We start from the raw sequence: 72,089 nt of genomic DNA on the forward strand, positions 1-72,089 counted from the left end.
TCAGAGAGCATAATTTCAGGGGGAGTACTAGAAAATGTTGATGGAAACATCATGGATCATAGGGGAGTATCCAGTTCTAGAGATCACCTTCCATCTGCAAAAAAGTGGACTAAAGCACATACACCTGACTTGATTATTGGAAATCCTGAAGCAGGTGTTAGAACTAGAACAACAATATCAAATGAATGTCTCTATCATTCTTTTCTTTCTCAGACTGAGCCAAAGAAAGTGGAAGAAGCTCTTCAAGATGCTGATTGGGTGCAAGCAATGTAGGAAGAGTTAAGTGAATTTGAAAGAAATAAAATCTAGACCCTAGTGCCAAGACCAAAGAATAGATCTGTTGTTGGTACAAAGTGGGTGTTTAGAAATAAAACTGATAGTGATGGCATAATTACAAGAAATAAAGCAAGGCTGGTTGCAAAAGGATATTCTCAACAGGAGGGAATTGATTATGATGAAACATTTGCACCAGTTGCTAGATTGGAAGCTATAAGGATATTTATGGCTTATGCTGCTCACAAAAAGTTTAAAGTCTTTCAAATGGATGTAAAAAGTGCTTTTCTTAATGGAGAATTGGAAGAGAAGTATATGTTGAATAACCTCCAGGTTTTGTAGATTCAAAATTTCCTAATCATGTCTACAGACTTTATAAAGCACTTTATGGCCTTAAGCAAGTTCCAAGAGCATGGTATGAGACATTAGCTCAGTTTCTTCTGGAAAGTGGATTTAACAGAGGGACTATTGGTAAAACTTTATTCTATCTCAACCATGGAAAGGACTTACTTTTGGTGCAGATATATGTTGATGATATCATTTTTGGTTCTACAAATGACAGACTTTGTAAAAGGTTTGCCAAGCTAATGCAGTCAAGATATCAAATGAGTATGATGGGAGAACTTAGCTATTTTCTGGGCCTTCAAGTCAAGCAGAATGAAGAAGGAACTTTTATTTGTCAATCTAAGTACACCAGAAATTTGTTGAAGAAATTTGGAATGTAAGACTGTTCAAGTGCATCCACTCCTATGGCCACTGCAACAAAATTGGATAAGAATACTGGTACATCAGTAGATATTACTGATTACAGAGCTATGATTGGCTCACTACTCTTTCTAACTGGAAGTAGACCTGATATCATGTATGCTACCTGTCTTTGTGCAAGATTTCAAGCAGATCCAAGAGAATCTCACTTAACAGTTGTGAAAAGAATTTTCAAGTACCTTAAGGGTACAGCTGATTTAGGATTGTGGTATCCTAGGCAATCAGACTTTAAGCTAATAGGTTACTTAGATGCAGATTTTGCAGGGTGCAAAATTGACAGGAAAAGCACAACTGGAAGCTGCCAATTTCTTGGAGGCAGATTAGTTTCTTGGTTTAGCAAGAAACAAAAGTCAATTTCTACATCAACTGTAGAGGAAGAGTACATTGCTGCAGGAAGCTGTTGTGCACAAATTCTTTGGATGAAGAATCAGTTACTGGATTATGGGTTAACATATTCTAAAATACCCATTTACTGTGATAATCAAAGTGCTATTGCTATGACAGGTAATCCAGTTCAGCACTCAATGACAAAGCACATCGGCATTAGGTACCACTTCATAAGGGAACATGTGATGGAAGGTACAGTAGAATTGCATTTTGTTCCAACAGATCAACAACTAGCAGATATCTTCACAAAACCACTATGTGAAGCTACTTTTACAAGATTGGTAAATGAACTTGGAATGGTTTCAGGTTCTTTCTCTAAATCTGTTTAGTTTATGTTCTGTTACATCAGACCTTATAATCAGTATTTACAGATATTACTATCTTTATGTAATTTGTGCTTATATTGAAATTTACCTAAGTGCTGATTGTTGTCTGATGTGAATTTCTAAACTCTGATAGTGATATGAATGTTTTTGTGACTATTCAATCCAATGAGGATAACTGTGCTAGATGCTGACCTAGTAGTCTCTAATATACTAAAGATCCCATATTTGAAGTAATTATTTATGTGGAAATCTTTTAACACAAGCAAATTCTGATATTGAGCTTGGTTAGGTTTACTTTGTGTATCTTATTACTAAGTTAAAAACTAGAATAGTGCTTCTTATCTGTTAAGTTCTGATGTTGGTAAATCTTATGGATGTACTAAGTGCTGATAAGCCTCACTTATCAAAAGAAAAAGTAAAGAAAAGAAATAAATATCAGGTGCTCCTTTGAGATCTAGAGAAAAATATATGTGCAAGGGAAGACCCAAGTGTATTGCTGGTATTAAGTAATATGCATTAGAAAAGCAAAATAAAATTTTCTTGGTAACTTTTCACATTCTCTGATTACTGGAGAAATACTCTGATAATAGTATAAATTCTGTTAAGCAGTTGTGACTCACTTACACTGAGGAGCTTCTGTGAAAAAGAATATCAAAAGATGCATAAAATGAGCACAAAACAATTGAGGTGGACTCATGCATGAACTCATTCTATAGTAGACTTCAGACTAATAACAGATTTTGAGCAAAGTTCTTAGTTATGCCTTATTTCTAAGATGTACTGAAGTAAATCAGACTTTACTCTTTATCTGATATTTAGCTTAAAGCACACACTTACACTCCATATGAATGATGAAAATTACTATGGTGATCAATGTTGTTTTAGATGAATAGTTTAAGTGTCGGTTGCATAAATTTTGAGGACAATTTCTGATGAAAGTTCTGATGATTAAGTTCTGCGGAAACCATATCAGTATTTGTGTGAAGAATTACAGAAATAAACATTCACTTTTTGAGTAAAGAAGCCATATTCTGATGACTTTTAAATTCTGATAATAATCAAGTTATGATGCTTACATGGCAGTATTTATTTACTTGATTTATTTTTGGTCAATACTTGAACGGTTCTATTTTATCAGAATATTGGTTTAAGTGAGATAAAGACAGTCATAATCATTTGTTTAGTGGGAACAGTTTTTTTATTGAAAAACTGCATGTGCATAGTAATCATTACTTATTTCCCGTGCCCATTAACTATTGTCTTAACTACTGAATGGCTGACAGGTGTAAAGATTGTTCCAATACGTCTTAACTGATGTCAAGTGGCGTGTATAAGTAAAAGAGAGAAAAGATTTTAAATCTTTTATCTACTTTTGTATTCTTTACTCTCTCTCTTTTCTCTTATTCTCTCTATATTCTCTGACAGTTTTTACACAGGCATTTTACCAAACACCTTTCAGGCATTCTTAGTTCTCACTTCTTTTTCAATGGCATCCAGGGATCTAATCTTTAACGGAGCAAAGTTCGTCCCCAACAACTACACTGCCATTCTAACCAAGAGTGACGCTCCGTCGAAACTTCATTTTGTTCAGGATTTCTTGGCTCACAGTGAAATAGGGTTCGCTTTGACGCAGCCATCCACTTTATCTGGAACTCAAGTTCTGATGTTCTGGCGAACGGGACTTTATGATGATGGTGGTAAGGATGGGACTCCAAGCATCGTTTTTACAGCAAATGAGGTGGAGTACATTGTTACTCCGGAAACAGTCAGGAAAGCTCTACATCTACCTAAGAACTGCCAGTTCCGTTCTGCTGTTGAGGAGCCATTGCTAATGCAAATGATGGCTAATTTAGGGTATGAGGAGAGTTTGGCAAAGTTGGGCCAACTTAAACGGCCACATATTCGAAGAGAATAGAGCTTTTTCTTCGATTGCATCACCAAGGCGTTCGCAAACAAATGATCAAATTTTGACGCCATTCTGATTCTGACTCAACAAATTGGGTATGCTCTCCTAAACCAGTCTCAATTTGATTATGCCAAGGCTGTATTATGTTTTATAGGAGATAGAATGAAAGAGGACAGGAATATAGTTTACTTTGCTAGGTTCTGTCAGTTAATTTACAGTTACTGTACATCAGATGAACCACAACTAGCAAGTGAACACATAGAACCTTTTAGATTAGCAAAAAGGGCTCTTACTGACCTTTTAACTGCTGATAACAAAAAAAAGTTCTGAAGCCCCTTAAAATTCCTTTAGCAGTAAAGCAAGCCCTTGTAAATGTTGATGCTGATACTTACTCTGTATTATATCCTGATGTTCCACAACAACAACAACAACAACAACCACAACCACAACAGCCATCAGAACATACTACTGTCACTCAACAAATACACACATCAGAACATGCCAACCACCCATCAGCACATAATCAGGTGAAGCCTTCTTCTTTTAGAGCAAAAAGGACTAAGACAGTACCTCAGGCACAACAGAAAAGAAGGAAGATGATTTTAAGAGATGAGTCTGATGATGAGGTACATGTTCAACCATCAGAACCTGTTGCTGAAGAATCAACCTCTGAAGAAGGAATAGAAGCAGCAGCTGTGGAAGGGGGTCAGGAATCTGTGATCCCACTAGAACCAACTGTAGGTGAATCTCTTCCAAGTGCTGAGCCAGAACTTCATGAAGCTCACAAATCTCAAATTCAAGAGCCAGAGACTACTCCAATGCCTACACCTCTTGTGTCTCCAATAAACTCTCCAGTAAATTGATATCAACAACTTGGATGTGCCATCTACTTCACATCTTTCTCAGCACACTCCACCAACAACTCCATTGCTAGATACTGATGTCTATACAGATGAATCTTATATTGCTTCACATACAATCATTCTATCAAAAGATGTTGATACTGAAGATTCTGCAAGTTCTGTTGAAGAAAATACTGGTGAAGTTGCTATAAATATAAATGCTGATGCAGCTGGACCTTCTGGACATGCACCTCCACAAACAGTTGGTAAAGCTTAATACATTAAGAAGTTTATGAGAAAGGATGCACCAGTTCCTTGGAGTGAAACTAACAGAGGAAGAGAGTGGATCAAGGAGTGGAACAAAGTTGATTTTGTTCCTACTGCAGATGTTCTTGTTGAGCACCTGGCTAAAGCTGATGAGATGCTGATGAATGATGACTTCAAAGCACAACTCAGAGTTACTGCATTGAGTAGCAGAAATCTTCAAGGTCAACACTCAATAACTCAAGCCAAGGTGGACAAAATTCAAGATACAGTGGCTAAAAAAACCATGAATGTCATATTGGACAAGAAAAAGTTTTTTAAGCCAGTCTTTGACCATATTGAGTATATAGAAAAGACTCAAGAAAAACAACAAGCTCAACTATCTGATATTTTAAAGAATTAAGCTGCTCAACAAAACCAACTCAATGAAATCCAAAACTCTGTGGAATTGCTTGTCTCCCTGCTTCTACCAGATGATGCCAAAAAGGGGGAGAAAGTAATTAAGTCCAAATGCACAACTGATCAACCACTGAAGGGTAAGGATGATGATAATGAAGACCAGGGAAACTCTGAAAGGAGTGGAGGTCTAAGTCAAGGAAGGGGTTCTTTATCAAGGGAAGCCAGAATTATAAGTCAAAGAACAAGTTCTGATACTAAAAGGATAAGTTCTGATGAACAAACTCTAAAACTTGATGAAGAGATCTCCAAAAGGCTGTTCCTAAAGGACTATCCAGGCATGGATATTGAAAGTCTGAAGGAAGAAGAGATTAGACTGAAAGCTGAAAATGACAAATTTAAGTCAAAGTCTAAAACTCAATTCACAACAAAGAAACCACCTAAGCCTAAGGGCATTATGATCAAAGAGAGGACAAATACTGAGGCATCTAAGGCCAAGTCCAAATCACAGGTGGAAGTTGATCCTAGATTCAAGGGTAAGGCAAAAGCTGATGAATCTGTAAAGATATATCTGTCAACCATGGATCTGGAAGTAAATGCTGATAAAGGTACAAGTCTGATTTTGAAGGAGAAAAGGAATATTCAAGCAACCTCTGACAGAGCTCAAGTTGTCTTGACATCAGAAGAAAATGAAACCTCTAACATTGCTCATGTTAAACCTTCAACAGTTCTACTACCTGGGTTTACTAAAGCTCAACAATCTGCTCAACCTATGAACACTTCAACAAATGTTTTTCAGGGTAGATTGATCCAAGGGAAGGAAGCTATAGAAAAAAAAGGAATGGGTAATGCTGATGAGAAAAGAATAAACAACTCTACCTCAGATCCTACATCTCTTACTGAACCAGGAGTAGGGGCAACTCTAGAAAGACTAAATCAATTAGAGTCTGTACAGATGGTCTACAACTCCAAGCTGAAAGAAGACATAATGCTTTATTTTATGATAGATGGGAGAGTATTCCAGATAAGAAAGGATGCAATTCAGTTGAAGTATTATGAAGAACTGCAACATGTTTTATTTCTACTTCGATTGAAGAACAGGTCAACAGATGGTGCTGCCAGATACTTAATATCTGATATTCAGAGGCAGAAGACACTTTACTCTGTAAAGTTTGACAGACCATACTATCCAAAGTACAGAGCACACAATGGTGATATAGTTGAGATGAAGCCCAATATTTCCAAGATCACTACTTTTCTAGGTATTAAGGGTGTTGACTTTAATCTGGAGTCTGACAAAGCTTATCTGATCAGACTGGATCTAGAGATAAGGAAAACAAAGATTAATGATCTCAGGGCTGTTATCTTTCAGACAAGAGAAGATACAGCTGAACTTAAAGATGTAAAAAGGAGGATGATAAATGAACTTGAATATGCTGAGAGAACTCTTCTGAAGAACTATCTCAGAACAACTCTGGGCATTCAAGAGATTACACACTGAAGCCAGGTCGAGGACTACAACTGTTAAATTTTGAAGGATATACAGGCTAAAGATGATATCAGACTTTAAGGATGGTAAAAGCTACAAGGACTGTGAGTTGTAGTTATCTAGTCAAATTCTCATATGCATTTGTACTTAATGTTTTTGAGATCATCAAATATCTATTGAACTTGTATATTATGCTAATTTACAAGTTGGGGGAGATTGTTAGATATATTTGTGATGTCATGTCTAATAATGATTTGTGTTTAGTTTTCAGATCTTGACTAACATGATAAATCAGGACTTAACTGGAAATCAGTACTTGTTGTGCATATGTTGTATACTTGATGATTACATGAACAAAACACCTTAGTAGATTTTACTTAGTGAATTAATGTAGCACTCGACGGATAAGAATTATAGTCCCGACGGATAACTCATTACAGTCCCGACGGATGATGACTTATTATCCATCGAGTGAGTAGTTTATGTAATACTGAGTCTGTAGCACATTTCTACATACACCTTTGTATAGATTCTGTAGTAGCATATAAGTCATGTCGACATTAAGTAGATATGCAGTTAAATGTAATTCTGTAGTAGCGTATAGATTCTACATACACCTTTGTATAGGTTGATTAATAGTACATAGATGATGTCTTGTAATTCTGCATAAATGAATTGAAGTCAAGTGCCAAAATAGCTACCGACGGATGATTAACAAAGCCATCGACGGATGATCAAATGGCTATCAACGGATGTTCAATATAGCAGTCGACGGATGATCAATGAAGCCATCAACGGATGATCATAAAATCGACGGATGATCATGTACTCAACGGATAAAGAATTCAAATATCAGTTGACAGTGACAGCATAGTCCCATGCGTCGAAGTGTATGCAAATGAAATGAGGAAGCCTATTAACTGGGTAATAGAGAACAAAGTAGCAAAGCATTAGACCCGATAGCTTTTATAATGATTCTGTCTTTTGACTTTGTAATCTTGGTAATATATATAAACCAAGAAGTAGCAAATAAATATATGAATCTGAGATATAACAATAGAGAAATATTTGTAAGCAGAATTCTTAGCATTTCTCTGTATTCTCAATAGTTCAACATTTGTAAGCAGCTGTGAACATTACACAAAGTTCTCTCGATATATAATATATATCTCTGGTGGAATCATTCAAATCCACCAGAAAGTTTTTAAAAACTCTTGTTTTTAATTACTTGTGTTTTGATTCACTTAAATTTTATTCCGCATTGTGCTAATCAATACACTTATATTTATATTTGAGTTAGAACATTTTATTTCAAGAAAAAGTTTTAAGAATTCTATTCAACCCCCCTTCTATAATTCTTGTCATATTGTTAAGGGACTAACAATTGGTATCAGAGCAAGCTCTTAACTTACAAAGAGTTTAAAGATCAAAACAATTCTGCAAGATGAACAAGAAGGATGTTGGAGTCAAGATTCCTTTTCTGGATAAAGATAATTACCACCATTGGAAGGTAAAGATGCATCTTTATATGCTTTCTCAAGATGAGGCCTATGTGGACTGCATAGAAAGAGGCCCTCAAGTTCCAATGAGAGCTGCAACAGGAAACGAGCCATCAGTCCCTAAGCCAAGGCATGAATGGTCTGATCCTGACATTGAACAAGTCAGGAAGGATAAAAAGGCCATGAATATCCTATTTAATGGAGTTGATGGAGATATATTTGATAACATTATCAACTGCAAAACTGCAAAGGAAGTTTGGGATACAATACAGATCATCTGTGATGGCACTGAGCAAGTTAGAGAAAACAAGATGCAGCTCCTGATTCAGCAATATGAGCATTTTCATAATGAAGAAAGTGAGTCACTCACTGACATTTTCAGTAGGTTCCAAAAACTACTAAATGCTCTTAAGTTTCATGGAAGGGTCTATCAGACAAAAGACTCCAATATGAAATTTCTTAGATCTCTTCCAAAGGAATGGAAACCAATGACAGTCTCATTAAGAAACTCACAGGATTATAAGGAGTTTACCATGGAGAGACTGTATGGCATCCTGAAAACCTATGAGCTTGAAATAAAGCAGGATGAAAGAATGGAAAGAGGAAAGAAGAAAGGAGGATCCATTACACTAGTTGCTGAGTTGGAAAAGGAGAAGGAAGTGAAGATGGAAGCTGTTGAATCAACTTCAAGGGTCTGTGAGAACAAGGGCAAGGGGCTTGTAGTAAAAAGTGAAGATCCTTTGAGCCAGGATGACATGGAGGACATTGATGAGCACCTAGCATTTCTTTCCAGGAGATTTGCCAAACTCAAGTTCAAAAAGAACTTTGGAGCAGCCAAGCCAAATAGAAACATGGTGGATAAATCAAAATTCAAATGTTTCAAATGTGGCTTGGCAGGGCATTTTGCCAGTGAGTGTAGGAAGTCAAATTCCAGTAAGAAAAGGTTTGAGTCTGTGGATTATAAGCAAAAATACTTTGATCTACTCAAGCAAAAGGAAAGGGCTTTTATTACACAAGAAAATGACTGGGCAGCAGATGGTTTGGATGAAGATGAAGATGTCAGCTATGTAAATCTAGCCCTAATGGCCAAGTCTGATGAGACAGAGACAAGTTCCTCAAGCAATCAGGTAATTACTACAAACCTTGCACATTTATCTAAAGCTGAGTGTAATGATGCCATTAATGACATGTCCACAGAGTTATATCCTTTGCGTGTTACACTTAAGTCTCTTACCAAAGAAAATGCTAAAATCAAAGAAAACAATTTGTTTTTGAGTGAGAGGAATAATGTGTTTGAGTCTCAATTTATTGATTTTGAGAAATTAAGAATTGAGTGTAAGATTGCTAAGGAGGAATTAACTGAGTCCTTGATTAAGGAAGAAATTTTGAAGAAGCAGCTCGAGCATGAACAAGAGGTGATTAAGGCATGGAAAACATCCAGGGATGTCCATGCTCAAATCACCAAAGTTCAAGAAATCGAGTCCTTCTGTGATGAAGCCTGGAAAAAGAACAAAGAGAAACTAGAACCCAATTTGGTAGATGGTCTGCTAACAGATGTAGACTCGATGGATGATGAGGATCATCCGTAGGATAACAAAAAGTGTTATCCGTCGATTAATGAAAATCATCATCCGTCGGCTGTGAGCAAACCCATCAGTAAAGCCAAACTAGTTAAGTTGAATGAGAAGTATGGGTCTGTTTCCAAGAACTTTGTTTCAGGAGAGTCGAGTCAAGGTAAGAAAGGGAAAAAGGGCAATGTTGGTCACATGACTGTCAAACAGTTAAGTGACAGACTTGAAAAGATTGAGGTAAAAACAGAGACTAAAAGGAAAAACAATAGGAATGGTAAAGTAGGGATTAACAAACACAATAACTACACACCTGAAAAATATGCTCCTAGAAAAATCTGCGTCAAGTGTGGTGGTGTAAATCATCTGTCTGTTAATTGCAAATCTGTCATGCCTACTTCCATGTCTGTGCAATCTCAATTTCCTAACATGAATGCCATGCCTCCTATGCCTATTAATGCTATGTCTACACAGAACATGAATGCACAGTTTGCTAATATGCCATTTGTACCTAATCCTTATTATGCTGCATTAGTATGCCACAAATGCCATTTAACATGCCTTACTGGAATAACATGTTTACCCATAGCATGCCATTTCCTGTTAGTCATAATATGCATGATAATTCTGTTGCAATGAATGGTTTCAAAGGCCCAACTCAATTGACTAAGGATGAATCTGAAATTCCCAAGTCAAGTGAAATAAAGCCTAAGAAATAGAAAAGGAAAGCTAACAAGGCAGGACCCAAGGAAACTTGGGTACCAAAATCAACTTGATTTGATTTTGATGTGTGCAGGGAAACAGAAAGAATATTTGGTACTTGGATAGTGGCTGTTCAACACACATGACTGGTGATTCTACCCTGCTCACAGAGTTTAAGGAGAGAGTTGGCCCAAGTATTACTTTTGGAGATGACAACAAAGGTTATACTGTGGGATATGGCTTGATTTCAAAGGACAATGTCATCATTGAGGAGGTTGCTTTAGTGGAAGGTCTCAAACACAATCTGTTGAGTATCAGCCAGCTTTGTGATAAAGGCAATTCAGTAACCTTCAACTCAGAAGCCTGTGTTGTGACTTATAAAAGAAGCAGCAAAGTGGTTCTCATTGGTGTAAGAAAAGGAAATGTGTACCTAGCTGATTTTAACTCATCTAATGCAGAATCTGTAACTTGCCTTCTCAGTAACGCTAGTCAGGATGAAAATTGGCTATGGCACAAGAAGCTATCCCATTTAAACTTCAAGACCATGAATGAGCTAGTAAAGAAAGAACTGGTCAGCGGCATTCCTCTAGTGGAGTTTCCTAAGGATGGACTGTGTGATACCTGCCAAAAGGGGAAGCAGATCAAAGCATCATTCGGGAAGAAACTTGATTCAATAATTGAAGAGCATTTGCAACTGCTTCACATGGATTTGTTTGGACCAGTCAATGTATTGTCAATCTCAATGAAAAGATTTTGCCTAGTAATTGTAGATGATTTCTCAAAGTTCTCTTGGACATATTTCCTAAAGTCTAAAGATGAGGCTAGTGAAATCATCATCAATCACATAAGGCAAGTAAATAATCATCCTGATTCCAAGGTTAGAAGAATCAGGAGTGACAATGGAACTGAGTTCAAGAACTCTGTCATGAGAGCATTTTGTGAGGAAAATGGGATTCTGCATGAGTTTTCAGCAGCAAGGACTCCACAACAAAATGGAGTAGTGGAAAGGAATAACAGATCACTTATTGAAGCTGCAAGGACAATGCTTGAAGAATCTAAATTACCAACATATTTCTGGGCTGAAGCTGTAAATACTGCATGTTACACTCAGAATATTTCTTTAGTTAATCAAGCAAGATGCATGACTCCCTATCAATTGTTCAAGAACAAGAAGCCAACTCTAAACTTTCTTCATGTCTTTGGATGCAAATGCTATATTCTGAGAAATCAAACTGATCAAAATGGGAAGTTTGATGCTAAAGTAGATGAAGGAATTTTTGTTGGATATGTTGTTGGTAAAGCATATGGAGTCTACAATCTGAGAACCAACATTATTGAGGAATCAATACATGTTGTGTTTGATGATAAAAAGATTGAAGGACTGAAAGATGGAGATTACCATGAGAGCCTCAAATTCGACAATGTGGAGATGGTTAGTGATGATGAAAGTGATCAAGAGAATGTATCTAAAGATAATGCAGATAAATTTATGACCAATGAAGCACAAAACTCAACATCTATCGAGTTGCATAATGCTTCATCCGTCGGAAGGCAATCTGCGTTATCCATCGGGAGACAACCAGCTTCATCCGTCGGTGCTCAAAATTCACCATCCGTCGGGTTATCAAAAGAAGCAGGAAGTCAAGATAGATCACCTATAAAAAGTTCCCCTTTCTCAAATGAAAGATCCATAAACTCAGGAGGAGTTTCTAACAATCAAAACTCAATCACACATCAAGACAACAATGAGGTCTCTTCATCTAGAGCTAATCTACCTCAACAAAGAAAATGGATAAAAGATAACCCTTTGAGCTTATCATTGGTGATGTTTCTTCTAGAGTTCAAACAAGAAGAGTAACTCATGAAGAATGTCTTTACAACAGCTTTCTTTCCAAGGAAGAACCAAAGAAGGTAGAAGAAGCTTTGTTGGATCCAGATTGGATTTTAGCTATGCAGGAGGAGCTAAACTAATTTGAAAGGAATAATGTATGGAAGCTGGTGCCCAAGCCTAAAGGAAAGAATCCAATAGACACCAAGTGGGTATTCAGAAACAAGATGGATGAAAATGGCATAGTTGTCAGGAACAAAGCTAGATTGGTTGCTAAGGGCTATTGTCAGCAAAAAGGAATAGATTTTGATGAAACATTTGCTCCTGTTGCAAGACTTGAAGCCATCAGAATCTTCTTAGCCTATGCAGCCCATGCCAATTTCAAAGTCTATCAAATGGATGTCAAAAGTGCCTTTCTGAATGGAGATTTGGAGGAAGAAGTATATGTCAGTCAACCTCCTGGTTTTGAAGATCCAAATTTTCCAGAACATGTCTATTATCTTTTGAAAGCTCTTTATGGACTGAAGCAAGCACCTAGAGCCTGGTATGACACTTTATCAAAGTTCCTTTTGGAAAATCACTTCACAAGAGGTACTATATATAAAACTTTATTTTTCAGAAATGTCAATGGCTCTAGTATACTTGTTCAAATTTATGTAGATGATATTATTTTTGGCTCTACAGATGAGAAACTTTGCAAAAAGTTTACCAAATTGATGCAAAGTAAGTATAAAATGAGTATGATGGGAGAACTAGCTTACTTTCTTGGCTTACAAGTTAAGCAAGTTAGTGATGGAATATTCATTAGTCAAACTAAATATATTTTTGATCTTTTAAGGAAGTTTGATCTAATGGATTGCACATCTGCAAAAACTCCCATGACCACTGCAACTAAGCTTGAATTAAACACTATTGAAAAGTCTGTGGATATTTCAAGTTATAGAGGCATGGTTGGCTCACTTCTATACTTAACAGCTAGTAGGCCAAATATAATGTTTGCTACATTTTTATGTGCTAGATTTCAGGCTGATCCTAGAGAATCTCACTTAATAACTATTAAGATAATTTTCAGATATCTCAAGGAAACACCAAACCTTGGCATTTGGTACCCTGTAGATTCTGGTTTTAATCTAACTGGTTATTCAGATGCAGATTATACAGGTTGTAGAATTGATAGAAAGAGTACAACAGGAACCTGTCAATTTCTAGGAAACAAGCTTGTGTCCTGGTTCAGTAAAAAGCAAAATTCAGTTTCTACTTCTACAGCTGAAGCTGAATATATTGCTGCTGGCAGTTGTTGTGCACAGATTTTATGGATGAGAAATCAATTGCTAGACTATGGTTTGCAAGTTGAGAGGATTCCTATTTTCTGTGATAACACAAGTGCAATTGCCATCACTGAAAATCCAGTACAACATTCAAGGACAAAGCACATAGATATCAAGTACCGTTTCATAAGGGAACATGTAATGAATGGTACGGTGGAACTACATTTTGTTCCCAGTGAGAAGCAACTTGCAGATATCTTTACCAAGCCACTGGATGAAGCCACCTTTTCAAGGTTGGTAAGTGAGTTAGGTATGCTTAATTACTCTTAAATCCATCTGAGTTAATTTGCAAGTTGAAATACAGCCAGAAATTTAATTGATTTTTCAGTCTTGGATGAAATTTTGGCTAAGTCAAAATTTACATCTCAACGGATAACCCTTATCCATCGAGTTTGGTCATCCGTCGTAATACAATTTGCTAATAAAAATCAATTACTTTTCTGGAATATTTTATGTGTCAACGGATAACAGTTTATCCTCATCCGTCGAATTGTCTTAATCTCAGCCGTTAATTCCCTGTACATTATCCATCAAGTATACTTACAGTTTGTAAGCATAACACGACGGATAATGGGGGGAATTTTTACAGTTTTTTTTAAACGGCTATTTTAGGCAATTTATATTGGTTACCTTATTTTACTTTATTATTTTTATCAGTTATTTTTGAGATAGTATAAAACCTTATTTCATTGCAATTGCTTTTCTTTTATCATTCTCAATTCAACTGCTCTAATTTCATTCTCTCTCAAAGCACTTACTCTCCTTCTTCAAGCTCTTATTCTTTAACAATGGCACCGGTTGTAAAGATTATGTCTCAAACTGAGTTCATTTATGAGAAGAACAATTTCACTGCATTAGTGAACAAGGGTATTCAGCAATCGGATGACTATAATGATGGACTTTGTGAAGAACTGCAAGCTTAATTATGCCATGCTGGAATCACCCACAATCTTCTGTGAAGTTGTGGAAGAGATGTGGACCACTGCTACCTATAACTCTACAAATAAGACCATCACTCTAACCATCAAAGGTAAAGAATTCTGTATAAATAGTGATGTGATAAAAGCATATTTTAAAATTCCTGATAACAATGTGACTTCACCACACACTGACACTGATATAATCAATATGCTCAATTCCATGCACTATGCACTACCTACTTCTAAACTGAGTGATATTAGAAGAATGGGTCTTAGGAAAGAGTGGAGTTTCTTGTATGATGTAGTTATAAACGTTTTCTCAGGAAAAATCAGTAATTTTGATTCAGTGAATATTTTCATGCTTAACATGCTATACATGCTAGTTACAGATAAATTTTATAATTCCAGTGACCTTGTCTTATTTGAGTTAGATTTTAAATTAAGGGAGTTAAATAAAAGAGGTAAAAATGTGTATTATGCTAGATTTCTTATGTTTTTAGCTAACCACCTCTGTGAAGAGATTGTGCTTGAGAACCCTAACAACAAACTGGATTGTTGGGTTCAAGAGAGAAGGCTCATTGCAAATTTGAACAGGGCAAATCATCACAAGGATGTGCCAATGTTCTACTTTCCTGTAATGCAAGCACCTCAGGTAAGTGAGGTAAGTTCATCCATCCCTACAACTATTCCAACCTCCACCATTTCTTTGAGTTCAAGAGTAGTTATGGCAACTGTGCCAATGACCAAACAGTTGCCTACCAAAGCTGCCAAACCTACTATTATTTCAAAATCCAAATCAAAGAAAGCCCCCTCTGGTATATCCCAAAAGATGCCAGTTGAAAAATCCACTAAAGCCAAAGAGGGGAGTGTGAAGGAGGGTATGTTAGGTGAGGGAAGGGGTGAACATAAAAGAAACCCCAAGAATAAGGTTGGAGAGTTGAGTGAATCCCAGCCTAGCCACACTGCAGTTTCCCAATAAACTGCAGTACTTAAAAAGGACAAAAGCTCATTTCTAGCTGCATCCTCCCAAAAGGATGTAGCTATTGAACAAAGCTCTCAACCAAGAGCACAGGCCAAGAGGGTTAGGGACACAAGCTCACCCCAAACTTATGCCAGAGTGAAGAAATCAAAAACCTCTGGGGATGCACAGGGCACACACACTGTGCAAACTGGTGCTAAAGTCACAGTCACTGCACCTTCACAAATTCATCTTGATGTGGCTCCAATAAATGTGGAGTCACAGCCAAAATCTCTAGTTATAGAAGCATCTCAAATACCAAACTCACCAAAAAATTCTCTGGATGTGGATATGATACACACATCAATTCCTGATTCCCCTTCTTTAATTCTGTTGGGGAAGCCAAAATCTAGTGCAAGTGAGCATCATCTTTTAGATAATTTGTTGGCTCACTTGCCAATCCTTTCAGGAACTATTGTGTCATCTGTGCTTATAATATCTTCAATCAGCACAGAGTCAACGATAGTTTCTATTCCCAGCTCATTTATTTCTACTCTCTCGACGGATATTGCTCATCCGTCGAGTAATGATTGTATCCCAACGGATAAGCCTAACAACAGTTATTCGTCGGATAGCAAAACCACTCACTCGATGAATATCACTCATCCGTCGGGTATCTCTGCACATCTTCAAACTTCAATTCTTTCAAGTGCAGAAGATTTAGTGATTGTACAGTCACTCTTAGGATTGAGAGAGAAGAGTATTTTGAGTGAGAGTCTGGGTTGCTCCCAAGGAAAAAGGAGAGGAAATGAGTGAAAATATGCAATCCATTTCTTCAGGATTGGCAAAAGGGAGTGAGAGGAGTCCCACCTTAGTAGGTGAAGGTGAGGGTGTGAGGGTGGGGAGCCAGGGTGAGACCCTGATGCAACAAAAGAGAGAAAATGAGAGAAATGCATGTACTGGAGCAATAAGGATGTATGTCATTGTTAGTGAGTCAATGAATGTCCAGGATGCAGACAGGGAAGGAATATCTCAGCATCATAAAGCTGTTATAAATTCTACTTCCCTTGATGCTGAGGTATTTACTCACCCTGTTCCAGCTTATCAAATTCTAGCTGAACAGGGCAATGACAATGCATAAAGGATGCTCAATTTGGTGCATACCACCCAGTCTATGCAAAGGGCTAAGGATGCCATCACAACTTTGCTTGCTACAGCTGGTGATGTGGAATATGAGACTGGGGGTTCAGCTGATTTCTTTGGAGATGGGAGTGGGAATAGTGAAGATGAAGTAATGGACATAGAGGGAGAAGTAGGCTCAAGCTCAAGGTCAGGTATGCCATCATGGGCATTCTCAAAGAACTGTGATGAGCATTATTTCAAGACAACCCTGATCCAGTTAATTAATCAGACAAATACTGCTCTTCAAACCACTACCAATGCAAGCACCAAGAAGCTCCTTCAGGCACATCTTATCTCCCTGCAACTTCAGCAAATACAAGGCCTCCAGCAAGCTAGAGATGTGGATTCTATGAAGGGTGATATTGAGGAGATGAAGAAGGCTATTTCAGATAGGATAGATTCTAAACTTCCAGATGCTACAATGCTTGACATCAAGAGGCAATTAAGGAAAAATTATGATCTGTCTACCAAGATAGATGCCTTGGATACAAGAATGTCAGCCATGGAAACATCTTTGACTGTCATTCATCTCCATCAAGCCCAACAGACTAATATACTTCAAAAACTGGTGGCAGCTCAAACTCCCTCCACAACTCAACTTGATGATAACAAAAAGGGGGAGAAATGATCAAGTGAGGGGGAGAAGCTTCAGATACAAATCAGTAAAGTAATTGTGCCTTCAATTACTATCTCAAAGCCACCAGTCACAGATGGTATAGATCTGATTCAAGCAGCAGCAGCCAACTTGAAAGTTGCTGAGAAAGAAAAGTTGAGTTTGGTCAACTGGGAGAAGATTGATGAGGAGATACAGAAAAAAGTTTGAATTTGTCAAGGAGCCAGTTAAGTCAGCCATCCATCACTCTCAAGTCAAGCAAATTAGTGTGAATGAGATGAGCATGAACTATCTGGAAAGAGGACAATCTTCCTGCATCAAGTCTCCAAAGGCTGAAATGATTCTTAAACCAAGGGCAAACTACTCAAAATTATCCTTGAAGAACCCCTTGGACACTGTGTATGAGACACCCAAGCCTGACGAGAAGAAGCTTCTGTCAAGATCAATTGTCTTCTATAAAGATCCAGCTGATTCAGTTTCTAAAAGGAGGATTGCTAAGATTTTCAGAAATGGGAAAGAAATTTGTGTGGTGGCTGGACACCCTCGATTTGCTCAAGCAAAGAGAGAATAAAAAGCTAGACTGAAGCAGGAAAAGAAGAAGGCTGCTCTAGATGCTAAAAAGGCTAAACAAAAGAGAGAGCATATTGTTATCTTGGCCAAGCTACATGCTATAAACTCATCACAACAAATTCCCTCTCAACCATCTGAAGCTACTGAATCAAGGAAGCAAGTTGAAGAACAGAAGAAATCTCCAAGAAAGAAGCAATTGGCTAAAAGAACTAAAAGGAAACTGGATATTGTTGACAAGGAATTGGAAGATCAATTTCCTAAGGAATTCACACCAGCTACAACTCAAGCATCAAAGCCCTCTATGGTATAAGGGTGGTCGATCCCTACAGGAATATTCATGGTGAACCTATTGTGCCCAAGGATGAGCCAATAGAATGGGAGAACATACAAATTCTAGACTTCAATCTACCAATCCTTAGCAAGCCAAAAAGGACAAAGTCAAGAGCAGTCAAGAAAGTGAAGCTGTCACCTCTCAAATCCAAATCTGTAGTTAAAGCTCAGCCCAAAGTTAATAAGGGAGACTACTTGTACTTGTGTGACATCAAAGAATTTTCTGATCTAAACCTATATCTGGATGAACTAGATGAGGTGAGAGGAATTGATGCATACAGAAACCTACCTGAAAGGTTAGTGTTCAAGTACAAAGGAGGAAAGGAGATTCAGTGGCCACTTCATAGGATTCTTCAAGAAAGCCAAGCTGTACTAATTAAAGTTTATTCATCCTTTAAGAAGAACTTTGGGTTCAACATTACTCCAAGAAGATTGGTATTGAAGAAGATTGAAGAACTAAGGAGTGTTAGAGCTAAAGATGCACTCCAAAAGACTCTAATCATCCCCTATACAGGGAGAAGAGTGCATCTAAGGCCCTACTGGCTGATGGAGTTCACTGATGACAAAGGTGTAAGAAGATTCTTCAGATTGGAAGACCAATTGAGTATCTCTAGCAATGAGACTCTTTTGAAAATACAAGAAAAGCTAAATCTCTCAGAATCTGATGAACTAGAATTCCACAGGCAGCTCCAAAATCAGATTGAAGAAAACAACAGAAAGCTTGGAAGAAGATCCAGACCTTCAAGGAACTAGATAAATCTGCTCAGGCTAGAGGAGCATCTTGAAAATGACTATTAGCTAAACTTTGTACATTTTGATTAATTGAAGCACTTTTCAGTATTATCTACCTTTCGTTAAAGCTGTATGTTTAGGGTGTTTTGTTATCATCAAGTATCTCTTAATTTATGGCTATAATTCCAGTAGACATAAATTGGGGGAGATTGTTGTGCATATGTTGTGTACTTGATGATTACATGAACAAAATACCATAGTAGATTTTACTTAGTGAATTAATGTAGCACTCGACGGATAAGAATTATAGTCCCGATGGATAACTCATTACAGTCCCAACGGATGATGACTTATTATCCATCGAGTGAGTAGCTTATGTAATAATGAGTCTGTAGCACATTTCTACATACACCTTTGTATAGATACTGTAGTAGCATATAAGTCATGTCGACTTTAACTAGATATGCAGAATAGGTTGATTAATTGTACATAGATGATGTCTTGTAATTCTGCATAAATGAATTGAAGTCAAGTGCCAAAATAGCTACCGACGGATGATTAACAAAGCCATCGACGGATGATCAAATGGCTATCAACGGATGTTCAATATAGCAGTCGACGGATGATCAATGAAGCCATCAACGGATGATCATAAAATCGACGAATGATCATGTACTCAACGGATAAAGAATTCAAATATCAGTTGATAGTGACAACATAGTCACATGCGTTGAAGTGTATGCAAATGAAATGAGAAAGCCTATTAACTGGGTAATAGAGAACAAAGTAGCAAAATATTAGACCCGGTAGTTTTTATAATGATTCTGTCTTTTGACTTTGTAATCTTGGTAATATATATAAACCAAGAAGTAGAAAATAAATATATGAATATGAGATACAACAATAGAGAAACATTTGTAAGTAGAATTCTTAGCATTTCTCTGTATTCTCAGTAGTTCAACATTTGTAAGCAGCTGTGAACATTACACAGAGTTCTCTCGATATATAATATATATCTCTGGTGGAATCATTCAAATCCACCAGAAAGTTTTTAAAGACTCTTGTTTTTAATTACTTGTGTTTTGATTCACTTAAATTTTATTCCACATTGTGCTAATCAATACACTTATATTTATATTTGAGTTAGAACATTTTATTTCAAGAAAAAGTTTCAAGAATTCCATTCACCCCCCTTCTGTAATTCTTGTCATATTGTTAACGGACTAACAGTACTTATAATGAAGTCAGAACTTGAGATATCAGAACTTAAGTTATCAGAACTTAAGATATTAGAAGATTCATCAGAAGATAATATCAGGATTTGAGAAGACTTTCAGATAAGGAAGGCGGCTGATTGAAGGGAAAGAAGATCAAGACTAAAATAAGAAGAGATATGCATGGAGAAGAATTCTATGAAGAATAGAAGACTTGGAGGAAAAGATAACTAATTGATATATTTTAGGATATATAATTATATTCGATATCAATTAGAGATTATCTTGTAACTGTGTGGTATATAAATGCAGCATAGGGTTTATACTAGAAGTATTATCATTATCGAGAATATTATTCATTGTAACCCTAGCAGCTCTTAGTGATATTGTTCATCGCTAAGAGAGAACAGTTCCATTGCAATACTGTTTTATTAATAAGATTATTCTTTGTTACATACTTGTGTTCTTAATTCGATTTGATTGTATTATACACTGTATTCAACCCCCTTCTACAGTGCGTGTGACCTAACAAATATATAGAATCAATCAATGGAATTGATGCTCTAAGTCCATAATCAAGTCATGGGAAGAAGTTCATTAACATGTTCAAGCCTCCATGAAGAATAAGATGTCAAAGGACTTCCAGTGTCAGTGAAATGATTTGATTTGAAGTATTGAAGATCAGGGGTTCAGTGATTAAAGCACTGAATAATCAACCAAGGTGTATCAACTCAGCATTGCAAAGGAAATTGAATTAAATCAATTCATGTTAGTTGTTTGTAAATCAGACCAGTGCACCAAGATATCAAAAAGGGTTTAATTCAGTTATACAGAAAGATCAATATTGATACAGTTATTAGAGACATGAAATTTTCTAAGTCAAAGATCCACTCCAACATAACTAGGTCGCAAGTAAGTTGTAAGGAACAAAAATTGTCCAATGCAAAACACCTAGTAGTCGCAAGTAACTATCAAAAAGGAAAATTGACTAAGGAGGATCCTACAGTAGTAAACTAGGTCGCAAGTAACCTTGCTCTAGTGAACTAGGTCGCAAGTAAGTATCATAGGGGAAAAATGACTAAGTCAGAAATTCTCCCTACACTCCCAGGTCGCAAGTAAGTCTACACTAGTGACCCCGGTCGCAAGTAAGTCTACACTAGCGATCCAGGTCGCAAGTAACTGTCAAAAGAAAAATCGGCTAAGGCAAAATAGCTTACTGTCCTGGTCGCAAGTAAATGGTAAAGGGAGGACTGCTTGTAGTCGCAAGTAACCACTTGATGATTTTTCTGTGAAAACAAATACAACAATTCAATTGTTTTGTGTGGATACAATTATGCCACATGTCCAATAGAAATTGAAGTTTACAAAGCAGCAAATTTATTGTAGAAACTGAAATTTATTGTGTGGAGTATTACTGAATTTATTGTAGCTAATCAATTTCATTGATTAGATTGTAGCAATCTCAAGGTTTATATTAATAAAACAATATATTTCTCGAATTGTTTTGTGTCTATTTTGATTCTGTATTTAAATGAGTGCCATAAAAATTTTAAATGAGTCTTTCAGGGAAATCGGAGAGAAAGTCTCATTATAGTCGATCCCTTTCTTTTGAGTGAATCCTTTAGCTACTAGACGAGCCTTACATATTTTGATGTTACCACTCGAATCTCTTTTGGTTTTGAATACCCATTTGCAACCAATAGATTTTGAACCTTTAGGCAGCTCGATAAGATCTCAAACGTCATTGTCTTTCATAGATTGCATCTTTTCATTCATGCATCAATCCACCTTTGAGAGTTAAGACTCTGCATGGCTTATTGAAGATTTACAGGATTATCTTCCCCAATGCCAATTCCATCTTCATATTCTTGTAAAAAAACAACATAATCATCTGGAATTGCGCTCTTTCGCTCTCTAGTGGATCTCCTTAGTGGCACTTCTTGTGATTCATGAGTTTGTTGAGTTTTCTCAATTGGTTTCTCATGGGGAATTTCAGTGTTGTCTTGAACCAGAGGGTCTTGAACAATGATAGGTATCATAATGTGATCATTGCTCTCGACAGAGTCATAAATAGGATCATGACTATCTTTGAAACTTTTACCTATATCTTCCCTCCTAAAATATATTAATTCTATAAACATATAATTCTCTAAAATAAAGACACGGACCGTAATTATCATATCTAATTATCGAGATTAAACCGAATGCAAAAACGTACCTGAATCCATGAGACGATAATTATAACGGTATCTGAATCTGAATTATGTTTTTGATTATTGTCTTACTCAACCAAGTACTCCTTAGGATTTCTCAATAGTTCTCTGTGATGGTTAGAAGACAAGACGTGTAACGTACTTGATATAATGGGGACTATAACCCTTTTTATATATCCCCTAATTAAATCTCCCATTATAATTTAATTTGGTCGGGTATTAGATATTCACTTATTAGGTGCATACAATAAAATAAAATCTAATTCAATTTCTTGTTTATCTAATATAATAAATAGTAAATATAATTGATATATTTTTATATAGCCCTTAAAATAATAATAATTATTAAAATAATAATAACACTCCCCTCGTGCACCATACATCATTCAACATTGCAGGGGAATTTCTTGTTAGCTTTGCGTAGAAGTTCAAGTATATATATAGTATAACTGTATAAAGAAGATTTCTAGACAAAGAAAACAAATTCCAGTCCCATATTAAAGAGAATGTAATCTTGTTAGCCGAAATTTATCATCTCATGCAAGCTATCTAGCTACTCAGAATCATACAGATGCAATTATATGAAATAAGGTTTTTCAAATTTACAGGTTTCTTACCAAATATTGTACAAATATGACCAGATGTACTTGCAGCTCTTTCTCAAAAAGTTCTAAATGAAGTTGTTAATGTCACATATCAGATTTTTACAAAAAAATACGAGTGAGATGGTAGAGTCATTTGATGCACTTCAATTTTAATATAAAAAAGTTTTTTTTTAATTAAAATAGAAATTGTACAACTTTTTCGAAATTGTTGAATTCAGCTGCATGGGCTAATTTTGAAATTAACTTGAGCATTTCAAGTTAAATGTTCTTATATTTAATAAATTAGATTAAATTATAAAAGCTTATTAGTCATGAATATCTTAATAATAACAGATCTTCGTATTCTTTTGTATCTTATAAATTTTCACCTCCGGTTTCATAGGAATTTCCGTCACAAAATCTTGTCCGTCTAACATATAACCGATGATATTTTTTCTGATTAATATTATCGGAACGGATAATTTAATTTCATATAATAAAAAATTAAAAAGAAAAAGGATAGAAACAATTTAAATCTTGGAAAAATATGTGTAGCGGCCCAGCAGTCTCTATTACACAATACTCTACTCTACCAACTGAACTAAAGACTTAATTATCTGACAAGTTTGAAGCCCTAAACCTCCCCAACTATACACACACTCACCCCAATTTTTATTAGTTTTCTCTACTCCACCCCTTTCTTGATTTGGTTTTGAAGTCATGGAGGAAAGCACCAACATTCAGGAAGAAGATTTGAATGTTAATTTCACCCTGGGAGAAAGTATCTCTGATGATTTTCAACAAGTTGGTGTTAAGAAAGATTTGAATGATTCTGTTGTTGAAGGTTTAAGTGTATGTAATGATGTGAATGTTGTTGTTGGTCATGGAGTGAGTGTTTCTAATGATTTAATGGTACAGGATGTGAACGTTAGTGTTGGTCAAGGACTAAATGTGTGTAATGATTTGGGGTTTTTCCAACTTATGGAGGAGGACACAATCAAACAACAACAACCAGAAGAAGAAGCTGTGAATGTGTTTGATGATGTACAAGATATTAATGTTGAAAAAGAGTTGGATGCTTATGTTGTTCAAGGCATAAGTGTGTGTACTGCTTTGGAACAAGGTGTGGATGTTAATGGTCAAGGAGGGAATGTTTCTAATGATTTAGTGGAACAAGATGTGCATGTTAATGTTGTTCAAGGTGTAGATGTTTGTGATGATTTGGGTTTTCTCCAACTCATGGAGGAGGCCAATATTAAACAACAAGGGCAAGAACAAGGTTTTAATGTTGTTGTTGGAGGAGTGAGTGTGGAAAAAGATGTGCATGTTAATGCTGTTGAAGGTGTAAATGTGTGTAATGATTTGGGTTTTCTCCAACTTTTAGAGGAGGGCAACATTAAACAACAAGGTGCGAATGCTGTTGTTGGAGGAGTGAGCGTGCCTAGTGATTTACCGGATCAAAATGTGCATGTTGATGTTGGTCAAGTGGTAAATGCATGTGATGTAATTTTCCCCCAAATTATGGAGGAGGACAACATCAAACAAGTAAAAGAACAAGGTATGGATGTTATTGCTAATTATGTGGAACTAGTAAAATTGCAAGACGAAGATGACAATGAGAGTAAGAAAAGGAAGAGAGGTAGACCTAGAAAGAAGCAGAGTGATGCCACCGATTTGAACTGTGGAGTTGTTGTATCTACATCTGCACCGATAGAATGTGAATCAAATGTACAAGGAGATAACAAGAAAAGAAAGAGAGGTAGAAAGAAAAGGAATGACAAGAATATGGATTATCAAAGTGGAGTTGTATCTGAAAATGCAGTGGGTGTGAGAGGAGAGGAAACAGAGAATATAACAGACTGCGAGAATACGAATCATGACGGTGAGGTGCTTAAAACAGAAGGAGACTGTGCTCAGCAACCTCTCACTCCCGGGGTATGTAAATTTTTAAGTTTATTTTTTTTAGATTATTAAACATCAAACTTAATTTTGTGACTTCATGATATACAGGGAAGTAAAATGCAAGGAGATGACTGTGAAGAAAAGAATACGGTGAGACGAAGTGCACGCAAGCTGACTTACCAATCTTTCAAGCCTTGGGTAATTTTTTCTTTTGGTTCATTCCTTAAGTTCTTTTCTAAAACACCAAATGTGGAACTTATTTTTATAAACTGATCCGATGTAGTGGGATGAAATGCAAGAGGGGGGTGAATTTAATAAACGAAGTGGACGAAAGTCGAAATTGAGTAATGAAGCTTGCAATCCTGGGGTAATTTTTTTCCCCTAAATTCTTAGTGAGAACATTAAATGGGACACTTATTTTCATGAACTGATGTGATTTGATGCAGGGGAAAGAAATGCATGTGGGGGATGACATAAAACTGAAATGTGGAGTTGTATCTGCATCTATAAATTGTAAATCAGATGATATTGCTGTGAGTTACAATGATGGGGTGGTTGAAACACAAGGAGACTTTGCTCAACTTCTCACTCCTGGGGTATATTTCACATATGCACATGCATGTGCACACATGTTTCAATTTCTCTTTAGAGATATTAGAGGTCACTCTTACTTTTGTAAATTGATCGGATACAGGGAAGTAATATGCAAGGAGAGGACTGTGAAGTAAAGAAAATGGTGGGTAACGATGCTCACAGTCCTGGGGTAAGTTTTTTGTTTTTTAGGATTCTTTGTAAGAACATTAAACCTGAGACAAAATTTTGTCATCTGATGCAATACAGAAAGATGAAAAGCACGAGGATAAAGAAGTAAAAATACCAAAAAAAAGGGGACGAAAACCGAAGCTGAGTAATGATGTTGTCAGTCCTGGGGTAATTTACCTATTTATTTATTTCTAAAAGTTCTATATAAGAACGTCAAGTGCGAAACTTATTTTTGTGAATTGGTGCATTATAGCGGGGTGAAATGCAAAGGGATGAAGAAGTGAAAATCCCAAAACGAAGGGGACGGAAGCCAAGGGAAAGTAAAAATGATAGGGATGTGGTTGAAAATAATGGGGTGGGCAGAAAAACAGAATGTCGTGAAACTGATTGTCCTGGGGTAAAAGTTTTAGTTTGTTATTTATTTAATTTGACATTGTTTTTTAAATCACCAAGATGTACATAAATTTGTAAGTTGATGCATTATAGGGTACTAGAATAGATTCGGAACGAAATACTTGTCATCAGTGCAAAAGGAATGATAAAGGCAGGGTTGTGAAGTGCACCAAATGCCAAAAGAAGAGATATTGTGTGCCGTGCATGACCACATGGTATGGTTAGGAATTCTACTTACAGGGATTGTATTTTCATTTGATGTTCATATTTGTAATTATTATCTGTACTTTTTGAATCTTATGTGTTCTTTTGCTGGTATTTCTAATGTAGTAATATTGTAATGTTGCTCATTCATATGCATAGGTACCCTAAGATGACAGAAGAAGATTTTTTGAAGGAGTGCCCAGTTTGTCAAGTTAATTGTAATTGCAAAAGTTGCTTGCGGTTAGAGATACCAGTTGCAGTGAGTTTTCTTCTCATACAGTTCAGTTGTTTATATATATTTCTAAGGTGTCTTACATTGAACATAACTAATAACACTATTTTTTGGTTTTTGTTTTAGGACAAGAAGAGGTTTATACTGGATTTTAGCAAAGATGAAAAGATCAGGTATGCCAAATATATCCTGCCGATGCTTCTTCCTTTTGTAAGACAGTTTAAGGAGGAGCAACAAATGGAGAAGCAAATAGAAGCAAAGATTAAAGGTAATTCTTCAGTTCTTCTGTTTGGTTTACTTCATAGGTCTCTTTGATTACATTTGATTTCGCATATAAAGGTAAAGATTGTTAACTAAATATGATTGTCAATTTATTGTGCCACTAAGTTTAGTGTAAGGGAATGTAACTGTATAAATTTAAGGGAACAAAAAAATAGTTGCTTGACTAATTTAATATAACTTAAGGATGAATATACTTATCTGTTATATCCTCAGCGATGAGTAAAGTATATCTAATTACCCCCAAAATAAGTCGAGGCGCTGTATTTTTACATGTTACTTGACTAATATTCGTGAATATATTTTACATTACTAATTTCCCACTGGAATCTTTAGATTGTGCTACCATGATAATATTATTCTCTGTGCTAACCTGTATGTTTAATAATATGAATTGGTGTATGTATTCATTCGAACTCGAACATATCTAGTAGAAAAGTACGTCAAAACCAGCTATACAAGTAACCTTTGATTTGTTGTGAAATAGCAGGCTTACCAATCTCAGAGATTAAAGTGCAAAAAGTAGACTGTGAAGCCGAAGAGCGGATATTTTGGTAGGTGTAAAGGAAGTCATACCTTTGGCATGACAGTTTGTTCATTTTTATGAATTTGCCTTTGATTTGGAAAATTTTTATATGCAGCAACAACTGCAAAAGTTCTATTGCTGACTTCCACAGAAGCTGTCCAAGCTGTCAATATGACCTCTGTCTGATTTGTTGCCGGGAGATACGTAACGGATGCCTTCAAGGAGGTAAAGAGGAAGCGACTATGCAACTTACAGACCCTGGTTTTAATTATTTGCATGGTGGAGATCCTGTTTCCACCACCTTATCAGAGAGCATATTAACTACGGAAATAACTGCTAAAACTAGTGACAGGGATCACATCAAGTCGGCATACATATGGAATTCTAATGAAGACGGCAGCATCGCTTGCCTCCCAGAAAACATGGGTGGTTGTGGTCGAGGCATTTTGGAATTAAGAAGTTTATTGTCAGAAGATTGGGTCCCAAATCTCTTGGTTTCTGCTGAAGAACTTGCCAAGACATATGAGCTTGAAATCCCTAAAACACTGGAAGAATGGTGCTCTTGTTCTAATAGTGTTGATAGTGAGAACCAGAAGTCAAGAAAAGCGGCTTCTCGTGAAGATTCTGATGATAACTATCTGTACTATCCAGCTGCTGTAGACATAAAACCTGAAGACTTGAAGCATTTTCAGTCCCACTGGCTTAAAGGCGAGCCAGTTATCGTCAGTAATGTTCTTGCAACTACACGTGGCCTTAGCTGGGAACCAATGGTTATGTGGCGTGCATTCCGTCAGGTGAAAGACCGTAAACGTGACCGTCTTACGGATGTGGATGCCATTAATTGTTTGGACTGGTGTGAGGTCAGTTAAGTTTCCTGCATTGGCAGTTAGTTTACCGCATTGCATGTAGTGCACAATCTAATTACTGTAGGTCAGTTAGGATTTAGCATCTCAATGTGTTTAAAACAGAGTCAATACTCAATACCAAGAATGTAGATTGATAGCAAATGTAATATTCCTGATTACGTTTTAGCATTTTTAATTTTCTTTTACTTTATCTGTATATCATTGTTCTAAAATGATTTCCCATATTGGTTTAAAATTGCAATATTTGTCAAGTGATTATTCAAGTTTTTTGTTTGATTTTTTTTTTATTAAAGAACCCGGCTAGAAGTTATGTCAGTGTAATTCTTTTTGAAGATTGTGGTAAACATGCTTTTTGGACATTGGTGAAAATGGATAAAAACTATAAATTCTGAAGTGCTCTTCCAATGGGTCTGTCAAGATAAATTTTGCATGTAGTGATTTATAGAATAACAGGAAGGTGCTTACTAATATGGCTGCTAAAATTGGCATTGCTCGTCTCTTAAACGTCCAGATTTGTTAATACATTATATATATACATGCACACAAACACTCACACACATACAATTATACATGCATTGGCGGATATTTCGAGTCTGAAGCGATCATTTTTTGCAATTTATGTAGGTAAAGGTTAATGTACACCAATTTTTTACGGGATACACAAATGGTCGATCTGATAAAATGGGGTGGCCTCAAATTCTGAAGCTGAAGGACTGGCCCCCGTCTAGTTTATTTGATGAACATTTACCACGTCATGTTGCAGAGTTTCTTAGTAGTTTGCCATTTAAGGAATATACAGATCCCCGTGCTGGCTACCTAAATCTTGCAGTTAAGTTACCCGAGGGCTCTCTGAAGCCAGATATGGGGCCAAAATCATATATTGCTTATGGACATGCTCAAGAGCTGGGACGTGGAGATTCTGTAACAAAACTCCACTGTGATATGTCTGATGCGGTATGCATGCCGTGTTATATCTGATTTATCCTCAATTAACATATATTAGATGAGAAACTTTTAAAATTTTTATTTTAGGTTCTTCCATTATATTATATCTGTTTTGGGGTCCAAAGGAAGGAAAAGCAAAACTGGACTTATATTTTCCTTGAAAAACTAAGTTACGGCAATATAGTAAAACTGGTTTCTCTAAAGTAAGAATCCGCAGTGCTAACATGTAAGCGTATGTGAATGCTAATTATTGCACGAGAGAAATCGGTTGAAATGATAGAGAAGTTTTGTGCTAATGCTGTGTTACTAAACATGCCTCCTATAACTATTACACGAAGGGCATGGCTTTGTAGGAAAAACCAACTTGGTTGCTGCTACTGCTGCAGTAACTGTGAGAACACCATGATGCCATGGTCCTGACACAGGTGCTTATGCTTGTGCTCTATCTTGACACTTTCTTCACATCATTAATAGAATATCGAGTCAGAAAAGGATGATGACAATGACATCGTTGAACCAACCCCAATTTTCTCAAACTTAGTCTCCGAGTAGTACTAGTACTCAAATTTATATGAATAAGAACAAAGTGCCACATAATTAAGATAGTGGCGTCGTAGAGCTAATGTCGCGAAGATATAATTGCTCGGGTGGAGCTAGAGGCTAGGGCCTACGCTTTGCCATTGGTCAATGTTGCATGGAGCATACCAAGCTAATAGCTATCATAAATTGGGACTTCAACTTCAGAAGACAGAAGTTTAATGACAGTAGAAAGATTATTAAATATCATTAAATAATGGTAATATTCCAAGATATGAGAATATTTTTGTGACTTGATATTTCAGTATGTCAAGTTTGCCTTGTCTAATGCTATTCGACTAGTGGACAGATAGTAACATTAAACAACCGACTAGGTTTGGGTTTGTGTGTTGGAGGAAGGTCCTTTTCAGGATCTTATATTATTATTCTAACACTTCTCCTCACCCGAAAGCCCATTTATGGGTCGAAGAACGGGCGCCCATCTTTGGGGCATTAATTTGCCTTTCGTGTCCATAATAAATTGTGAGAATGTTTGGGTGGCGGGGAGTCGAACCCGAGTCTCCCGCCTCCCGCCAGCCTGAGCTCTCTCTGATACCATGTTATGCTTAAGGTGTTACAAGAAGGCCCTTCTCTTATATTATTATTCTGACAGTTGAGTTTTAAATTTTCATCACATGTTATGTGGGTAGCATTTCAAAATACCTTTTACATCCTTCTCGGGAAATATATTAGAGCATGTGGTCAAAGAAAACCCATAAAAAAGTAAAGTAAGAAAAAAGGGAAATTCCGTGGCATCTTGGTGGAAAGCAGAATCCTCAACTCGATTGAGACTTCATTCACTAGCTATACCGAACAGATCCTTCACCCTTTTGCTGGTCTACATCTTCACTGTATAAATTTTACTGTTGCTATACAATCCCTATAATTTATGGTGACGTTGCGACTGGGATTCTGTCAACATTTTATTGAGGAATATTGCTTTTTGTTTCTCTTTCACTGTGAATCTGCTCTCTCATAATCTGTAGCAGATGTATGGTAGAACACGATATCGGTCAGAAAGATGTATGGTATAACACGATATATGTCTGAAATGGATTTGACTTGAATATCTATTTTAAAGATGAATAGGGACATGTTAGTACCACAATTTACTTGATTATCATGAGTGAAGGCCAAATTTGTCATACATCAACAATAATAAGCTTCCTTTTACTGCCAAAAAAACCAATGTTGTCCTCTTTTGTTCAGCAGCCTGCAAATACATTTTTGTTCTTAATTTAATAATTTATTCTAATATTTACATGTATACTGAACTCTGTGTTACAGGTGAATGTATTGACCCATATCCAGGATGTGGTTCTTAGTTCTCAACGATGTGAAGATATTCAAAATCTTAAGAAACAACATGCTTCTCAGGATCAGAAAGAAATTTTCGGAAGTGATCAATTGTTAATTCATGATATCGATAAGATGGACGGTGTTGGTGACATTGTAAAGGGGTTGGAACATCCAGAAGGAGGAGCTTTATGGGACATCTTCAGAAGGCAAGATGCTCCTAAGTTAGAAGAATATCTAAGGAAATATTTTAAAGAATTCAGGCATGTATATTGTAAACCACTGGATCAGGTTAGAATTTCTATCTGCTTACCTCTTCAATTCCAAGACTGCATTTATAAATTTTCACAAGACTAGTTACTGTTTTACTGAAGTGTAGTGCTGCTATAGGGCCTTGATGTTTAAGTTGTAACCTAGGAAAAAGCTATATTATTCGGACTCACTTGCCTGTGTTGGACACTAGTGGATCACAGTATCAGATTCTGAATATTTTAAATTGTGGATTTGAAATTGGAAATTGGACACAGGTGCAGGGACTCGAAATGCAAGTTGCCACAAATTTTTATTTTTTCTTCATTACAAAAATATTATCACAAGTCTTTACAAATAAATATATGAAATTAATATACAATCAGTCATAAGAAAAATCAAAAGCATAAATTCTGAACAAGTCTGCTGGATTTTTTTCGTGCTTTTAACACGTCTTCTTGAGGATTTTATAGTTCTCAGACTCGTCGTTTTACCTTCGAGTACCTGTGTCGGACACTTGACACTTGGAAATGGACACTCGGACTTGGACACTTATTTTAGGCCAAAAACATATATATTTTTTCAAAATGTTACCGAGTCCGATACTTGGACAGGTATCCATGTCAGACACTTCTAGCCGAGTCCGAATAACATAGGTTTTGTTTCATTACTTCAGCTGAATTCAACAGCTAGAGAGTGAAGTGTTTCGATTGGCTTGTTTGCTACATTAGGGGCCAGATTCAGATTCCACACCTGTACAGTGTTGTGCGTGTCCGATGGAAAATTGAAGATTCCGGAGATTAACAAATTATACAATAAAGCTGCTGGTCTTTGATAATTTGAATTATGGTATAAATTTAAGATTTTTGATGCGCATTCCAGAAAGAAGCTAGCTTCCGAGGTCGTGGAGTGTTGTTTATTTTTTTGTTTAAAAAGGGATTGATGTAGTCTTATTTTGTATACTATCAAGTGTTAAAAGTAATGTTTTAAATCAGTATCTCCTTTTACGTGGAAAAAATGATAGTCAAATCAAAGTTAGAAACAAGCGTGTTTACTGCTTGGAGTCTAAGGATGGTTTCACAGTTGCATATTTTTACGATTGGATCTTGCTAGTACTAATATAAAAATATCAGCCACAAAAAAATCAAAGGTTAAATGCATAATTGTAATCGTCCTAGTAGTTTAAAGGTGATGTGAATGTTCATATATGTTTTGAGTTTTTCACATTCCATACTTTGTTTTGACGTTTCAGGTGGTTCATCCTATTCATGACCAAACGTTTTACTTGACTGTGGAGCATAAGAGGAGGCTCAAAGAAGAATTTGGTTTGTTTTCATTTATCTGATGTGGTACTTTAATAGACCTTGAGTTTTTTTCCCGAGTGATGACAAAGTTTCACATATTACTCAGGGATTGAACCATGGACATTTGTGCAAAAACTTGGAGATGCAGTGCTTATACCAGCTGGTTGCCCACATCAAGTTAGGAATATTAAGGTAACTACTTTCATTAATATATTATCCTTACCCGAAACGAGATTGGGACAGTGTAGCATGAATGCTTTGAGCTAGGTTCAAATCTATTTTAATTAAATTTATGCAATGGGGCACCTTTTATTTGTTATGCCAACCCTTTGGGAAGGGACGGAAAGGAAATTATGTAAGCAAAATGAGCTGAGCCTAGCGCAGCTTATGAGCGTATTGCAGTGAAGTGAGTTATGTTCTTGAATGGCTCCACGATTAACAAATCCTAATTACTAGCAATGATGGTCTGTGGCAGAACAATTGATTTTATCACCTTCTGTCCGTAGAAGGTGAGGGGTTGAATGTGATTCTTCAATTGATTTTTATAAGAGAACCCTAATTTGGAATTCGAACAAAATGTAACTGACAACTCCAAACAAAGATCAATTAAATGAAAAACAATACGATATTACTGTTTTTTTGTCTCACAGAAACATGGTTGTCACATCGATGAGTCGAGTCGATGGAGGTCCAGCTAGTCGAAATAGCAGTAGACTAGTCGCTGACTAGTCGACAAATTAATAATAATTAATTAAATAATATGTAATAATATAGATATTATATACGTGGTTTCCCGCAACAAAATTTTAATATTCTCATACTCATATGTATATAAATTACAAAATAGATATGATAAAAACAAACATATATTTTTTCCCTTCTCTATACTCACATAGATAAGCTGACTATACAAACATATAAACATATTATAATACATGTATATTCAGTTTTAATCAATTTATATATACATAAACACACCCACATAAAGATATATAAGATGAAATTATTGTTGCTATTATTGTTGCTGATGTTTATTAGGTTTTTAGAATTTTTTTATTTTTCTCATTTTAAATTTTGATTGGATTTTGTACTAGTCGACCGACTAGTCGACAATTCGCAAGTCGAGCTCTCCAGTCGAATTTCTCGAACCGACTCGCGACTAATCGAGCGCCGTGACAACAATGCATAGAAACACACTACAGGCGCAGCCGCTCTCCCAAACAAATTAAGAAAAGACTCACTCACATATCCGATGACCCGAATTCTTTTCCCCTTTCCTTTCTTAACCCCCCTTCTCGATCCTTCCTCCTAATTTCTTTTTAACTATTCTTTTCTTTCTTTATGACCAGCTATTTCCTTCCCATGCCAGTGAATTGTCTATTTTGCCCTTAACTTCGTTTCTCTGTTTCTCACGCCTTGTATGCATGTGTACCTTTCTTGTTTTACATCTCCATGGCTGACATTGAACCTAATACCTTAGTAATGGGTGAACCTATGACCTTAGTAGCGGGAGAGGGCTTCTTAAGTGCTAGGCTACACCATCTATGTCATTACTATCCAGGGGCGAACACACAGCTTGACCCGTGGTGGCCGTAACCCCGCCAGACTCTCAGGGTAATGGTTTATATATTAAATAATTCATATCACTTGGCCCCTGCTTAATTTTAAATTCCCCTCACCATTTGGACCATCAGTCTATAACTTAAAAAATATCATAGCAGTAATCCAAAACTTGATTCAATTTTTAAACAAGCGCAACTCAAAATATAAGTAAAATACAAATTTTGTTACTCCTAATACGTAGAAAGTATTTATTAACTATCATATATGTAAACTGTAAAGATTAAAGAGTGAAATTGAAATTAGTAGTGAGCTTGTTATATCAAAAGAAAACTCATCCCCAAGTGAGCATCTAATCCTCTATCTTCGGTGGCCGGTATATCTTCTACTTCGAATTTCGCCAACCTACTCAACTGCATTTTTCATTGTTTCACATCATCATATCAGCATTATTATCAGGTATTACTTAAATTTCTAAGACGATCTCCAGTTTAAGACGATCTCTATTTTCATGTACTGTGAATTTTATAATTTGTTTTGGCCCCTTGGGCAAACATTTCTGCATCCGCCCCTGTTACTATCTAACATCTAATATTTTGAAGCACATGTTTTGATTATTATCATCCAACCCATAAGACTAAATAAGCTATATTGTTATTATCTAAACTCGGCCTAGTTATGAATAGTGACCAAACTTTTAATTGTTCGACATCAATATATGGTATTGAAGTTTAAATTTTTCTATGCTATTTTGGATATTACTGTTAGAAGGTTATCTTTGTGTTTTATGAGAAAATATAATCTTTTTTAACGGATATACTTAATATCTTAAACTTTATTTATCAGATAGCCCATATTTTTACTCATTTGTATTATTAATGTCCAATATTTATTTGAAGGGTTTATATTTTTAATTTGGCCTAGAAGATCAAATAGGCCATATTATATTTATTTTAACCTGGCCCAGATGGTAATCAACCGACTACCGAACTTTTAATATTTTGGCGTTACTAATATGGCATAGAAGTACAGCTGTACTTTCTTCAGAATTATAACTTAAATTGCAAGCCATCTACAGAAGTGTTTAAACCTTTTTTTTTCACTTGCTATAATTTGTATTTTGAATTCGGAGGTGATCTGTACTCGTGAGCTTTAATATTCCTTAACTTTGTCAATGTCCTTTTATGTTCTCCTAGTCCTAAAAACGACAGGTATATGTATATATAGAATCGACTGCTGAATTGGCTCTCAAGTTCTGCACCTTCATGTTTGATGATATATACACATGACATGTTTTCTCTTCAGTATTTCGAAACTGGGGTTTTAAGAATCTCGCTCCTTACTTTAGTTAAACTGTTCTGCACCAGAGTGTTTGCATACTTAATATATACCCCAGTTTCCATTTTTCACATGTTCAGTTGGGCAACTTTGTTTTTGTTTAATGCAGTCATGTATAAAGGTTGCAGCTGATTTTGTATCGCCTGAAGATATTAGCGTCTGCATTCGTTTGGCAGAGGAATGCCGGGTTCTACCTCACAATCACAGGTCCCAGGAAGACAAATTGGAGGTACAGTATACAGTTTTTAGACTTGGTAGGATGCTATACGATTTAATATACTTAATAACAATCGTTTTCTTCTTATGACTTATCCTGTTTCTCTATACTTGTTAGCTGAGGTTTTATTGGGTCCGGTTTATGAACCTATTAATTTTAATACATTTTAATGGTTCTATCTATTTAAAAAATATTTACTAATTTTAAATGCCTAATTATTATGAATCTTATTTTAATGTAAACATATCTTGGGGCATACTTATTTTTTAACAAATTTTATTTATAAAATAATAAAATAAAGCCAAAAATTTAAAAGTTTGGTACTCGCCCGTACTTTAGCTTTAGTCACTCAATATTTTGGCCCATGTGCCTAATTATTTTTGTCCCCCAAGGAAAAGAGTCTTTTAATTAAAACACAGTTTTTAATTTGTTAAATAAAATTTTCTAATTAAAATTCATGTCTAAACAAAAAACATGAACATTCATTTCTAAATAGTGATTTCAATTGATATTCATCTCTATAGCATAAAAATTGAATTGGGCTATGAACCTAATTTTTTAAAATGAGCTTTTCTAGTTCAAACTCTTCGCTAAATAACTTTTCAATTAAAACCTATTTCTATACAAAACCACATACGTAAAACAATACGATATAATATTTTAATGAGGATCCACACGTCTTAGTAATTTAGTATACGAGCCCATGCCCACGGCCTCAAGTAAAGCTAGTTAGTATACATAGGCTAAGGTTCAGGAGAGGATTCTCTTCGAAGTGCCAGAACCATTTTTTAAAATTGGTAAATTATGAAGTTTTTTTTAAATTTCAGATTAGGATTCTAAAATTTCAGTTACTAACAATAATATGTTAATAAATTTTATGTAAAATTTTTAAAAGCTCACAGTTTTAAGTATCTAATTTCAATCTCAATAACAAATCTATTTTCAAATATATTGTTGTTGGTAATTGAGTTTGTGGAAGTATATGAGGTTTACCATGTTTTGATTACCTAACAGCAGCAAATAATATCTATCCATAGCCTGAAGGTCTCTGTCTGTGAAACAGGTGAAAAAAATTACCATGTATGCTATGAAGCATGCTGTCAATGAGTTGGAGAACTTGAGGTACTTCGTAACTTTCTTAAAGTACAAAATTTTTGTTTCTGCTGAAATTTGCTTCTTTGCAATCTTGGACATAATATATCAGGGGAATCTTTTATTGCAATCAAATGGAACCCGAGTGGCTAAATCCTAAATTGTGATTTATATGCACATTTTTCTCTGTTAGAACATCATTTTTGAATTTTTTTTAGAGAACCTAGGTCGATGCATCTTGATGCTCCACCTAGTCTTCCAGGCAGTTTCTGGATTGTCAAACAGACCTATTTGTAGAATGCCAGTTTTTCCATGTTCCACATGTTCCACGGAAGAATCACCTTTTTTAAATCTTATCTTAAAATGATTACACATTTTTAAAAAGGGGAAGCCTCAATTTTGAAGTGCGTCTCACACAGCTCCTTACTCGCGTGCTTTTGTTAGCAACAATCAACAAAGACATTAGTCAAAACTCAACAGTTTAACAAAAAAATACTTAGGAATAGTCTTGACTTGAAACATAATAGAGCATATCTTTGTTTTTTTTGCCAACCATAATAGAGCATATCTAACATAATAGAAGTTTCAATAATTAGAATGATACATCAACTAATAATGTTCTATAATTCAGAAGCTTCAGTCATTTGGCTCAATCTCTGGTACTAAAATTCTAACCTTTCCTCTTCATCATCTCCATATATTAGACTTGAAGAATAACCTCATGAGTTGCATCGGAGATAAATGTGCCTTTTCCAAAGGGGGTGTTTTCGTCTTTTCTAAACTATTTGCGCTTAACTGCGCTCCAACTGGGTTTTTTTACCAATCCATGCTAATAAGGGCCTCTTTACCAATCCATAACAATAAAGAGCTTTAACACTGCATATAACAATGTATTTAAAAGATTATTCATCTTAAGGGTATCATCAAATTATATTTACGAGGAGTTTAGGTGGGTAAGTAACGGAGAAGTTATTTTCCGAAAGGACATTTGATGAAAATTCAAGAGGCGTGTATATTTTACTTTTGTGCATATGTATTCCATGTAGAGTAATTGCAAAGCTATGTCCCTTTGAGGTATATTAGTTTACATTTTCCTGAGCTGGTCACACCGTTAGGAGGAAACACACACATATTCGATATTCAATTCTTCCAATACGGAATACACACACAACAATATATTTTACGTGGAAAACCCATGTGTCAACTTGTATTATTAATCAAAACAGTTATCAATAATACATCAAAATATAACACCTTAATGGCGACCCAAACTGATGCGTGTCTCCTGCACGATACCTAAGACGGTTACATCTCGTAAGCGTACTATAGCCATGACATACCTAGTCTGATTATAATAATATTTGTACAATTATTACCCAATCCCACTATGATAATAATTGTCTAAACATACAATTATTATCCAATCCAATTATGTCTTGTATCCCAAACCCAACTAATAATCTTGGGTTGAAACCCAACAATCCCCCCCTTCAACCCAATACTCCAGATAAGATGCTAACCATCAAAACATCAACGTCCATTCGTCGATGCCTCCCATCGAACAAGAATAAATTCATCTCGTTCTTCCAACTTTTTAGAATCAGTAAAACCCGTGTAATGAACTCCAATACCTCCAAATTACCGTTCTTCATCCTAATGACATATCCATCCCCAAAATCACGTGCATCTATCACGAGTGCCTCCTTTCACCATTTAGTCACCCGATCCTTGCTTTCACAATCCTTCGGCCTCAAGAAGAATAACATCATCCAAAAAATTTCACTTGGTTGATCAACCATCAAACCATTGAAACTATTGCAATGATCCCGTCCATCTTCCACCTTGAGTTCAAACGAATTGATTCACGGTGCAAGTCAATCGCCGTACTACACGTAACTTTGTCAGCAAATCCATCAACGTACTCTACCTTACCAATTGAAGCTCGAAATTTCCTCCAACCCAATTCATCCCGAACACGAACCTTGGCTCTAATACCACTTGTTAGGAGAAAACACACATATTCGAGGTTCAATTCTTCCAATATGGAGTACACAACAATATATTTGACGTGGAAACCCACGTCCCAACTTGTATTATTTATCAAAACAATTATCAATAATACATCAATACATAACACCTCAATTCCCAAACTGCTACTTGAGACAACCAATGCTCAAGCACGATACTTATGACGATTACATTTCTTAAGGATACCTATCAAACATAATATGGCTATGTATATATAGCTATCACAAAACTTAGTCGACTAGACATACCTAATCTGATTATAATAATAATTGTCTACCCATACAATTATTACCCGAATTTCATTATGATAATAATTGTCTACACATACAATTATTATCCAATCCAATTATGTCTTGTATCACCAAACCCAACCAATCATCTTGGGTTGAAACCCAACACACATCCTCTATAATAGAATAATATATTGGACAAAAAAAATGAAAGATTAGAATCAATAACTCATCCCAAATTTGTATCTATTTAACAAAAACTTTTAAATTTCTGTATAGCTAGGCCAATTCTATAGACTTATATCGGATCAAGCACGCAATTTATAAAAAAGTGCATATTGATGGAAATCCAACTACAACTGCACACACTTTGAGAGGTGGGGATCTACACAAGTTTCTCTGTAACATCCATATTCTAGATAATCTGACTCTTTTCTCTAGCATCATTATATATTTCCCTCATGCTTTTCATCCCTTCTCTAACTAACTCTTTCTATATTAAATCCTTTTTTACCATGGGCAATCTTTATACTTCATTTTTCGTTTCTCACCATAGGCTTGGGCCTGCGTGCATATATTATTGTAATTGGGGCTTTAATAGAGTTTCTTGCATTAGCCCCCAGCAAAACGACAACCTTGTCCCAAGGTAAGTGTCGATCAGTGTTGCCGAAACCCCTCGAAGTAACTTTGAATTTCAGCATTCCCTCCCATTTTATTAGTACCTCCCTTGTATTGGCGAAGTTGCTACCTGTGTTTTTGTCTCTTTATCTCTGAACATCTTTTGATGCGGGGTCTGAGTTGTTGATCTCATGGAGAAGAACGTGGCTTTGGATCTCTTTTCATTTGATTTATGCATAGGCATTGGTTGGGTAATATTACAAGTCAGCTTAATTACCAACATGGTCTGATTACTACTTATTTGTTAGTAAAATTTTTGGGTTACAAGTTTTTAGCTTTCACTTGAAAGGGGTTTTTCTTGTTTTAAGCACATAGGATTTGGTTTTTATGCAATGTCTTGTGCATAGTAGTTTTTTGTTAATATAATATCCTGTTTTGATGATTGGGTTTTTATGAGTTCTCACGTTGGACTGAAATTTTAGCTAACTAGTAGATTTTATGCTAAATTAGAGAAGTGATATTTCTTGGTATTGTGTATTGCTTTTCTAGGATACATAGTTTTGAACAGAAGGAATTCCAACAGATTTTTCAAATGATGAAGCAATCAAGTTTTGACTCATCTTTACATGAACTTGCTTTATTCTATCAGTGATTTGCGAAGAATTTTAGTAGTATCGTGGCACTGCCCAAAAGGCTTTTTAGACTAAAGAAATTATTGTGTGAGACGTTTTCACTATGGTTGCTTGCTTTTTCCACTCCTTTTGAAGTAAATTGTGATGCTAGTGGTGTTGAAACTGGGAAATTGAGGCTGTATTGGTACAAAGGAAAAGTGACCTATTTCTTATTTTTTGAGAAGTTACGGAGTGCAAAACCTAGCTATTCTATCTATGACAAGAATTTCTATGCAATTGTGCGAGCAATTGATCGTTGGAGTCATTAGTTGAGGCCTAGTTACTTCATCATGTTCAAATCATGAAGCTTTATGATACATTCATGAACAACATAAACTTAATCCGCGACACACCAAGTGGGTAGCATTCCTTAAATCTTTCAACTTCTTTTCAAAGTATAAGCAAAGAAAAAGGATAATGCGTTGATTCTTTTTCTAGAAGATATGCTTTGCTTGGTATTCTTAATTTCGGGTTGCTTGGATTTAAATTGATTAAAAAAATACTACAAAGAAGATGTCGATTTTCAGCCAATAACTTAAATTGAAGAATGTTCCTATGAACTTATGTGCTTGAAGATGGTTTTCTTTTCAAAGGCAATCTTTTGTGTATTACTTGTTTTATTTTAGAGCTTTTGGCCAAGGAAGTTCATGGTGGAGGTATCACTGACACTTTGGAATTAGTAGAACTTTGGCTATTCTTCAAGAGCATTTTTTTGGATGTTCAAGGTGTTATTGTTTGTCGCAACTTGCAACTTGCCACATCTGTTCCGAAATTATTGTTGGAAGGATGTTTTATGGATTTAATAGTTGTTTCACCTCTCACAGAGAGGTAATGATTCAATTATGATGGTTGTGGATAGGTTTTCCCATCTGACACATTTTATTGCATGCCACAAAACCGGTGGCCTGTTCACGTTCCAAAATATCCTTAGAAGGATGTGCCCATGGATTTCATAATTGGTTTATCTCGTACATTGAGAAATAATTAAATTAGCAATGATTCAATTATGTTAATTGTGGATCGGTTTTTATAAGGTGACACATTTCATTCTATTTTATTCTGTGCCACAAAATTGATGATGCATTGAAGATAGCTGATTTGTACTCTAAAGATGCAATGGTGTTCCAAAGCTGCAAGTTACTAAATTGTGATTTAGCACCTTCATTGTTCATTGTTAAGCCAAGGCAAATGAAGTAACAAACCGCACTTTAGGAGTTCTGTTATGTGGTTTGGTAAGACTAGTATGGATTGGGATGTGAAGATTTCGCATGCAGAATTTACTTCTATAATCGTTTACCGGCATATGCAACTAAACACTTTCGTGATTATGGGTTAAATCCAAGGTTTCTTATTGATTTGACTCCTTGCCCAGAAAGGAGTATATACATGATGATAAGACAAAAACCGAAGCATGGTTATAATTACATTCACAAGTAAGAGTGAGGATCGAAAAGGTCAATGAAAGTATAAAATATTGGCTACAAGCATCGGAAGGAAGCAGGATAAGTTCAAGCTTGGTGATCTAATGGGCCTTCATTTGTGAATGGAAAGGTTCCCTAATTTGTGCAAGGATAAACTTTTTTCAAGAACCCAAAGTCCATTTAAAATTTTAGAGAAGGTCAATGAGAATCCTCGGTTGAGGAAAAATAATTTTGAAGAAGAGGTAATTGATTGGGGGGCTGATGTTCTTGTTCTAATGGAGAAAAATGTGGAAATGTGGAAATTTTATGAATGAACATTGGTTGGGCAAAATCAGAAAGCTAAAGCTAATAGTCAGCTTAATTATCAACATTGGCTGTTTACTTTTCCCTCCTATTGGATTGTTAACATTGTTCAAATTCTTTCTCACATAATCTGAACATTGTTACATAACAATGGGACCGAGAGAGTATATATTTAGTAGATTTTGGGCTTATAAATTTTTATAAAGGGTTTTTCTTGTTTTAACCACTTAGGATTTATTTTTTTAGTTAAATTTGGTTTCATATATTCTCAATTTAGAGTATGTTTTTATTTAATTTTCTATTTTGGATTGAATTTTTGATGGATTTTCAAGTTGAACTGAAATATTATCTAACTAGTGATTTTGAATCTGATTGAGATTTATGACGAGTTTAGGCTACTTGCATGCCCATATATTATAATCTTTTGAGACCAAATCTTATGACTTTATATCATAACCCTATAAAGTTGGTGGATAATTTCTTTACACTATATGTTCCAGATTTTTTTTTTAATTTGTGGATGATTAAATTTTTTTTATTAAATCTAAATATATTGATCATTCAATTTTGTTTCTTTGAGCAAGTCCAGCAAATTAGCTATTGAATTTTAAGGAATAAGATCAAAATTAGTATTACAAATATGAGACATCATCTCTCTCTCTCTTAAATCACTAATAGCATCACATCCCTACTTATTTTTAAGTAGCATCCTCTTATTTTTAAGGACCATTTAACTTATATTTTGTAATAAATTATACGACACGTCATCTTTCTCTCTCCTACTTTAATTTAATGAATGTATCTTTACTAATAAAATATTTAATGAGGAATGAATATAAGTAGTATTGTTGGAGACAGTTTTTTATTCATGTCTTAAACTACCAAGAGCTAATATTTTATATTATAGATAAAAGAAGGAACTAATGAGGAATGAAATAAGAGCTAATATTTAATATTATATCTTAGTGATTATATTCTTTAGAGAATCAAACTAAAGTTATTTTTTCTGTTGTAAATTTCTGATCCACATAGAAAAGAATATATCACCTTCTCGGGTATTACTTCCCTCACCGTGGCATCTTTAAGGGTCGCTGGTATCAGTAACACATGGAACACTGGATGGATCCTTGATATAGGCAGCAAGTTCAGTTCATAAAAAGGCACGGTTCTCACTCCTTGTATATATGGTCCATTACACATAGCAGCTTATCAAACGGTCGCCTAGCAAGTGAGTGCTGACGATTGGATTGGAGCTATGGGTACACTTGACCCCCTCAACTGCCTAGTCAACCTCTCAACTTGTGGAGACAAATCCTCATATTTGCTTGATTCATTCATTCTCTAGATAAGTTAGCCTTAATATCACCGAGTGTAAGTATAAAATTTCTTTATAGCAACTGATCGTTCAGCGCCTAGACTGCTGGATCCCCATTCTTAAATTTAATCAGCTGGGTAAGATCCCTTCCATTTGATACATTGGACGTAGATGTACCCTATAGACATATGTGTTGATGCATTTTACTAATACCACGAAGCTCAGAATTTGGTCCTGTGAATAGAATACCTAAGGTATGTTACCACTTGCCTATCAGATGGGGGTGGTAAGTTGTACTTTAATCTAGAGGGGGGGGGGGGTTAAGTTGTACTTTAATCTAGAGGGGGGGGGGGGGTTAAGTTGTACTTTAATCTAGAGGAGGGGGGGTTAAGTTGTACTTTAATCTAGAGGGGGGGGGGTTGCCATATAAACCTGATAACTTTGTCCTAAATAAGCTGTGAGAAAAACTTATCTTGAACATATACAATTGTGGTTGGAAAACTTATCTTGGATAACTTTAGCCACAACAGAGGCGGTAAATAGATTACTCTAGGCACAACAGAGCGTGAAATGTAGGTGGCACTTATGGCATTATGAGAAATTCGTAATGACCTTCATAGGTATGAAAAGCCGTTCTAAGGACCTCTTTTTTCACCCCAATTTGATAGTAACAGGACTTCGAATCCAACTTAGTAAACACATTTGCACCCTGCAACCCAGCAAACAACTGTTTGATTATTGGTGCTGAATCAGCTAGGGTGACTTTTTTTAAAGCTCAATAATCTTCGCAAAACCACCATATGACCCATGTTTTTTTCTCAAGTAATTAGGCTGGACTCCAGATTCCAGAAAGTACTACTAAAGAGTTGTATGATACGTGCTTTTCATATGTCATAGATAAGGATTCTTTCACGTCCTTGCGGACCTGTGCATTACTATACGGCCATACACTCATTTGGATCAACCCCATCAGTGTGATGGCATGTTCATGGTCTCTTGAGGATGGGTAAGCCCATATGCATTGATGACACATGTATTTGATCTTTGATAACAGATTTCATGTGGGCTGGGGCCCTCCATACTAACTCTCCTTGCTCCTTCTGGCCCTTCTTCAATGGTCTTTCCTTTTCAAAAAATGATTAAAGTCCACTAAAAACCCATGTCCCTCCAACTTTTTGTTGTTGCTTCCCAGCCCGATCTTGAATGCATGGATTTTCCAATTCGGTGACACCATGCCTAACTTCTTCAAGCCATTGAACCCCCAAAAATCATATTTAAATTGCCTAAAGTGGCAGGTAATCTTTATTCACTGAAACTCCAGGTAGTTGTAATGAATAATGATACTGCTTTGAACTCTCTCCTTGAAGCTGCACTGCTCCCCATACCTAACGAAACCTTAAAGACTTTAATGGAATGATTTCGATTCCCAATTTTTTTAGACTGTTTATACGGAGATGAAGTTGTGTGTAGCAGCCAAATTAATCATGACGACTATTTCCTTTTCCATGATTTTCCCCAGCAGCTCTAAGGATTTTGGACTCATAACTCCAAACCACCGAATTCAGAGAAATCTCCAGTTGAACATTGGTGGCCACTGATGGGGACTTCATTTATTTTTCTCCTTTTCCTGCTGGTAGTCATTTTCATCTTTCCTCCTCTCCTGCATGATTATCACATTAAGCTTCTTCTTCCATGTTGCATAACACTCAATTTCTCATCTGGCCTAAATAACTCTATGTTATCCCGCTTCGATTAGAGCTCTCTATCGTTTAATTGCCCAACTTTTCCTGTAGGTTTTGCCATGGGTAAATTAGAGTTTTTACTTGTTGATCCGGTGGGAGATGACGGCGTTTAGGGTCAGACTGAGAAAGAATGTGTAGTTGTTGGATTATATGTAGTAGTCAACTTAAAGAAGTTTGAGTGATGCTCTGCCCTTAATTTCCACTATTCAGGATTGGTTCCGGTTAACACCGGTAAATCCAATTTATTTTTATTTGTAATTACCATTCCAGTTACGACTTAACAATCTGGGAGAGTTAGTTACTTACATTTACCAATCCAAACATATTGGAACTATTTAGCATATACACCCTTGCTCCAGTGACAGTGTTCGGTCTTCCCCTTGTATGGACTGCGGGATTTTGAGTGTTGACAGAGATGACGGTACTTCCTTTTAAACTATTTTTGTTTCCCATTCAAGCAGTTCACCATCATTTTATGGATTTCCCTTAACCTGACTATCATAGCCTCCAACCGCTAAGTTAATTTTTCAGTTGAGTGTAATTTGTTCTACCTGTTGAATAATAGTTGACTTCAGATCCAGCAGCCCTTGCTCGAGTTGCTCAATGAATCAAACACACTGTAGTATATTGACAAAGAAGATGAGTAAGCTGATGGATTTTATACATGTAGAAAAACAACTACAGCTACCCACACTTCGAGACGTCAGGATCTCCCTCAATTACCCTAGAACATTCCTTCTTCAAATAGTCCTAATTCTTTCTCTCCATTATATATTCCCCTCACGTTCTCACCCCTTCTTGAGCTGAGATTTTCTGTATAAAGTCCTTTCTACCCCTGACAATCCTTATCCTCATTTGTTGTATCCCGCAATTGGGCCTGGTCCTGCATGCATGTGTTATTATAGTATACGAGTCTCTTGCAGCCACGGAATAAAGTTTTTGACAAGACATAATGAAATGTTAGAACTTGGCAAGTTATCTCAGTTTAGTTGTATTTAATAAGTATAACAGAAGTCTGCTAATGTAGAGTGCATTTCCTGGTTGTGGCTATCAAAAGTAATATCATATTATAAGCAATAACTGCGTCCAAATTTTAAAATACATTGTAGCAGTGCAATTTGCTTTACTCTTCAGATCCCCTGTCCGTAACTTTCTCCAACACTGCGAGTCTGCAACCCTGCTTGTGCTGTATTGTAAATAATATGGATCAATGCAATGTCTACCAGTCATTTAATTGGATCAATATATGCACTATAAAAGCTTTTCCGCATCCCAATATAGTGAATTATCAAGAGATAGCTAGTTTCACGTTGTCTTATTTGTCTTTAGTCACTTCATTTGGATATTAATTGAGAAAATTTTCCCTCTATTACTAGTTAGCGGAAGTATTGAATCATCTGGTGATCAACGACGTATAGAAAGTATTTTCTATATTACTAGCAATAGAAATATAATTGGACCTTGTTCTATGACACATTATTAAAGTTACTAACTTGTGTTGTTTCATGTGCTCTGAATACAGGTCTGAGGAATTAGTTAATGGCTCTAAGTAGATGGAGACTTCTACTATTAATTTGCTGTAAGGTGACTGATAAAAATATAACAAGTGCTGCTCATTATTAGCATTTGGAGTTCTGTATTCATTACAAACTATCTATGTAATTTATAAATGAGCTTAAGTTGTAATACCGTGTTAGATTGAGCTAGGTTAAGTAAAAATTTTACTTTGACAGGAGCTGTGAACATAAAATTTCTCTGGCCATATATGTTAAGATTTATGATCCAGAATAGCTTGCTCTGAAACTTGCAATTTTCAAATTTGGGTGGGAAAATCTGCTCATTGAAAGAATCGTTCAACATACTATAACTACTATATATCCGTCAAGGATATTATCGGTGAAGCAGTTAAGTGGTAGAAGACTGTCCAACATCTATCTTATAATTACTAGGTCATATCCTAATTTTTTTTTACTATCATATAATTAATATGTATAGCATTCTTGATTATGGTCATTTTCTAATTTTTTTTTTACTACCATTGTATTAATAAAATTTTGATTATTTTCGTATTATTAAATATTGTGTAACGTCTAAAATATATTGAATATAAGTTGAGTTTTTATTCATATATATGATTTTTATTTAAGAAATTAACAACATACATATAGTTTTTGAAATGGCTCATTAGTCAAATAGCAATTTTGCCCGTGGATAGCATTTATTGCAATATTAAAAATTAATTTTAAAGATTAAATATAAACTTTATTTTCTAAGCAGGCCTTTTTCCGATATTTATAAATATATTTAGATGATTAGTCATATTTTAAGTGATAGTGTATATAAGATCAATTAGACAATTGCACAACTAATATTTCTTTTTATATGAAAGGGGAAGAAACAAAATTATAAAAGAAGAAAGTGGAAGAAGCCGATTAGTGAGTTGATCAAAATGCTACCTGATCAAACTTTAATTTTGTATAAATATAGAATATAAAAATTTGATAATTTTTTAATAATCTTCATGATATTTGTTAATTATTAAATTTTGTATTAGTCTGATGTAATTAATGACATTATAAATGAAATGAGATTCAAAAATCGTTCTAAGATCTTATTTTTGACATTGATGATTTTCATTTAATATTATTTAATATAATTATATAGTTGAAAATCACTTGACTCCGTCTTGGTACATTTTATTATTAGAAGTATATTCTGATTGCAAAAATTAAATCAAGAAGTTAAAGTCAGTGAAATAAAATTGTTTTACTATGTTATTCGATAACATTATTTATTAAGGAAGAATATATTAAACGATTCATCAATCACCCGTCCTCTTTTAATAACTTTTTTAATAATTTTATTGAAAGTGGATATATTAAAAAAAATTGTGTTTAGAATGTCTTTTGGAAATTTTGGATTTTAAATATTAGTGTATATGTTAATGAGTTAAAATAGAAAAAATATTTATAATAAGCGGATGAGATTTGTTCAACCTGATATAAGTCATTGATCTCTGATACTAATTTACATTTGAAAAAATAAGTGACATATTTGAAATTTAGTTCAACATATATTTTTATCTTTGTGATGAGTTATATGTATAAATTATATAATAATTTCACATTAACAACACCCTTCAAAAATAAAATAGAAAATGCCCGTTAGCATAATTACATGCCTTTTCCATGCTATATATTTTAGCTTCAGCATTCACTTCTAACTATTCACCTACAACTATTCAGCGGCGTTGTTAACCGAAGTTTGGGTGATTGTCTTTAGTAGGTGTCAAATCTAATTTTGCAACATGTATAAAAAGTAGAGCAGAGCTCTATGTTAAAGATTTCAATGTAAATTTTACAGTCATTTTCAAGATGCTCCTCTAGCCTGAGCAGATTTATCTAGTTCCTGAGAGTCTGGATCTCTTTCCAAACTTTCTATTGTTTTCCTCAATCTGATTTTGGAGTTGTCTCTGGAATTCCAGTTCATCAGTTTCTGAAAAATTTAGTTTTCCTTGCATTTCCAAAAGAGTCTCATTGCTGGAGATGCTCAATTGGTCTTCTAATCTGAAAAAATCTTCTCACTTCTTTGTCATCCATGAACTCCATCACCCGGTATGGCCTTAGATGCACTCTTCTCCCTGTGTAAGGGATGATTAGAGTCTTTGGGAGTGCATCTTTGGGAGTACCAATCTTCTTGCAGTAATATTGAACCCAAAGTTCTTCTTGAAGGATGAATAAACCTTAATCAGTATAGCTTGGCTTTCTTGAAGGATCCTGTGAAGTGGCCACTGAATTTTCTTTCCTCCTTTGTACTTGAACACTAACCTTTAGGTAGGTTTCTGTATGCATCAATTCCTCAGGTTTAGATCAGAAAATTCTTTGATGTCACACAAGTACATGTAATCTCCCTTATTGTCTTTAGATTGAGCTTTGACTAGAGATTTGGATTTGAGAGGTGACAACTTCACTTTCTTTACTGCTCTTGACTTTGTTCTCTTTGGCTTGTTAAGGATTGGCAAATAGAAGTCAGGAATTGGTATATTCTCCCATTCTACTGGTTCATCCTTAGGCACAATAGGTTCACCATGGATGTTCCTGTAAGGATCCACCACCTTGATATCTTCAAATACCACAGAGGGTTTTGATGCTTGAGTTGTAGTTGTAGTGGATTCCTTAGGAAACTGATTCTCCAATTCCTTATCAACAATGTCCAATTTCCTTTTAGTTCTTTTAGCCAATTCCTTGATTCTTGGAGATTTCTTCTGTTGTTCAACTTGCTTCTTTGATTCAATGATTTCAGATGGCTGAACAGAAATTTGTTGTGATGAATTTACAGCATGTAGCTTGGCCAAGATAACAATTTTCTCTTTCTTTTGTTTAGCCTTTTTAGCATCTAGAGCAGCTTGCTTCTTTTCCTGCTTCAATCTAGCCTTTTCTTCTATCTTTGCTTGGGCAAATTGAGGATGTCCAGCCACCACACAAATTTCTTTCCCATTCCTGAAAATTTTAGCAATTCTCCTTTTTGAAGCTGAATCAGCTGGATCTTTGTCGAAAGCAATTGACCTTGACAGAAGCTTCTTTTCATCAGGCTTATGTGTCTCATATACAGTATCCAAAGGGTTCTTCAATGATGATTTTGAATAATTTACCCTTGGTTTCAGAATTATATCAGCCTTTGGAGATTTGATGCAGGATGACTGTCCCCTTTCCAGATAGTTCATGCTCATCTCATTCATAGAAATCTTCCCGACTTGAGAGTGATGGATGGCTGACTTTACTGGCTCCTTGACTAGTTCAAACTTCTTTTGTATATCCTCATCAATTTTTTCCCAGTTCACTAAACTCAACTTCTCCTTATCAGCTGCTCTTATGTTGGCTGCTGCTGCATTGATCAGATCTATACTGTCTGTAACTGGTGGCTTTGAGATAGTAATTGAAGGCACAATTACGTTACTGATTTGAATCTGAAGCCTCTCCCCCTCACTTGGTCCTTTCTCCCCCTTTTTTTATCATCAAGTTGAGTAGAGGAGGAGGTTTGAGCAGCCACCAATTTTTGAAGTAAATTTGTCTGTTGGGCTTGATGAAGATGAATGGCTGTTAAAGACGCTTCCATGGCTGACATTCTTATGTCCAAGGCATCTATCTTGGTTGCAAAATCAGAATTTTTCCTTAATTGCCTCTTGATGTCAAGCATTGTAGCTTCTGGAAGTTTAGAATCCATCTTGTCTGAAATGGCCTTCTTCATCTCCTCAATATCACCCTTGATGGTGTTTACATCCCTAGCATGTTGGAAGCCTTGGATTTGTTGAAGTTGCAGGGAGGCTAAGTGTGCCTGAAGGAGCTTCTTGGTGCTGGCATTAGTAGTGGTTTGAAGAGCAATATTGGTCTGATTTATTAGCTGGATCAGGGTTGTCTTGAAGTAGTGCTCATCACAGTGCTTTGAAAATGCCCATGATGGCATACTTGATCTTGAACTTGAACCTACTTCTCCCCCTATGTCCATTGCTTCATCTTCACTATCCCCACTCCCATCACCAATGAAATCAGCTGAACCACCAGTCTCATAGTCCACATCACCAGCTGTAGAAGGTAAAGCTGTGATGACATCCTTGGCTCTTAGCATAGACGGAGTGGTATGCACCAGATTGAGCATCCTTTCTGCATTGTCATTGCCCTGTTCAACTAGAAGTTGATAAGCTGGAACATGGTGAGTAAATGCCTCAACATCAAGGGAGGTGGAATCTATAACAGCTTTAGGTTGCTGAGATAGTCCCTCCCTGTCTGCATCCTGGACATTCATTAACTCACTAGCCAGTACCTACATTTCTCTCATTTTCTCTCTTTTGTTGCATCTGGGTCTCACCCTGGCTGCCCACCCTCACACCCTCACCTTCACCATCTAAGGTGGGACTCCTCTCACTTTCTTTTGCCAATCCTGAAGAAATGGATTGTAAAGTTTCACTCACTTCCTCTCCTTTTTCCTGGGAGCAACCCAGACTCTCACTCAAAACACTCTTCTCTCTCAATCCTAATAGTGACTGTACAACTACTAAATCATCTGCACTTGAAATAAATGAAGTTTGAGGCTGTGCAGAGATACTCGACGGATGAGTGATATCCATTGAATGAGTGGTTTTGCTATCCGACGGATGACTGCTGTTAAGCTTATCCGTCGGGATACAATCACTACTCGACGGATAAGCAATATCCATCGAGAGAGTAGAAATGAATGAACTTGGAAAAGAAACTATTGTGGACTCTGTGCTGATTGATGATATTTTGGGCACAGATGATTCAACAGTTCCTGAAAGAATTGGCAAGTGAGCCAACAAATTATTTAAAAGATGATGCTCACTTGCACTAGATTTTGGCTTCCCCAACAAAGTTAAAGAAGGGGAATCAGGAATTGATGTGTTTATCATATCCACATCCAGTGAGTTTGTGGGTGAGTTAGGTGTTTGAGGTGCTTCAATGACTAGAGATTTTGGCCGTGACTCCACATTTATTGGAGCCACATCAAATTGAATTTGTGAAGGTGTAGTGACTGTGTCTTTAGCACCAGTTTGCACAGTGTGTGTACCCTGTACATCCTCAAGGGTTTTAGATTTCTTCTTTCTGGCATAAGTTTGGGGTGAACTTGTGTCCCTAACCCTCTTGACCCGTGCTCTTGGTTGAGAGCTTTATTCAATAACTACATCATTTTGGGAGGATACAGCTAGAAATGAGCTTTTATCCTTTTTAAGCACTGCAGTTTGTTGGGAAACTGCAGTGTGGCTAGGCTGGGATCCACTCAACTCTCCATCCTTATCCTTGGGGTTTCTTTTATGTTCACCCCTTCCCTCACCTATCTTGCCCTCCTTCACACTCCCCTCTTTGGTTTTAGTGGATTTTGCAACTGGCATCTTTTGAGAGATACCAGAGGGGGCTTTCTTTGATTTGGATTTTGATATATTTGCAGGTTTGGTAGCTTGGGTAGGCAACTGTTTGGTCATTGGCACAGTTGCCATAGCTACACTGGAATTCAAAGAAATTAGTGAGATTGGAATAGTGGTAGGGATGGATGACCTTACCTCACTTACCTGAGGTGCTTCCATTACAGGGAAATAGAATAATGGCACATCCTTGTGATGATTGACCCTGTTCAAATCTGCAATGAGTCTTCTCTCTTGAACCCAATAATCTAATTTATTGTTAGGGTTCTCAAGCACAATCTCTTCACAGAGGTGGTTAGCCAACATCATGAAAAATCTAGCATAATACACATTCTTACCTCTTTTATTTAACTCTCCTAGTTTAAAACCCAACTCAAAAAAAACAAGGTCACTGAAATTATAGAATTTATCTGTAACTAGCATGTAGAGCATGTTAAACATGGATATATTGACTGAATTAAAATTACTAATTTTACCTGAAAAGAACTTTGTTACTACATCACACATAAAACTCCATTCTTTCCTAAGGCCCAACCTCCTAATGTCACTTAACTTAGAAGTAGACAGAGCATAGTTCATGGAATTAAGCATATTGATTATATCAGTGTCAGTGTGTGGAGAGGTCACAGTGTTATCAGGAATCTTGAAACATGCTTTTATAACATCACTATTAATACATAATTCTTTACCTTTAATGGTGAGTGTGATTATCTTATCTGTTGAGTTGTATATAGCAGTGGTCCACATCTCTTCAACAACTTCACAAAAGATTGTGGGTGATTCCAGCATGGCATAACTAAGCTTGCAATTCTTCATAAAGTCCATCATCTTGTGATAATCACCAGATTGTTGAATACCCTTGTTTACTAATGCAGTGAAATTGTTCTTCTCATAAATGAACCCAGTTTGAGACATAATCTTGACAACGGGCGCCATTATTAGAGAATGAGAGCTTGAAGAGAAAGAGTAAGTGCTTTGAAAGAGAATGAAATTTGAGTAGTTGATTTGAGAATGATAAAAGAAAAGCAATTGAAATGAAATGAGCTTTTATACTATCTCAAAAATAACTGTTAAAAATAATAAAGTAAAATAAAGTAACCAATAGAAATTGCCTAAAATAGCCGTTTAAAAATAAACTGTAAAAATTCCACCCATTATCCGTCGTGTTATGCTTACAAACTGTAAGTATACTTGATGGATAATGTTCAGGAAATTAACGGCTAAGATTAAGACAATTCGACGGATGAGGATAAACCGTTATCCGTCGAGCCATAAAATATTCCAGAAAATAATTGATTTTTATTAGTAAATTGTATACCGACGGATGATCAAACTCGATGGATAAAGATCATCCGTCGAGTTGTAAATTTTGACTTAGCCAAAATTTCATCCAAGACTGAAAAATCAATTAAATTTCTGGCTGCATTCCAACTTGCAAATTATCTCATAAAGATTTAGGAATAATTGAGCATACCTAACTCACTTACCAACCTGGAAAAGGTGGATTCATCCAGTGGCTTGGTAAAGATATATGCAAGCTGCTTCTCACTTGGAACAAAATATAGTTCTACAGTACCATTCATTACATGTTCCCTTATGAAGTGGTACTTGATATCTATATGCTTTGTCCTTGAATGTTGTACTGGATTTTCAGTGATGGCAATTGCACTTGTGTTATCACAGAAAATAGGATTCCTCTCAACTTGCAAACCATAGTCTAGCAATTGATTTTTCATCCATAAAATCTGTGCACAGCAACTGCCAACATCAATATATTCAGCTTCAGCTGTAGAAGTAGAAACTGAATTTTTCTTTTTACTGAACCAGGACACAAACTTGTTTATTAGAAATTGACAGGTTCCTGTTGTACTTTTTCTATCAATTCTACAACCTGCATAATCTGCATCTGAATAACCAGTTAGATCAAAACAGAATCTCTAGGGTACCAAATGCCAAGTTTTGGTGTTCCCTTGAGATATCTGAAAATTCTCTTAATAGCTATTAAGTGAGATTCTCTAGAATCAGCCTGAAATCTAGCACATAAACATGTAGCAAACATTATATCTAGCCTACTAGGTGTTAAGTACAGAAGTGAGCCAACCATGCCCCTATAATTTGAAATATCCACAGACTTTTCAGTTGTGTCTAATTCAAGCTTAGTTGCAGTAGCCATGGGAGTTTTTGCAGATGTGCAATCCATTAGATTAAACTTCTTTAAAAGATCAAAAATGTATTTAGTTTGACTAATGAATATTCCATCACTAACTTGCTTAACTTGCAAACCAAGAAAGTAAGTTAGTTCTCCCATCATACTCATTTCATACTTACTTTGCATCAGTTTGGCAAACTTTTTGCAAAGTTTCTCATCTGTAGAGCCAAAAATAATATCATCTACATAAATTTGAACAAGTATACTAGAGCCATAACATTTCTAAAGAATAAAGTTTTATCTACAGTACCTCTTGTGAAGTATTTTTCCAAAAGGAACTTTGATAAAGTGTCATACCAGGCTCTAGGTGCTTGCTTTAGTCCATAAAGAGCTTTTAAGAGATAGTAGACATGATCTGGAAAATTTGGATCTTCAAAACCAGGGGGCTGACTGACATAGAGTTCTTCCTCCAAATCTCCATTCAGAAAGGCACTTTTGACATCCATTTGATAGACCTTGAAATTGGCATGGGCTGCATATGCTAAGAAGATTCTGATGGCTTCAAGTCTTGCAAAAGGAGCAAATGTTTCATCAAAATCTATTCCTTCTTGTTGACAATAGCCCTTAGCAACTAATCTAGCTTTGTTCCTGACTACTATGCCATTTTCATCCATCTTGTTTCTGAATACCCATTTGTCGTCTATTGGATTCTTTCCTTTAGGCTTGGGCACCGGCTTCCATACATTATTCCTTTCAAATTGGTTTAGCTCCTCCTGCATAGCTAAGATCCAATCAGGATCCAACAAAGCTTCTTCTACCTTCTTTGGTTCTTCCTTGGAAATAAAGCTGTTGTATAGACATTCTTCTTGAGTTGCTCTCCTGGTTTGAACTCTAGAAGAAACATCGCCAATTATTAGCTCAAAGGGGTGATCTTTTGTCCATTTTCTTTGTTGAGGTAGATTAGCTCTAGATGAAGAGGCCTCATTGTTGTCTTGAGGTGTGATTGAGTTTTGACTGTTAGAAACTCCCCCTGAGTTTGTGGATCTTTGATTTGAGAAAGGGGAACTTTCTATAGGTGATCTATCTTGATTTCCATCTTCTCTTGATAACCCGAAGGATGGTGAATTTTGAGTACCGACGGATGAAGCTGGTTGTCTCCCAACGGATAACGCAGATTGTCTCCCGACGGATGAAGCATTATGCAACTCGACAGATGTTGAGTTTTGTGCTTCATTGGTAGTAGATTTTTTTGCATTATCATTTGATACTGTTTCTTGATCACTTTCATCATCACTGTCATCACTGACCATCTCCATATTATCGAATTTGAGGCTCTCATGGTAATTTCCATCTTGAAGTCCTTCAATCTTTTTATCATCAAACACAACATGTATTGATTCCACAACAATGTTCTTAGATTGTAGACTCTATATGCTTTACCAACAACATATCCAACAAAAATTCCTTCATTTGTTTTAGCATCAAACTTCCCATTTTGATCAGTTTGATTTCTCAAAATATAGCACTTGCAGCCAAAGATATGAAGAAAATTTAGAGTTGGCTTCTTGTTCTTGAACAATTGATAGGGAGTCATGCATCTTGCTTGATTAACCAGGGAAATATTCTGAGTGTAACATGCAGTATTTACAGCTTCAGCCCAGAAATATGTTGGCAGTTTAGATTCTTCAAGCATTATCCTAGCAGCTTAAATAAGTGATCTATTCTTTCTTTCCACTACTCCATTCTGTTGTGGAGTTCTTGCTGCTGAAAACTCATGCATAATCCCATTTTCCTCACAGAATGCTCTCATGACTGAATTCTTGAACTCAATTCCATTGTCACTCCTGATTCTTCTAACCTTGAAATTCAGATGATTATTGACTTGCCTTATCTGATTGATAATGATTTCACTAGTCTCATCTTTAGACTTTAGGAAATATGTCTAAGAGAACTTTGAGAAATCATCTACAATTACTAAGCAAAAGCTTTTCCTTGAGATAGACAACACATTGAATGGTCCAAACAATTCCATGTGTAGCAGCTGCAAAGGTTCTTCATTTGTTGAATCAAGTTTCTTCCTGAATGATACTTTAATCTGCTTCCCTTTTTGGCAGGCATCACACAATCCATCCTTAGAAAACTCTACTAGAGGAATGCCTCTAACTAGTTCTTTCTTTACTAGCTCATTCATGGTCTTGAAGTTTAAATGGGATAGCTTATTGTGCCATAGCCAACTTTCATCCTGACTTGCCTTACTGAGAAGACAAGTAACGGATTCTGTATTAGATGAGTTAAAATCAGCTAGGTACACATTACCTTTTCTCACACCAGTGAGAACCACTTTGTTGCTTCTTTTGTTAGTCACAACACAAGCTTCTGAGTTGAAGGTTACTGAATTGCCTTTATCACAAAGCTGGCTGATACTCAACAGATTGTGTTTGAGACCATCCACTAAGGCAACCTCCTCAATGATGACATTGTCCTTTGAAATCAAGCCATATCCCACAGTATAACCCTTGCTGTCATCTCCAAAATTAATACTTGGGCCAACTCTCTCCTTAAACTCTGTGAGCAGGGTAGAATCACCATTCATGTGTCTTGAACAACCACTATCCAAGTACCAAAGATTCTTTCTGTTTCCCTGCACACATCAAAATCAAATCAAGTTGATTTTGGTACCCAAGTTTCCTTGGGTCCTGCCTTGTTAGCTTTCTTTTTCTGTTTCTTAGGCTTTATCTCATTTGACTTGGGAATTTCAGATTCATCCTTAGTCATTTGAGTTGGGCCTTTAAAACCATTCACTGCAACAGAATTATCATGCATATTATAATTAACAGGAAATGACATGCTATTAGTGAACATGTTATTCTAGTAAGGCATGCTAAATGGTATTTTTGGCATACTAAATGCAGCATATTAGGGATTAGGTGCAAATGACATATTAGCAAACTGTGCATTCATATTCTGTGTAGACATAGCATTCATAGGCATGAGAGGCATGGCATTCATGTTGGGAAGTTGAGGTGGTACAGACATGGAAGTAGGCATGACAGGTTTGCAATTAACAGACAGATGATTTACACTACCACACTTGACACAGATTTTTCTAGGAGTATATTTATTAGGTGTGTAGTTATTGTGTTTGTTAATCCCTACTTTACCATTTCTATTATTTTTCTTTTTAGCCTCTGTTTGCACCTCAATCTTTTCAAGTCTGTCACTTAACTGTTTGACAGTCATGTGACCAACATTAGCCTTTTCCCCTTTTTTAACTTGACTCGATTCTCCTGAAACAAAGTTCTTGCAAACAGATCCATACTTTTCATTTAACTTAACAAGTTTGGTTTTACTGATAGGCTTGCTTACAGCCGACGGATGAGGATTTTCATCAGTCGACGGATAACACTTTTTTTATCTGATAGATGATCCTCATCATCCGTCGAGTCTACATCTATTAGCACTCCATCTACCAAATTTGGTTCTAGTTTCTCTTTGTTCTTTTTCCAGGCTGCATCACAGAAGGACTCAATTCCTTGAACTTTAGTGATTTGAGCATGAACATCCCTATATGTTTTCCATGCCTTAATCACCTCCTGTTCACGCTCGAGCTGCTTCTTCAAAATTTCTTCTTTCTTCAAGGACTCAGTTAATTCCTCCTTGGCAATCTTACACTCAATTCTTAACTTTTCAAAATCAATGAACTGAGACTCAAACACATTATTCCTCTCATTTAAAAACAAATTATTTTCTTTGATTTTAGAATTTTCTTTAGTAAGAGACTTAAGTGTAACACGCAAATGATATAACTCTGTAGACATGTCATTTATAGCATCATTACACTCAGCTTTAGATAAATGTGGAAGGTTTGTAGTAATTACCTGATTACTTGAAGAACTTGTTTTTGTTTCATCAGACTTAGCCATTAGGGCTAGATTGACATAGCTGACATCTTCATCTTCGTCCAGACCATCTGCTGCCCAGTCATTTTCTTGTGTAATGAAACCCCTTTCCTTTTGTTTGAGCAGTTCAAAGTATTTTTGCTTATAATCCACAGGCTCAAACTTTTTTTGCTGGAATCTGACTTTCTACATTCACTGGCAAAATGCCCTTCCAAGCCACATTTGAAACATTTGAATTTTGATTTATCCACCATGTTTCTATTTGGCTTGGCTGCTCCAAAGTTCTTCTTGAACTTGAGCTTGGCAAATCTCCTGGAAAGAAATGCTAGGTGTTCATCAATGTCCTCCATGTTATCTTGGCTCAAAGGATCTTCTTTTTCAGCTACCAGCCCTTTTCCCTTGCTTTCACAGACCCTTGAAGTTGACTCAACAGCTTCCATCTTCATCTCCTTCTCTTTCTCTAACTCAGCAACTAGTGCAATGGACCCTCCTTTCTTCTTTCCTCTCTCCATCCTCTCATCTTGCTCTATTTCAAGCTCATATGTTTTCAGGATGCCATACAGTCTCTCCAAAGTAAACTCCTTATAATCTTGTGAGTTTCTCAATGAGACTGTCATTGGTTTCCATTCCTTTGGAAGAGATCTAAGGAATTTCATATTGGAGTTTTTTGTCTGATAGACCCTTCCATGTAGCTTTAGAGCATTTAGCAATTTTTGAAACCTACTAAAAATGTCAGTGAGAGACTCACTTTCTTCATTATGAAAATGCTCATATTGCTGAATCAGTAGCTGCATCTTGTTTTCTCTAACTTGCTTAGTGCCATCACAGATGATCTGTATTGTATCCCAAACATCATTGGCAGTTTTTCAGTTGATAATGTTGTCAAATATATCACCAACAACTCCATTAAACAGGATATTCATGGCCTTTCATCCTTCCTGACTTGTTCACTGTCAGGATCAGACCACTCATGCCTTGGCTTGGGGACAGATGGCTCATTTCCATTTGCAGCTCTCATTGGAACATGATGACCTCTTTCTATGCAGTCCACATAGGCCTCATCTTGAGAAAGCAAATGAAGATGCATCTTTACCTTCCAATGATGGTAATTATCTTTATCCAGAAAAGGAATCTTGACTTTAACATCCTTCTTGTTCATCTTGTTGTATTGTTTTGATCTTTAAACTCTTTGTTTGTTAAGAGCTTGCTCTGATACCAATTGTTAGTCCCTTAACAATATAACAAGAATTACAGAAGGGGGGTTGAATGGAATTCTTGAAACTTTTTCTTGATTAAAAATGTTCTAACTCGAATATATATAAGTGTGAATTAATTAGCTCAATGCAGAATAGTTACTTAAATGAATCAAAACACAAGTATTAATAAAAAGAGTCTTTAAAAACTTTCTGGTGGATTTGAATTATTCCACTAGAGATATATAATATATATCGAGAGAACCCTGTGTGCAAAATGCTCACAGCTGCTTACAAAATAATAACAACTAAGAATGCAGAGAAATGCTGAGAATTCTGCTTACAAATGTTTCTCTGCTTGTATCTTAGATTTTTTTTAGTTGCTACTTTTTGGTTTATAAATATCACCGAGATTACAAAGTAATGAGACAGGATAATAAAACAAAAACTATCTAGTCTATTACAATGCTACTTCATTACTCTATTTCAACATCTTTGAATATCTTCATAATAGCATGGAAATGGCAATGCTTCTTTGTTCTCGAAAACCCAGTTGAATAGGCTACCACATCCATTTGCATACACTCGACGCATGTGACTGTGTTGTCACTGTTAACAGATATTTGAATTCTTTATCCATCGGGTTTATGATCATCCGTCGAATTATTGATCATCTGTCGGGTTGTTGATCATCCGTCGAATTCATTATTGTTTATCAGTTGGGTAGAAATCAGGCACTTGGCTTCATTTCACTTATGCAGAATTACAAGACATCATCTATGTACAATTAATCAACCTATTCTACATATCTAGTTAAAGTCAAACATGACTCAAATACTACTATAGATTCTAAACAATGTGTATGCAGAAATGTGCTACAGGCTTGTTGTTACATAAGCTACTCACTCGATGGATAATAAGTCATCATCCGTCAGGACTATATTCAGTCATCCGTCGGGACTTTAATCCTTATCTGTCGAGTGCTAAAATTTCACTAAGTAAAATCTACCAATGTGTTTTGTTCATGAAATCATCAAGTATATAACATATACACAACAGTATTGTCCAAGGTCGGATGTTTAAACAAAATTTATCCTATTTTTGCAGCACCTATGAAAAAAGAAAAAAAAACTTAGGACATCACAATTGCACACTGTAAAAAGGAAACTGGAGTCTTATGAAAAAAAGCAAGAGTTTTGGAACAATTGCAATAAATTGTAGGAAGTACTGATGATCGGGTGGACCCTGTGTTCAAAAATTAAAGTTAAAGGTGCTAAGTATTGTCTCTGCCAGCCCAAGGCAAGAAAAAGTAAAGTACAACATAGAAGAATTAATGCTCCAGAATGGAAAAAAGAAAGCACTGGACTATAAATCGAGAACAAAATTGAATTGCAGAGCAGAAAATTAGTGTCCGAAAGGAGTAGCTAGTATGATGAAAGATGAAAAATAATTATAATAAATGGAACACAGACCCACTTCAATGGCATACTTAGTCGAGTATGAGAAGTTAATAATTTGACATATCTCACATGCACAGTATATTTTCAGCTGGTTTATAAGTTATACATGTGTAAAAAGAGCATCTGCATGAAATAAATCACAAGACCATGAATATGTTTAAAAAGCCTCATATATGTAGAAAAGCATATAATTAATAAATCAGTACACCATCTTAGTTGCTGCAAATTATAAATCACATCAAAGAAAAAGAGTGCAACATCAAAGTTTAGGCTTTAGAGCATACCACATTCATCACCCACAAGGGATCATCTATCATAGTAGCACATAAATGGGTATTCATGTTAATTATATTAGATATATTTGAGATGTCATGTCTAATATGATTCATATTTAGTTTTCAGATCTTAACAAATAGGACATATCAGGACTTACTGAAGTCAGGACTTCCTGGAAGTCAGAACTTAATATCAGAACTTAAGGTCATATCAGAACTTAAGTGCGGGAAAACTTACAGTTAAGGAAGGAAGATGATTTACAGTAGAAGATCGAGACTAAAACTAAAGAAGATATGCATGGAAATAGTTAGAAGACTGGAAGACTTGTAGAAGATATCTGATTGATATATTTTAGGAGACAGAATTGTATTCCATATCAATTAGAAGTTATCTTGTAACTGTGTAATATGTAAACACAGACTTAGGGTTTACACTATATGTGATATCATTATCGAGAAGATTATACATTATAACCTAGCAGCTCTTAGTGATATTTGTTTATCACTGGGAGAGAACAACAGTTCTTATTGTAACAGAGTTTATTCAATATACTTGATCTTTGTTATATACCTGTGTTAAATCGATTTGATTGTATAAACACTGTATTCAGCCCCCTTTTACAGTGTTGTGTGACCTAATAAGTGGTATTAGAGCTTATATGTTAATACACATACAGTAAAGATCCAAACAATCATGTCTGAAGAAGCACAAACTCCAACCAAGCCCACCAAAACTCAAGAAACTCAAAACACTCAAACCTACAGTCGATATGAGACTATTAGGGTTCCCATACTGAGACCTTCTGAGTATCCCATATGGAAAGTGAAGATGGCTATGTTTCTGGAAGCTACAGATCCAGAATACCTTGACAGAATTAATGAAGGACCACATAAGCCAACCAAGCTCTTTGTTGTTGTTGCTGATCAACCAGCAAAGACCATACCAAAGGAGAAAGGTGAGTATATAGCTGAAGACATCTCATCTATTTCCAAGGATGCAAGGGTAAGGCATTTGCTGCATAGTGCCATTGATAATGTCATGTCAAACAGGGTAATTCATTGCAAGACTGCAAAGGAGATATGGGATGCTTTGGAGACAAGATGCCAGGGAACTGATGCAATCAAGAAGAACATGAAGACTATACTTACTCAAGAGTATGAGCATTTTGACTCAAAAGCTGATGAGTCATTAACTGATTTATATGTCAGGTTTGCCAAACTCTTGAATGATCTGTCACTTGTGGACAAGGAATATGATCTTGAAGATTCAAATCTAAAATTCCTTTTAGCTCTTCCTGAAAGTTGGGATTTAAAGTCTACTACCATAAGAGACAACTATGACCTTACTGAAACTACTCTTGATGAAATTTATGGTATGCTCAAGACTCACGAACTTGAGATGGATTAAAGGAGCAAGAGGCATGGAAGAAAGTCAAGGACAGTTGCTCTTAAAGCTGAGGAGGAATCTCCTAAAGTTGTTGCCTCAAAGAGGGGCAAAGGAAAGGCTCTAATCATAAAGTCTGATTCAGAGTCATCATATTCTGATGATGATGATTCAGAAACTAAAAGTTTACCTGAAATGAATGCTGATAAAGAGATGATGAAATTGTGTGCTCTTATAGTGAAGGGTATTACAAAGATAGCCTACAGGAAATTCAGAAAAGGCAAGAAGTTTTTCAGGAAAAGTGGAAGTTCTGATAAGAAAGGGTTCAGAAAGTCTGAAGGTAAAGGAAAGTCTGAAAGAGGAGACAACTCAAATGTCAAATGCTATAATTATGGTGAAAGAGGCCACTTATCTCCTGACTGTAAGAAAGGAAAAAGTGACAAAGGCAAGATACTTGTCACAAAGAAGAAAAGCTGGACAGACACTTCAGATTCTGAACATGAGGTGAACTATGCCTTGATGGCAAATGCTGATGGCAGTCCTGAAACTGCTGAATTAAAGGTACCTCAAACAACTTATGCTTTTCATACTAATGATATTACTGAGTTGAGATTATATCTTAAAACCATGTTCATTAGTTATAGAGATCAGACTTTAACATGTGAAAGATTAACATCTGAAAATCTTGCTTTAAAAAAGAGGAATGACTATTTAGAAAATGAGTTAGTTATGTTTCATTAAACTCAGAAAGAAAAAGACGATGTTTTTTATGTTAGAGATGAAGTGCTAAAATTGAATGAATCTCTAAAAACTGAGTTAGAAAAGGAAAGAGAAATTATCAGAACTTGGACTAACTCTGGAAGAACAACTCAGAATTTACTAAGTAGTGGAAACTGGAAAGAGGGCTTAGGTTATGCAGATGATAAAAGTGAGAAAGGAACTGAAAAATTGAGCCAATTGTTGTTAAACAGACTGCTAAGCCAAAGGTAAATCCTGTAAAGTTTGTAGCAAAAACTGTAAAGTCTGATTCTGAAAAGATGAAAGAGTCTAGGACAGAAGTCAAGGAAAAGTCAACTTTTGACAAATTAGAACAGGATAAACCAACTGAAGTAAACATAGGCTTAATGACGAAAAAGCAGCTTAAGCATAAGCTGAAAGAGATTAGGAATGTCAACAAGGTAAAGGAAGCTAGGAAAAATAGGAATGGAAAGGAAGGTGTGAATAAAAGCAATAATTATATGCCTATTCCTAATGCTCCTAGAAATAAATGTTATAACTATGGAAACTCTAACCATCTTGCTTCTTTTTGCAGGAAAAATAAAGATATAAACTCTTTACCTCCTAAATCAGGAGTTAAGAGTCAGTCTTTTAGGTTTAAGTCACAAAATCCTTGTTTTCATTGTCATTTATACTTGTAAGGAATATCATAGTTTGTACTATGATTATTATCAAATAAAACCTTCTTTGAAGAAAGTTAGTATTATTCCTTCAAGTGTAAAGTCTGATGCAAAGTCTGATATAAATTCTGATAAACATCATGTTAGCATAAATTCTAAAACTAAATCCGCTGCAAATGTTAACAAACTTAATAAGGCCAAAGGATCCAAGCAAGTCTGGGTCCTTAAAACTAACCAATAGTGGTCTTTGTGATTGCAGGGCAACATGAAAAATATCCTAGTGCTGGACAGTGGATGTTCAGGACATATGACTGGAAATAAAGCCCTTCTATCATAATTTGTGGAGAAAGCTGACACAGGAGTTTTTTATGGAGATGGCAACATGGGAAAAACTCTGAGATATGACAATATCAATCTTGGAATTGTCATCATCGAAACAGTAGCTCTTGTCTCAGGACTTAAACACAATATGCTAAGTGTAAATTAAATCTGTGACAGAGGTTATCATGTGGATTTCTTTGAAAAACACTGTGAAGTTGTAAATAATTCTACATGCAAAGTGATTCTGAAAGGTTACAAGCATGGTAACATTTATGAAGCCAGAATTTCAATAAGTACTGATGGTTCTGCAATCTGTTTGTTAAGTAGAGCATCAATTGAAGAAAGTTGGAATTGGCATAAAAGACTCTCTCATTTAAATTTCAACATAAATGAGCTAGTAAAGAAAGATCTTGTGAGAGGACTGCCAAAATCAGTATTTACTCCTGATGGCCTTTGTGATTCATGCCAAAAGGCAAAACAAAGAAAATCTTCATTCAAGAGCAAAACTGAATCTTCAATTCTTGAGCCTTATCACCTACTGCATGTTGATCTATTTGGTCCAGTCAATGTCATGTCTATTGCAAAGAAGAAATATGTTATGGTTATAGTGGATGAGTTCACAAGATACACTTGGATGTATTTCTTGCACAAGAAGAATGAAATTGCATCTACTCTAACTGATCATGTCAAACAGCTGGATAAATAGGTCAAAGATTCTGTTAAAATAATAAGAAGTGATAATGGCTGTAACGCCCTCCAGACCCGGGGTATAAGTCTGGGGGTTACTAGCTAATCACCAAACCTGTACAATCTGATTAACAATTAATAAAGAAATGAAATTAAACCCCTTTAACACTAACCACGATCTTTTTAGGTTGAAGTATGAAAACAAGAATCACTAACTGCTTTTATTACAACCCAACATTCAAAATCTCACAACTCTCTTTATTACAAACCATTGTCTAATTCATTTTAAACTAAGTTCAATTTTTATTCAAACACACACACTATCTATCAACACTCCACGTGCTCGGGCAATTCAAAGCTTTCTTCCTGGATTGGGATCAACACCTTGGGTATGAGAGGATCCCGAGGCTTGACCCGCTTCTTTACCACTCGAGTCTTGATTGGTTTCATACTCCTTCTTAACTGAAAACAATAAAGTGAATAACAACAAAAAGGGTGAGCCAAAAATTGCTCAACAAGTCCACAAAATATAAACAGTGTTAAAGCACTTTAAATGAATTCGTCATCCCAGGTATATCTGCCAAGATATAACCTCACGAGAATAGAAAGAAGGCCATTACTGGCGAGTACAAATGAACTAAACTGGACACAAGTTCGCATCTATATTCTGCTGATCAGTCAGAATATAATGCAGATCCATATCTCAATATATAGATCCAGTCAGGTACCCAGGCACTACGGCCCACGTCGAGGCACTAGTCATCCCGGTCCTCAGGATTAAGACACACTCAATCCCAAAAATATCATTATCCAGTCCATCGCTTAGCAACCGGAACAATCGGTATGCTTTGATATATTCCAAACACTAGAATATATCAATCTCCATGTGTCACCAATAGAATATGAATCAAGAATCCAAAGAAACGGAGAAATCAAGAATCAAAATGAAATATGAACAAAGGAATAGCAAGTGTATATCAGTGATCTAGAACAATAATCAAGAGAATGCAAATGTGATAAGCATTTGAATCAATATCACTATTCTGAATGTAGAATAGGGGAAAAACTTATCTTCTGCGCGACTCACTGCAATTGAATCACTTTTGTCTATCACCTTGGACTATTACCGACTCAACTTGCCTGGCTGGCTTAGCTTCTGTTGGAAAAACAGACTGGTTAAGTCACGTCGTACTTCATTTACATCTTGAATCGACTTCAAACCATTCCTAACATCTACACATGCGCTTATGACTGACTCATGTATTACATATAAGCAAGTAAGACTTGATTAACCACGTAATACACATAAGCACATAAGCACATAATCATTTTTATGGTTAAAATAATTTTTAAAACCAAAATCGACTCGCTAATCGCTCAACTGATCATTATCTGACTCGTTTCCCATTTTTCCGGAATTTTTCGGACTCGTCTCGGCACGTAACTCGACTGATAATCAAACAAGTAACAGAATCAACTAATTTTTAAAAGAAATTAAGCTTTGATATTATTTTTAATGAAAAGATTTCATTTTTCTCAGTCAACAAGCTTTCGTTTCACGCAAATCGGACTAACGGTTGAATTATTATCAATTAAATACTGATAATTCTATTTATTAATCATTATAAATAATTATTACTAATTTTTAAAACTCAAAAATAATTTTTAAATCATTATTTAAGAAAAATCAGAATTAAAAATAAATTTTCTATAATTTTTGGAATTAAAATGAATTTATTATGATTTATTGAAAATTATTTGATTAATTATCAAAATAATTAATCACTTTTAAATAATAAATAAATAATAATTAAATAATAAATAATTAAGAAAATAATTCAATCTGATTTTTAGAAAATAATTCAGAATTATTTATAATATAAATCAATTAATTAAATAATTAATTAATCAATTTACAAAATAAATAAAACTGATTTTTAAAATTAATAAAAATAAAATAAAAATGAAAATTACAGAAATACATATCAGAACTCAATTCCTGAAAAAATCAGATCAAACCCGGGTTCTGGAAATGGGTCAACCGGGTTGGATTCCGGGTTGCCAAGAACATCACCGGATTTTTCCCAGAATCCGGTGAGTTCCCAGAGTCCGGCCAACTCCGATCAGCCTCAAATCAACACCGTTTGGTGCTGTTTTTGAGTGTTTTTTTATTGCAAATCAACACAGCAATCTAACCACGGCCAAAACATACCAAAAACATCTCAGAATCACAATCTCCGGTCAAAATCGACATGAATTCCGACCAAAATATCATCTTTTGATTCTGTAAACCAAACTCAACGTTCTATAGTGCAAATTGAAGCTAAGAACATATACAATCAAAGCCCTAACATTACAAGAACCAAATATTCACAGAAATCATCGAGTTGTGTTTTGAAAATCTGACATAAACCCTAGAAATCGTGAATCACTATCCAGGCATCGTTTGTTCAATTAAATACCATAAATCGACTGTAAATCATCCAACAAAGCTTTATCAATCATCAAAACATCAAAATAACCCTAGAATCAAAAAGTCCTAATTCGAACATAAACCCTAGAGATCGAAAATAAAAAACGATGCAATAAAACGTGAAATTAATGCAAGAAACAGAAAGAACGGATCAAAACCTTCGATTTGAGTACTTGAATCACATGATTTGATGTTGTAATCAGTGAGAAATCACGACTTGATTCTTCAACCCGAACCTGTTCTTCCCGACCCGATTTCAGAGAATTTTGTGTATTTTTGCAGATTTTAATGATTAATTATAATTAATTAAATAAAAATTAGGCTATTTATAGTAGTAAAATTAATACTCCTAATTAAAATTAAGGCCCTAATTCTACACTTTTTAAAATTAATAGGCCCCTAATTTTATAATTTTTTGAGTATTAAAATTTAATTTATAAATATTTTATATATACAATATATATGCCAAAATTTCCCAAAAATTGTGAATAATGCAAAAATGCAAAGAAATGATATAAATGAAAGTCCTATAATTTTATAAAAATAAAAATATGATTTTTGTGGTGTTTTTGACACCCATGGGGCCCGGAAAAATCATTTTTCGTAAAACGAGATAATTTATAAAATATCTAGATGTTCAGAATATTGCGATTGTAAAAGCCATTTGATGAAAAATAAGGCCCATTATTTTATTTGAAATACTGGCTTTAAAATCATTATTTGGGTCGTAAAACGTTTGAAATGAAACCTATGAATGCATAACAAAATATCTGAAAAATACCTTAAAAATACAGAAATGGCATGGATTACACGTAACACATAACAGTTAGGGTTTATCAGATAATCACACATAAATGACATAGTAATACACATATTTTATTATAATTATGATATAATATAAACGTAAATTTCCTAGTCGTTACAATGACACTGAGTTCAAGAATTCAATCATGGAACAGTTCTGCAAAGAGCATGTAATCAAATAGGAATTCTCTGCACCTGGAACTCCACAACAAAATGAAGGTGTAGAAAGAAATAACAGGATTCTCATTGAAGCTGCACGAACTATGCTTGATGAAACAAAGCTACCAACCTACTTTTGGGCTAAAGCTGTGCAGACTGCTTGTTTTACACAGAATGCTACACTCATAAAAAAGCATGGAAAAATACCATATGAGATGGTGAAGAAAAAGAAGCCAAATCTGAAATACTTTCATGTATTTGGATGTAAGTGTTTTGTTCTTAAGACTTATCCTGAACAGCTGTCAAAATTTGATCTAAAAGCTGATGAAGGAATTTTTTTTGGATATCCACTTTCCACAAAAGCCTTCAGAGTCTACAATTTAAGAACAAGGGTTGTCATGGAATCTATCAATGTATCTTTTGATGATAAGAAGATTACTGGACTTGAAGATTTCAATGATCATGATCAGCTGAGATTTGAAAATGAAGATTTAAGTTCTGATTCTGCAAATTCTGATGGCTTAAATCCTGATCCTGTAAGTTCTGACGGGTTAAATTCCGATGTCATTGAAACTGTGGTAACTACTCCGAGGGAAAATGCACCTGTCCAGGGGGAGCAAGCTGAAGATCCTACCATAACTCAAGACACTCAAGAAGCATCAGAACCTGTCACTGGCTCTTCAAGTTCTGATTCATCAAGTTCTGATGAGCCAAGTTCTGATAATTCTGGAAACTTTAATTCTTCAAATCCTGAAGTAACCAACTCAAATTCAGAAGTCTCAGAGAGCATAACTATATGGGGAGCATCAGAAAATGCTGATGGAGACAGCATGGATCATGGGGGAGGATCCGGTTCTAGAAATCAACTTCCATCTGCAAGGAAGTGGACCAAATCACATACACCTGACTTAATAATTGGAGATCCTGAAGCATGTGTCAGATTTAGAATTGCAACATCAAATGAATGTCTCTATCATTCCTTTCTATCTCAGACTGAACCAAAGAAAGTGGAAGAAGCTCTTCAAGATGCTGATTGGGTGCAAGCAATGCAGGAAGAGTTAAATGAATTAGAAAGAAATAAAGTCTGGACCCTAGTGCCAAGACCAAAGAACAGATCAATTGTTGGCACAAAATTGGTGTTCAGATACAAAACTGACAGTGATGGCATAATTACAAGGAACAAAGCAAGGCTGGTTGCTAAAGGCTACTCTCAACAGGAGGGTATTGATTATGATGAAACATTTGCACCAGTTGCTAGATTGGAAGCCATAAGAATCTTTTTGGCTTATGCTACTTACAAAAAGTTTAAAGTCTTTCAAATGGATATGAAAAGTGCTTTTCTCAATGGAAAATTGGAAAAAGAGGTATATGTTGAACAACCTCCAGGCTTTGTAGATTCAAAATTTCCAAATCATGTCTACAGGATTGATAAAGCACTTTATGGCCTTAAGCAAGCTCCAAGAGCATAGTATGAGACTTTAGCTTAATTCCTTCTCGAAAGTGGATTTCATAGAGGTACAATTGATAAAACACTGTTCTACAATTAATATATTTGAGATGTCATGTCTAATATGATTCATGTTTAGTTTTCAGATCTTACAAACAGGACATATCAGGACTTATTGAAGTTAGGACTTACTGGAAGTCAGAACTTAAGGTCATATCAGAACTTAAGTGCGGGAAGACTTACAGTTTAGGAAGAAAGCTGATTTACAGTAGAAGATCGAGACTATAACTAAAGAAGATATGCATGGAAAGAGTTAGAAGACTGGAAGACTTGTAGAAGATATCTGATTGATATATTTTAGGAGATAAAATTGTATTCCATATCAATTAGAAGTTATCTTGTAACTGTGTACTATATAAACACAAACTTAGGGTTTACACTATATGTGATATCATTATCGAGAAGATTATACATTGTAACCTAGCAGCTCTTAGTGATATTTGTTCATCACTGAGAGAGAACAACAGTTCTTATTGTAACATAGTTTATTCAATATACTTGATCTTTATTACATACTTGTGTTAAATCGATTTGATTGTATAAACACCGTATTCAAGCCCCTTCTACAGTGTTTTGTGATCTAACAAATTACATTTCTTATCTTATCATGACTAATTGCTGGGAGCAACTTTTGGTACTGCTTGGCCCGCTTTTAGAGTGATCATAGTGGAAGGTAAATACATTGATACGGCGAACTTCAAAAAATGTATTGGTTCAACATTAACTTCTTAAAATTCTTGTTTGGAATAACACAGGCCTGAAGTGGAGTGTACACTGAAGCTAGTTCAGTTACATCATCAATCTTTGATGGATATGTGTGAAAAAGACATCACTTTAAATCCATAAAGAAGAACCTTGTTTGACAAATATAAATAGTAATTTATAGATTAGAATTTAGCATAAGAATAGTTTAGATGTCAAATACCTGTTCCAACATCAATTTTTCTCCTAAGCCATCTGATCGTTGATTTGTACCCACCATGTGATGGAACCAAACATTCCTTTTAAAATACAAATACAAACAGAGATAGTTCACTTTAAGAGGAGACTAATGGTCAACTATGGAGAGACTTGTGCTTGAGATAGATCTAAAGTTCTTTCTGCTTCAGCCTCATTCAAAGATTTTGATAGTTCACTTTCTACCACTATAAGTGTTGAAAAATAGATGTTAAAGACGACTCAGAAAGATAGCCTGCAAGTCCCTTGTGACCACAACATGCAGCAAAAATCTATGTATTGTTATTTTTATAAAAGTGATTAAATAGGCACTCTGGAAACTGAAAACACATTGATGGTATATGGTATAAGTGCGTCTCACCAATATTACAAACATTGTTAATTGATAAATATGGTGCCGATTCTCCAATCCTCGGTTTGCAGGTAGGGTTGTACGCGGATCGAATCGGTTTTGGGGTAAAAGTCGAACCGAACCGCGAAGAGCAGTTTTATAAAATTTTCATCCGCAACCGCGTTTACAGTTAACCGCGTTATTCGCGGTTGCGGTTAACCACATCATTTGCGGTTGCAAATTTTCTTTTATCACGGTTCGATTTGTGGTTCAACCACTTAGTATAAAATATTGAGAATCACAAAAAAAAAAATCAAAATGTTGATAAATTTAGGTTCGAGCTGTTTAATAACTTAACATTCAAAAATACATACGCAAAGTATCTTGTGCCGATAAATTTAGATTTCAAGTGCTGATAATAAAAAATATTAGTGAAACGCAGTGAGAGTCTTAGAAATAGGGTCTGAGCCTTGAGAGGCACGACTAATAATAAAGTTTAAAGGAGGTAATAGACGGGTTGTTAATTGACTAATTGAACTTGAAACTTGAGGCTTGAAGTAATGACCAGGCTTGAAATCATAACCAAAAAAGTGTTAATCTATTATTTTTATTATATTTAATAATAATAATCTTAATAAAATAAATATTTTTACTAACTAGTTTATATACTAGAATATATTCTATTATATATTTGCGATTTTTAAAAATTCAAAACCGCATACAAACCGCAAATAAGCGATTATTAAAATTTTCGTCCGCAACCAACCCGCGTTTAGCGATTATCTGCAAAATGTGGTTCGATTGTAGGTGGTGCGAGCAGTTAATACGGTTGAGCGGTTCGTCTGTACACCCCTAGTTTGTAGCAATGGAGTTTGAATTTGGACCTTGCAATGAATAATGAATATAAAGTACTTTTATTTAAGCAAAAAAAACATTTTATTTAAGCCCTTATATTTAAAGTTTATTACAATAATATCATAATAATATACAAAAATAAAGGCCTAGAAGATACAAAACTCAAGGTCCATAAGTTGACCTGTGTTGTGAGCGAAACATTTCCAAACCTCGGATTACATAAAAGGTTAACAAAATTGCACACGTAGTAGAATACAACGTAATATTAAAAAAACGGTGGGCATAAATTTTACTATGATAAATAGATGATATACTTAGAGTTCAATAGGATTTCTATGCCAGTTCC

At 35.5% G+C, this 72,089-nt stretch overlaps 1 protein-coding gene across 3 annotated transcripts; it reads left to right on the forward strand.

The window, feature by feature from the left end:
• The first annotated feature begins 23,453 nt into the window (after positions 1–23,453).
• On the forward strand, positions 23,454–46,761 carry LOC141676957 (lysine-specific demethylase JMJ26-like). 3 transcript variants are annotated; one of them, XM_074482673.1, is made up of 19 exons: positions 23,454–24,824; positions 24,900–24,989; positions 25,075–25,158; positions 25,238–25,387; positions 25,486–25,554; positions 25,632–25,721; positions 25,807–25,950; positions 26,040–26,161; positions 26,310–26,409; positions 26,509–26,650; positions 27,149–27,215; positions 27,303–28,047; positions 28,678–29,007; positions 30,862–31,161; positions 32,372–32,444; positions 32,530–32,615; positions 35,431–35,550; positions 36,602–36,660; positions 46,481–46,761. In XM_074482673.1, exons 1-19 carry the CDS (start codon positions 23,610–23,612, stop codon positions 46,509–46,511), a joined length of 4,017 nt encoding a protein of 1,338 aa, XP_074338774.1. In that variant the 5' UTR covers positions 23,454–23,609; the 3' UTR covers positions 46,512–46,761. The 3 variants fall into 3 exon arrangements, with proteins under 3 accessions (XP_074338774.1, XP_074338775.1, XP_074338776.1); XM_074482674.1 differs by having other exon boundaries at positions 27,152–27,215; XM_074482675.1 differs by having other exon boundaries at positions 25,486–25,527.
• Positions 46,762–72,089: the final 25,328 nt, after the last annotated feature.

This window comes from Apium graveolens, chromosome 8 (genome assembly GCF_009905375.1).
Source record: "Apium graveolens cultivar Ventura chromosome 8, ASM990537v1, whole genome shotgun sequence".
In the NCBI taxonomy this organism is placed as follows: domain Eukaryota; kingdom Viridiplantae; phylum Streptophyta; class Magnoliopsida; order Apiales; family Apiaceae; genus Apium; species Apium graveolens.

What these genes read in the sequence shown, in the direction of transcription:
- LOC141676957 (XM_074482673.1), top strand. Translation starts at nt 23,610, where the DNA reads ATGGAGGAAAGCACCAACATTCAGGAAGAAGATTTGAATGTTAATTTC. An exon ending in GTGAAACTGATTGTCCTGGG is followed by an intron (nt 25,951 to 26,039) that starts GTAAAAGTTTTA and finishes GATGCATTATAG; the next exon opens with GGTACTAGAATAGATTCGGA. An exon ending in GTGCCGTGCATGACCACATG is followed by an intron (nt 26,162 to 26,309) that starts GTATGGTTAGGA and finishes TCATATGCATAG; the next exon opens with GTACCCTAAGATGACAGAAG.